The sequence below is a fragment of the Rhodamnia argentea genome, chromosome 8 (genome assembly GCF_020921035.1).
Source record: "Rhodamnia argentea isolate NSW1041297 chromosome 8, ASM2092103v1, whole genome shotgun sequence".
Classification (NCBI taxonomy): domain Eukaryota; kingdom Viridiplantae; phylum Streptophyta; class Magnoliopsida; order Myrtales; family Myrtaceae; genus Rhodamnia; species Rhodamnia argentea.
The window spans coordinates 11137509-11199394 of record NC_063157.1 but is presented as its reverse complement, the minus strand read 5'-3'; the positions used below and the strand labels follow the sequence as shown (position 1 = coordinate 11199394).

The window sequence follows — 61886 nt, the reverse complement described above, 5'->3', positions numbered from 1 at the left end:
ACACGCAAGGGTTGGCCGATCCTCGCCGGCCGAGGGAGAGGCGAGGGTCGCGGTCCTTGCCGTACAGCCACTAGGCGAGGGCCGGGACCCTTACCCGTGGCCAACAAGGGCTTCGCGACCCTCGCCCGCAGGCCACCTTCGCCGTACTTAGAAGGAAAAAAAGGAAAACAAAGAAAGAAAAACAATAAAATGAAATAAACATTAAACATAAAAAAATTCATATATATATTGGAAATTGTCCACTAAATCTGTTTTGCATGGAAGGGTTTTAGCGATTCTGGTCGGGTTGGGTATGTGTGGGGTCGCTAGATTTGTATTGCATGGAAATGAATCAAATCGAGTTAAATGGATTAATTTGGGTCCGATCGTTTTTGACCTGACCCGACTCACCTGTTTGACGGCTCCAATTGCAGATCAGCATTTGAAGAGCTCAATAAGTTACTTTCAATGCATAGATGCCAAAATTTCGACACGAGTCTTCCACCCCTCTGGTATTTTCTTCTCAATTCCCCGGTGTATGAACCTCTAGGGTCGGCCTATGCAGGGGTTTCTCTATAGTTGCAGACAACCGCAATGATCCAAATAATAGCTATGTCAAATTGAGCAGAGCAAGACCTTGCTTCCTAACGAAATACGACTAGCACCCTAGATTGATTTCGACATAATAACGGTCTATTTTACTCTCGAAATTTTATTCCTACTTTAGCGGCATAACGATAGGGTTTCCCGATTTCAAAAATTATCTCAACATTGTTACGACCTACACATGCAAGCTTTCTAATTATTGAGAGAGACAGCGGGTGCGAACCTGAACCGGGGGAGCTTCGACGCCTGCAAAACCACAATCACAAGCCAAGAAGGACCTCAAGTGGGAGAAATTTTTATTCAAGAGAGCCCAAGTTACAAGAGAGGGAGCTTAGACAGAACTTACCTTAAAAGAAGAATTCATAACGCAAAGCTTAGAAATCCTTGGAAAAGGCTCAAAATGGCCCCGCGCAGCTGACCCTGCAAATGCCACTTGATTGTCGTGGGTTAGTGTACTAGAAATCTTGCAACTTGCCACGAAAGTGCAATCGAGTTCTAAAGCTTTCAAAAAGTGCAATCGAGTCATAAACTTTTCAAAATGTGCAATCAAATTGACCTGATTCTTTGCGCCCATGGAAAGCTCCCACCCGATTTTTGCGATGATGCGGTGCGATTTCTGAAAAGGTATCATGAGCGATAACAGATTTCCACAAGCCGAGCAAAACTGATGATCGATATGAAAAGTCATGACATCCCTCTCTTGGAAAACCTCCGATCGAAGCAATTCCTGAGGTGTCGGTAAGCTCACCGCCAAATTTACGTGATCTCATCAACCGATATGCGAAGATCGTGATTGTCCCGACTCCATCTATATTGTGCAATCGCGGTCTAAAATCACGATATACATCTTCGAGGCCGTCTGATTTGGTCAAATTGGCTGTCGTTAGAAGGCTCTCACAAAGCACGACCTGATTGTATTCTTTGATCAAGATATGATGAGGTCGACTTCCGATGAAAATTTGGTCGAAAATTCCAAAGAAAAGATTAGGCGTCTACCGCCTCGCAATACCATATTGGAATTTTTCTGATAGCAAATCATCCTGAAACTTGTTAGAAAGCGTTTTTGATGAGAAATGTAATTGCTTGTTTACAGTATTTAAAGCATAAGAGGTCGTCGACTAGGAACACTAATGCTCAGCTTGTTTCGCAAAAAATAAACGATATAGAAAATATTTTCCTAGAAATGATTACTTATATCGTTTAAAATAATTAGTTAATAGAAAAAATTTTCATTATCCGCGAAAATGTTTATATATAAATTGTCGCAACGGTGAGTGTTGTTTTGAGTGAGTCGAAGGACGTACGGATACATCAGAGTGTATGGGATGAATGTCGATGGATAAATGCAAATGCAGGATAGATTGTGATCGCTACCAAGACCCAAAGGATATGCCATCAGTCAATGATAAAGATCGAGATTAACAAAGTTCACCAATAAGGCTTAAAGGATGAATCACTCGCCAATAATAAAGGACTAACTACCCGCTAATGAAAAAGGACTTCAAGATAGGAGAAACTCATCATCAGGGCCTAAAGGACGAACCATAACGAAGGATAAGAGGGTCTCTTGGTCCACCATCAAGGAATAATCCCCTTCCCAAGGATAAAGGAACCGGAATAGGAGAAGCTCACAGTCAAGGCTTAAAGGAATTTCCACCAGCCAAAGATAAAGGGTTTCTTGGCTCACTACCAATGAAGTATCCATCTCCACGGATAAAGAACCGCGATAGAGATTCGCTTATATAGAGGAAAATATCGTATATTCAAGTCTTCATCTTTTACAATAAGATTACACCTCTATTTATAGAGATATTGCTAAATAGAAGAGAAGACTCTTGGGAAATTCACCTAATTAGGACTCTTGAAAGCAACAATACAATAGAGACTCATAGAAAGCCGTGAATTAAAAAACAATAACTAAATGCATTTAACTAGCATAACATGCATTGAAACTTATTAGAGACCCTCCAAATTCGTGCATCAAACTTGGAAGCCAAATAATCATTGTAAAATGTCATCAAACGGCGATCGAAATCGATTAGAATAGCTTCCAGTTATTATGTAGTCAATTCGGATACTCGAAATCGCCGACGAGTCTTATAGATCGACAACTACTTCATTCTTGAACCCACATAATTAAATTGCAGTAGAATGGGCTTTTGCTTGTATGAATAGCGAATGTGTTAGTTCAATCGATGAAACTTGAGTTAAGCTTGAGGATAGATTGATTTAGCCTAATGCTTTTGCATCAATTCACTAAGTATAATTATTTTTAGAAAAATATTTTCCAAATCATTATTCTGTGTGAAATAAATGGAGCCTAAGTTTGTTCATTGGCTTCATAAGATCGCATGGCAAGTTGATCGAGGGAATTCAAATGCAAGAAGGCCTCGATTTCCTTTGTTAGCGTTTGTAGGCCGAGGACAATAATCATAACGTGGCCTAAGGCCTTCAAATACCTTCTTACTATGCATGCTTTGTTCGTTTTGTGAAAAATGAATAATTTGAAAAATATTGTTTTTTAAAAATGAGTACTTATATCGCTTATAAAATGAATGAACGAAAAATATCATCGTTGTCCATGAGACAAAAGCTTTTGTTGACAAATGAATACATTTTTCATCGGCTAATTATTTCATGTGGCATAAACGATCATCTTTAGAAAAATGTATTCTAAACCATTCAATTTTCGCTAAACAAACATAACCTTAATTACAACCGCCGACACCTAATGACGGTTGGATAAAGCAAATTAGGCTTCTCTCTACTTTTTCTTTTGTCTCGCTAAATCGAGAGGCTTTACAAAGAAACGAGAGCGGAAACATTATTAGATTGGCTTTAGAAATTATTCCGAGTTTATTAAAACCCCGTTAGAAATTGCATCAACCGATGATCTCGCTGTTGGTTAAAGATTGCCTTTTGAGGCACCTTGAAACTGAAACTTGATCAAGAACTGTTGTGGCAATGACAAATTTCTGTAAACACAAAGCATGTAATAATAAGAAAGATGAAGATAAGCTAGTGGGAGATGGCTTCTTGAAAGTAATGGCAGAAGAAGAAACCCAGAAAAACCTTGGATGGAGGATGAAGCAGAGAGAGAAAGAAGAGGAGAAACATCTAAGATTTTAATTCCCTCACTTATGTTCACGTCATGACACGTGTCAGTTCGTGATTGGTGAACAGTACGTGCTTGCCACGTTGTCGGATTTTTTTTGTGACGATTAAAAATAAAATTTGGAGTGAATGAATCTTTCGGACCCAAAAAGAAAAGAAAGAACAAAGGGAAGATGCTTCCGGATGCTGTCCTCGTTGTCTTCTTCCGGTTCCTTCACCCGCGATAAGCAACGCCTGCGTATGTGGCTCCGAATTTGTCCTCCCGCATCACAGGCTCGCAGGCCTCACAGTCCCAAGTCCCACTCGGCGCTTTGCTGTTTCTGCGTGCACTCGCAGGCTCGCAGCTCCTGCCTCTTCTCTCTGCGCAGGTTGGTTTGCTCCCGTCTGACCTTTCTTCCTCATCTTTGCTTCCACATCTCCCCCCCTTCGCCATCTCCACTTTGTTCTGTTAGCTCTACAGAATTGGCACCGTTCGTAGAGCCCCAAATGACCATCTTTCCGGGAGTTCCCCACTTTCTCTATGATGACTTTATGGCAATATCGCCGGACTGATTACGGGGTCGTATCGAAATGTAGATGGGTTCGCGTTGGAACATTGTTGTTTATTCGTTTCTTCCATTTGCTTTTTGGGTAGTTGAATTGGGTTTTTCTTCTTCTTGTTAGAGATTCTCTTTAATTTTGTTTTCTCTGCTGTATATTGTTCGCCTAGATTAAACAGAGTGGTTCAATTGTATTGTCGTAACTTAGACATGAAAGCTGTTATCATCCACCCAAAAAGGAAATAAAGAGAAAAAAGAAGAAGAAAAGAAATGCCATTCGATTCACGGGCTTTGAGTGTGAGTGGAAGCTGAATTGGATAAATACCTCAGACCCCTTGTCTTTCACAATGTGCTCTATCCACAATGGAGTTGATAGTTTTTTTGTCTTTTTTTTTGTGGTAAAGACAATGGAGTTGATAGTTAGTAAAGGAAAAATTACTTAACCTTGCAAGATATAAGTTGACAGAAGATGAAGGGGATTTTAAAACTGTCAATTAAAGTTGCGAGGGAATGTTTGTGTTGGGGGAAATCTTTGAAAGGAGTGGAATGCGAAGATATTAAGGTTCGGTGGAATGGAAATGGAGAAGGGGAGAGAGAGAGAGAGTTTCACGTTTTTTCTACCTCTTAGATGAAGGAGGAAAGGACACTATGCATCCTACAATATAGAATTGATTATACCGTTCGATTTTGTGGTTTCAATAGTTACAACTTTGCATATATTGACAGGTAGCTGCAGAAATTCTCATCTCTTGGACGCAACCGGAAGCGAATATCAAATGTCGACCACAAAAATAACACCTACAGCCTCTGTCCTCTCTTCGACGATAAAAACCCTGGGCTTCCCAAGCTACACCATCTTACCCAACAACTTCAAGCAGCGCTATGGTTGCTTCCAAAGAAGACTGTGCATAATGGCAAAGTCATCCGCTTTGAATCCTCTAGAAGTCTGCGCCAAGGCTTCTGTAACCATTCCTAACAAGTTGGGTGACTGTGAGTTATGGTCTCCTCCCTTTTTCTTCTAAATGCTGCTCATACTCTGTTTGATTATGGGGAGAGTGAGCCAAAGTGATGGACATTGATGAAATTGTTTAAACAGTGCATAACTTGAGTAACCATGTTGTATGAGATTGCATGTTGCGAGTGAATTGTCGTGCATCTTATATATACATGTCATCGAGTAGCCAAAAGGGAAAGAAGAGAAGAAATTGGTGTTTTTCTTTTCCTCGCTGCTGGAGAAAGTTGATAGTTCCTGTTGTTATCCCGGTATATTGGTTCTCTAACTTCTTCATAAGCTATATTTGAATAGCTTAATATGCTTAGGCTGTATTAGTTGATTCATGAAGGGGGCAGCATTCATAAAAGTTCAATTATAAGTGAATGGGAAGCTGTTAAGTGCATCTTGGAGATTATAATATTCTTCTGCACTTGGAATTGCCCGGATGATTGAATGAGATAAGTTGATTGGAAGTTGATAGTTCCTGTTGTTATCCCGGTATATTGGTTATCTAACTTCTTCATAAGCTATATTTGAATAGCTTAATATGCTTAGGCTGTATTAGTTGATTCATGAAGGGGGCAGCATTCAGAAAAGTTCTATTATAAGTGAATGGGAAGCTGTTAAGTGCATCTTGGAGATTATAATATTCTTCTGCACTTGGAATTGCCCAGATGATTGAATGAGATAAGTTGATTGGAAGTTGATAGTTCCTGTTGTTATCCCGGTATATTGGTTATCTAACTTCTTCATAAGCTATATTTGAATAGCTTAATATGCTTAGGCTGTATTAGTTGATTCATGAAGGGGGCAGCATTCATAAAAGTTCTATTATAAGTGAATGGGAAGCTGTTAAGTGCATCTTGGAGATTATAATATTCTTCTGCAGTTGGAATTGCCCAGATGATTGAATGAGATAAGTTGATTGGAAGTTGTCTTTCACGTGCCAATCTATGGTGCAGGCTGTAGGTTCTCACATGACACTTGGAAGAGACATTTGAGCTATTTCCTTTACTTACATCCATGCAACTTTTTCCTGTCCTGAATTTAGCAAATAAGCAAAGACGATAGCATGATAATGTGGTTGCCTGGTATCAATCTAAGCACCATTCCAAATGACATCTGTAATTCATAAGTTATGTATACATATCTTTCAGTCGTCGTGCATGAAATGCGTTATGTGTGGCATCCTAGCTGGAGTGAGTCTGCATGCGAAACTAATTATTGGCTCCCTGAAATTCCCTCTTCAGGTCCCTTTTGTCAGAGGGTACTACTGACCATGGAGGAAAAACATCTTCCTTATGACCTCAAATTGGTAGATTTCGGTAACAAACCAGAATGGTAATCTGTGGTTGCTTCTCGGTTTAGATACCTGTGCTTCTTAATTTCAAGCATTTGTTTTTGGAAACCTCTTTGTCCACAAGCAGTTCTATCAGCTGGTTCAATTTTTCATATATTTTCATCTGGTGTGTAGGTTTTTGAAAATCAATCCAGAAGGTAAAGTTCCAGTGGTGAAACTTGATGAGAAATGGGTTGCAGATTCAGATGTCATCACACAATCCCTGGAAGAAAAGTACCCTGATCCTCCATTGATAACCCCAGCTGAGAAGGCTTCAATGTATTATTACATTATTATTATCATTATGTTGGGCTTTTCTTTGCAAAATAATCATCTTACTGATTATTTCTGATGATATTCGTAGTACTGTTATATGATGCTGTATGTTGTTTCCATTCTGTTTTTGGCTGCTGGATGGATCAGTCGGTTCATCAAGTTGAGTGGTGTTTTCTCATGTCATGTTTTCTCTTTACTGCATGTGGTTGTGCATTTGCTATCCATCCCAATTGCAACACTAAAAAAGATATGCTTGCTCCGATAACAATAAACAACCATCTGTTTGATATCATTGACAAAACATGACAAGAGTTTTATGAGTTGAAATTTCTAATTGAGCCGTCATTCAGAATTGTAATGCTTTTTGGTCTTTGATATGTTTAATTTGGTATGACCATGGATTTGAGCATCTGGAGTCAAGAAACCCGTCTCAGCTTTTCCCACTAAAATTTAATGGTTTCCAGCTGTCACTGTCATCCAAGGCCATTCAATATATTTATTTCTTCTTCAATTGATTTAGCCATCGCCATGACTTCATTATGTTTGGTTTTTTATTGCTCTGATTCATTTCTGAACTTCTGCATGCCTTTTTATCAGTTCTTGGATACAGTCTACTATATTGCCAATACCACCTGGCTTGAATTGTCAAGGTGGCAACAGAAATCACCGTAGTGTCTGATATTTTTAGTAAAATAAAGGTGATGAACTAAGCTATATGATGTACTTCTTGTGTGTAGTGGGTCGAAAATTTTGTCAACATTTATTGGTTTTCTCAAGAGCAAAGATTCCACTGATGGCACCGAGCAGGCACTCCTTAATGAGCTCAGTTCTATCAATGACCATATCAAAGAAAATGTAAGTCCTCCTTTGACTCTGTTGTAGGTACTCAACTTTTACCGTACAGATGTTATCTAATGCCTACCTGAGCTGGCAGCAATATTTGTTCTTACCTTTTGAAAACATTGTTGGCTGCCTGGTATTGATGTCTTTTCCTTATAGATGATGAACTGATTACAAAGACTGAGCCTCCGAATAGGATTGCTTCTCTTGTTAATTATTTCCTTCAATAGATTTTACATTAACCAGGTGTGAATTTGTATGAACATTATCAAATGTCATGGGAGGAGTTGGGGCATATGACTGGTCTCGATCATATGGGTTACATCTTTATTGCAACAAACAATGCATTGAGGAAGTACCAGATGCTTGTTTGCCCAAAAAAAAAAAGGAAAAAAGAAGAAAAAAAAAAAAAGAACCGGATGATTAGTTTGGGGAACTGGTATGAACAGTATAATCTGAGTTAAAGTAAATGATGCACTTGAACCTCAGGAATAGTAAAATAATCCATGTCGAATTTGGTTGATGCAGGCATTAGTTAGAAAGCACGTAAGAATTGAGAAAGCAGGGGCAGCGTAATCAGCAATAGATAAATTCACCTGTAAGGGCATCTAGAGGTTTGTTATTGGATTTCAGAATTTTTCATGTGGCCAAATAATAAAAGAATAGAGAGACAAGAAGGAAAATCAGAGTGTTTTTATTGACTGTGTATGCTGTTAGCATACTTTTATAAAATGAGCCAAATTTGCTTAGAGTAGGAGTGGAAGAGTCGATTTCTATACTTTTAACTGTGATAAATCTACATTGGGCCTGAAGTTTTTAGTGCATATGCTAACCGAATCATTACACAGATTTTGATCTGTTAATACCACAGTAAAGACTAAATAGAGATAGACCAGCTGTAGAAAAGTGCTGCATAAGTACAAGTTTTGAAAGTACAGTCTTTGAAGTAACAGAGTATTACTTTTTGAAATGACAGTGCATGAACTAGTTGTAGTGGCAGTTTAGCTTCCGATGAATGCCATGATAAACGATGAACAGGGACAAGTTAAATTAGAGATTGAACAGCATAGCGACACTCTACTGTCACTACATAGCGTTGAATGTCTTTCACAGCTTGTTGCTATTGAGCTGCAGGGCATTCACATAATTCTGTTTCCTAATTCCCGCCAACTTGTCAATGTTAATTCAATTTCTTCTGATCCTCTAGGGCCCTTTTATCAATGGGAAGGAGATCTCTGCAGCAGACTTGTCCTTAGGGCCGAAGCTATACCACATGGAGATTGCTTTGGGTCATTATAAGAATTGGTCGGTGCCGGACTCTCTACCTTATGTGAAGTCTTACATGCTGGTAACCAAAATCGGTCTTCCGCTAGTATGACAGCTACTTGACTCTGACAAATTGATTCATTGTGAAAAGCTAGTGCTCAATATCCAATAATGTCCTCAAATGAAGATTCTTATGATATTCCTATTATTGTACTCTTTCGCCTATGCCTGCTGCCTAATCAATTTTCCCTTAATCCTATATGTGCTGCTTTGTCTGGACAAGTTTTGATGGCAGCAATGATTCCTTGAAATTTCTTGAAGTTTTTCCCATTACAATGATATTTTCTCGTATTCATCGGACTTATAATTGGGGTTCTCTTTTGGTAAAATTTATTAGGTGGCTGATCAGCTTATATTTCCCTTTTATACTCCTGCCTTATTCTAATACTGCTCTGTTTTTGGCACCCAGAGTGTCTTCTCAAGAGATTCATTCGTCAAAACACGGGCGCTCAAGGAGGATGTTGTAGCAGGATGGCGTCCGAAAGTTATGGGTTAAACATATCTCCCAGCACTTTATGCCATTGCTGGTGATTTCGCATGTGTACATCCCTTACCCTAGTAGGCTTTGCAAAACTACATCGATCGACATGCACTGATTTGTCGTGCTTTTTGCTGGTGGAGTTAATTGGTAGAATCGGCAATGCTTCTCTCTTACTTTTTGATGTATTGTCAAGGCGATGGACTTGTAGTTCATCGGTGACTCTTTTAGCCAGAGTTCACTGATTTGGCATAACAAGCATTGTATCATATGAGGCTTAAGGTGTTGAGCCTGCTTCTGGTGCAGCGCTTGATTGGTTAGTTCCTCGTGATATTCGAGTGTTATCATGTGAATCAGGCTCTATCGTATTTGTGAATCTAACCTCTCCCTGTTTATGTCCTCGTTATTTCCGGCTGCACGATTGCAATTCGCGAAAATAATGATTTTTACACCCATAGCATCCGGTACGGTATTAAAGCACTTTGTCTATTATGCAAACATGAAGATGTAGGTCTCATGATAATGAAGAAAGTGTTCGAGGGCCAACTTATGACTTTCAAATTGAGAATATTTTCATCTTCATTTAAAAATATTAAATGATATTAAAGGCAGAATTTATGTCTTGACAATTTGAGGTTTTCAAACTTTGAACTAGTCACAAGTCAACTATCACAAACACGCTGGTGAGTGTTTGGGAGAGTCTATGCAAAGATGATTAGGCTACAAACTTGATACAATAGATCTAGTTCATCGATCCAAAAGCCTTGAAAACTATAATTTATGTAAGGATAAACATCATCGAAAATCTCAAATTATGTTAGCTTAAGATGTCGCGAAAAGTTTGCACGGAGGCCGGGTCTCTTGAGGCAAATTAAGGCTTACAGCCGTGAGGTCGAAAGTCCAAATGTAACAAAAGTGAATCTTGCATATTAGAAATTGAGACATATAGTGAATGGGGAGATCGATTTCAGGATGAGTAGGTTACGGACCTGGAACCTACCCTATTTTTTGTCCGATTTCACGGTCCGCTCGAGAACTTATTTTTTTTTCCTTTTATTTGATTTTTTTTATAGCAATGTAATATGAGCAACAAAACGGCTCAAAGTAAAAGATGGTCAACATAAATCTCTATAAGCCAAACACGTGGTCACGTACAACTATAGAAAATGAAAATTTCAAAACACATAACCCCGTATAATTGCAAACAATAAAAAGTTCAAACGCGTGACATAAAACACAAATTATAAAACTCAGTTCCTTATATATGAAAATAATTTTTTAAACTCCATTCATCCATAAAAATATTGCCCCAAAGAATAGAGAAATAAGAGATAAAGAATGGAGAAGAAACAAATGAGGCGATGCATAGTTAGACCAAAGTTAGAAAAATTACGTTGTTTTTACTCTAGCGAAGAACCTGTTCCAAAATCGGTCCGGTTTCGAGTGGGTCTTCACTTGGAACCGGAAATCGGACCTGTTCAATCCGGTTTCAAAAATATGGAACAGGGAATTGGACTCGTTTTTCGGGCAGTCCGGTCCAATTCCTGATTTTTGGTTTTGCTCGGTTTGGTTGCACACCCCTGTTAATAAGCCAGTTAGTGTTCTACGTATCCCGATACCGCTTTAAAGGTTGTATTTGTACCCATCCTTACATGGAGGAAAGCGATATGATTGATGGGTCATGATCTCGAGCATCGGCCACGGATTTAATTCGAAAAATTAATATGAATGGCGGAGGAAAAAAAACACGAAATCTTTGTTCCTTTTTCTTGTTGGCTTTCGCCAGCGCATGGGCTCAAGACTCAAAACTCTTGGTCTCTGTCCTAACATCTCAATTCAAAGGCTAAAGAACAGAGAAAATTCCCGTCCTTTGCCCTTCACATCTGATGAGAAAAGTACATAAATCTCAATTTTTTGGACGTGGCATTCAATCTAATCCACAGTTCCTGGTCCAGCCGAAGTCCCACCGTGGAAGATTATCCGAACTCGCTCCACTTCATCACCGTGCATACCGAGCCCCTCCCTCCCTCCCAATAGCGACAACGTAGTCCGTCCTTGTTGTCTCCTTCCCATGCCGCGAAGCGCTAGGGGGCGTCTCCCCGGGGGCCACATGTTGAACGTGTGGCTCCAGATTCGTCTTCCCCACTCGCTTTCCCTCCCTTGGCCTACTTCTCTCTCTCTCTTCTCTCTCTCTCTTTCTCTCTCGAGCACTCTGTGCTTGCGCGAAGCTGGCGTTTCCTCGCAAAGGGGAGATTACGATCACCCCACTCGTTTCGCCTGCTTTGCAGAATTGCGGCAGTACCCTCGTGTAAGTACGCAGTTGTTCTTCGACTGCCTGTTCCTGAGCAAAGGGTTGTGATGCAAATGTGCCGTCTTTGCACACTGTAGCGGCTGAACTTGGTTCAGTCCGAGAAGCTGGTCTCTCTTTCAAAAATTTGACTAGGCTGCAGGAATTCGTCCCTTCCTTCTCCTTCTTCTTCTTTTCCCGCAAGGCTGATAATTTATGATGGATACCGGTCGTTTTCATCGGTAGTTCGGTCTGGTTTGGCGATTGGTAAGAGGCCCATTATTGTTTGTCCATACCCGTATTATGTGAGCTTAGTTTGCCTGCTAGTCCCAGTCTATGCGTATCAAATTAATGCGCTTTTTGTTCTTGCCGATGCTTAGATCAAGCCTCCGATAGTTGTCTTAGCCTATATCCGTTTGACTGTTGCGGAAGTTTCTCCTCGGATCTTGTACAGCGTTTATGTATTTTATTCTAACTTGGAGCTAAACAGGGTGTCAGGCAAATCCCGGCTCCTTTTCTAATGGCGCTCACAACCAGCAAGCTTTCTCGAAGTCCATCATTGACTGATCGGAGTACCATCAGTAGATCATGTGGGACAACACCCTCTTTCGAAAGTTCGATCCAGCTTAGTCCTGTCCACCCGAGTCAAATTGAGCATAGGCATTTGCGTAGAGGACGTCTCTTGTCAGGGAAACTGAAATCAACAAAGGATATCCTGCGTCACCTGTGTGGGAAACCTCTTCATACTCGTGGTGGCACTCGGGGATCGTCAGTCTTATGCTTTTCCACGGGAACACCTGATACCGAAGCAACGGAATGTGCTAGACAGTCTGGGGATTCTTCAAATATAACTAGGTAAGACAAGTCACCCGATTCTGTTCGTATTGTCCGCCAGATTGCTCATCACTTTGTTGAGTTTTATTTCTCGTTGAGAGAAGCAAAAAGAATGTCATGATGCTATGTTTGCTAAGCTGATGCGGTTGCTGCATATGGAAAACTTTGACAGCTTTTTTCGCTGAAGATTGCTGTAGTTAGTCCTACGCAATATCTTGTTCCTTTTATTTTGATTTTTTCTTCCTAGTAGTTGCCATGCTCAATTATTAGCATGTGGTATGAAATTTCCTTCTCAATTTGCAAGTTGCTGATATACCATAATACTTTCATGATACTTCCATTTAAAGTTTTGTCTACACAGTCGTTTATTTACTCTTGAGTGAGTAATGCTCTTCTCTGTGTGTAATTTTCAGTTCACAAATTGGAGAAGACAAAGATGACCTGCTAATTGCACCATATGGCACTACCCAATCAAGGCATGGTTTAGCTGAAGCTTGCAGATTTGTTCAGAATGATGCAAAGTTCGTCAATGAAAGGGCTCGCAGTGACATTGTCTTGCTCTCCCGGTAGTGTTGACTGTCTCGTGTCTACATACTATCCTTTTAAGAAAGCATGGAAAAATAATTAGCAAATCCCCCTTGCATTACTTAAGAACTCTGTGCCTTCCATAAGTAATGCGTTGCTATCTGCTCATTATTTACACTCCTTATCAGTGGCATAATGAGATTGGATGCTCGTGCACGTCAAGATGTTGCTATCCTTAGCTCAGAGTTTCTTAAGCTCGATGGTAAGTTATTACACCAAATTCTGACCTCATGTGGTGTGAGCTACAAGTTTACTAAAATGAGAACTTGAGCTGCCCCAAAACCTGTGAGTCAAAAGCGAACTTTTAGCTGTAAGGTTTCTTTGGAGTGGGTTGGAGGAGGAGGGTTAAGTGCTTTATCTGAATCATCAACTATACTGCCAATGTGGACAGATTTTTGCTTGATAAAATAAAGGGAAATTTGGTGGCCAGGGCATCAGAGCCACCTCATGTTTCCTTGGTCGACCAGTGCTTTGCTAATATTATCCTATCCTTCCTAAGAAAAGATGTGAATTAAATCATAAGAAAACAGTAGAGTGATATTTATTCCGATTCACATTTACATGATGAAGTTGATTGAACTTAACAAGTGGAGGAGGGTTAAGCACTTTATCTGAATTATCAACTATACTGCCGATGTCGACAGATTTTTGCTTGATAAAATAAAGTGAAATTTGGTGGCCTGGGCATCTCATGCTTCCTTTGTCAACCGGTGCTTTACTAATACATCCTATCCTTCCTAAGAAAAGATGTGAGTTAAAGCATAAGAAAACAGTAGAGTGATATTTATTCCTATTCACATTTACATTATGAAGTTGACTGAACTTAACAACTAAAAGGGGTAAATTCATTGTTGTAGGATTTTTAGAACTTTTTTGTGCAAAACAGCGTGTGAAGGATGAAGCAGTGTTTACATACTAAGTATCTTATGCAGAGCGAATATTTTCTATCAACAGATATGTAAAGAGAGTAAAAGATAAAAGACATGGCAAAGTAATTTATAGTGGTTCGGTCTTTCTACTTGGCCTGCTATACTCTCCCATCTCTAATAGCCCAATAACAAGGCTTAAAATCTACTCTACAAGTACTTTGCTAAAAAATTAGAACTGAGGCTCTATACAAGAATCTTATGCAGAGCACATATCTTCTATCAGAAAAACCTTGTAAAACCCTTGAGGCCTTTGACAGCGATTGTAGATGAAGTTCCCTGAACACCGAGGCACCGTAGCTTAATCTACAAGTACACAACCTTCACTCAACGCTGAAAGCACTCTGTTACAATAATCACACTAAAATCTCTCAGAAAATGCACTCAAATTGCACAAGGTTTTTCTCAAAGAATGAGCACGGGAGATAAGAACAAGTGTCAAAGCTTTTTGATCCCCTCGACCATTTTCAACTTTCCCTTATACTCGTATATATAGTCCTCCAAGCTTTCTCAACTCTTTGGAGAATTCAAATAGGTCAAAGTAGCTGTTGCTTGATTGTCCATATCTTAGAACATCTTTCTGCAGCCAGTCGGTGGACTTCACTGAAAAAGATAAAACTGTCTCTGCATCCGGTCCAACGCTTCCTCTGTTTTCCCAAAATTAGCAAGCCCTGCTTTGACTTTTCGAGAATGTTCTTTCCATGGATTTGAAGGTCTGAAATTGGCTCCAAAGCACCAATTTGAATTTTTATGTGAGTTCAAATTGATTTAGAGCTGGGTCTTGGTTTTAATGTATGTGGAGTATCATCCACTTTGTCCGCACTGTGAACTTCCTCCACAACATGGTTCATCTAGACTTTGCGATTTCACCCAATCCTAATCTGTTTACCTTTTGTATTTAGTTTATTCCAAGCATGTTGATGTCCTCAATGTTATCCAAGTTCTTCTCCTTCTAATTGATCCATCCAAGCACCTCTACAAATACACATCCCTCACTTGTTCACATAAATCTAAAGGTCTTTCTGACTCTTGACACTTTCCGCTCAGTATCTTGTTCTCCATTTGCAGAGTAAGGAAGCTCTCCACCAGCACAGACGTCCTGTTGTTAGCGTCATCTGCATATGAGCTTATGTATGCAGAGTTCGCGTGCACACTCAAAGACACATACTTGTTCACACTTAATGTTTTGTCACCTTCAAAATACAGAGGAGTTTTCCCAACAGATTAAAATTTCTAATGTGAAGATCTCTCTGCCTTATTAGTTGTCGAATGTACAGTTAAAGTGTTCAAAGCTAGTGGTCCAGTATCTATTAACCAACTCCTGTTGCACAATCGTGGCCACTTATTTGCTCGTGTGCGTGCTTTTTTCCAAATATTTTGGTTGAAACTAAAGGGGAAAAAATCATGATGCTTATCTTGATCTTCTGCTGGCAGCTCGGGCGAGAGAGGATACTGAGAAAATTGACCGTAAAGTGAAGAAGAAAGCTGAACGGCTTAGTCATATTGCAACTGTATGTGCAAGTTATTATGTCTCTGTCTTTAACAATAGACATAGGATGCTTGGTAGCTTCTGCCTCCATCTTATTCGATAACATTCTTCCTCACTTGTATTTTCTTTTTTCTGGTTTAGATCTTGAAAAACAAAGCACAGTCTAAACTAAAAACTGCTGCAGACCAGCACTGGAGTGACGGGGCTTTGGAGGTTTGTGTACTTCATATTTTTCTTTCTGTTTCGTTTCCTTTAATCATTGATATAATTGATTCATTTATTTGAAGATAAATGCTAGTGTTCTGCACTGGACATTCTCCCATGATTTGTATTAGATTGCAAATGCGAGTGTATGCTAAACATCCCTTGAAGCATTATTGAAGGTTTGCCATGCATGGGATGAGCTATGGTGAAGAAGTGTTTGGGCTTGTTTGACTCCCATAGACAGTGGGCTGTCATTGTACATAAATTCTGGAGGATGGATTTTTTGTTATCAGACTTTCTAGCAGGATCTCCTTAGGTCATGCCTGCTTGATCTACAAAATTAGAATAACCGATCATTGTAGAATTGATGTCATGTATCTGCTAAGTCTATGAATAGCTTGCAAACTGAGCCCTCATCAATATGACTGGCAATTATCTTTTGGTTCCATGCTGTTGGTTGGCCCTATTGTTATAGTTGCTCCTGCATCAAAGCACCTTATCAAGTTTAATCCACCACGTTATGTTAATGATATTTTTGGTGTGTCCATTGCTTCCTTTATGCCTTGGGATCGGGTCATTAATGTGAATTACTGATGCCCTTGACCGGATCTTTTTTAGTCTTATGTCACTTATGACATCCACATTGTGCCCACTCAGTTGTACGAACATAGTTTTCTTTATCATACAAAACTGGGTTTTGAAGGGCAGCCCTTGGTGCAACGGTAAAGTTGTCGCCATGTGGGTTTAGTCTTGGAAACAGCTTCTTGCAAAAATTGCAAGGTAAGGGTACTTACCTTAGACCCAAAGTGATCTGACCCTGATCACCTATAGCATCGTGACCTGGGCTCCTTCCCCCCGTCCCAAACCCACAAAACCCAAAAAAAAAAAAAAGAAAAACGAAACAAAACTGGGTATTTATATAGGAAGTCCTAACAGATATTGCGTCTAGAATGGAAAGAATTCATGATCTGCTCTCTATCTAATTGAAATAACAGGAATAAGATTTCTCTTGGTCGACATCATTGTTGGCAATGAAGAACTTGTTACTTTTAGGTGTAATTCATCTGTAATTTTTTTTTAAACTCCCTTTCTGTCTGACTCTCTGTCAATGGCTGGGACAAGTGTTGGACTAGTATCTGTATGGCGTTCCTTTTTTTGCGAATCTGATCTTTAGGTGTGTGAGAGAAAAGCATATGCGACCCATGCATGCCTGTGTGTAGAGCAATGGGTTAGATATCCCTGTGAATGGTGTTAAGGGTAGTGCAGAATATTATTTTGCCAATGTTGTTGTTTTCTCACCGTCTTTGCTTCTCAAAGGGATTGAACGAGGGTTCAGGGTGCAACTATAGTATCTATGTGGATATTTTACCTAGGTGTCATTCCAAAAGTTTGTTTTCTCAGTTCTGGTCAAATAACAGTTAAGCGTGGAAATATATTTGTCTGCTTGTCTGTCTCTCTCCCTGGCTTTATGCATAGGAAGTTTGTATGTTCTAACTCTGTCTTGAATAGTTTACATTTTGTTTTGTATGTAAAGATTGACTCTCAGCTTTAAGTTCTGTTTAATGGAGTTGTCACTTCCTTTTCTCATCACAATGCTACTCTCAGGCTGATCTGCGTCTTGCTGACTTCCGTGCAAAACAGCGTGCCCTCGAAGATTCCCTAATGGCTTTGGAGGTGCGTTAATCAGCTCTTTGATTTAGGTGTGCTATGATTTGCTTCATAATATATGTTCGTAAGAGTTTAATCTGCTGATCAACGAGGACAAGATAATGGCCATATTTCCTTTCTTGTTTATAGCCCCAAAGAGTCCTTTTTAAGCTTTAGTTAAATTTTTTCTTAATTAATGAATTTTGCAGTTTATCAAAAACATCCATGACAGGATGGTGAGCAAGATGTACAAATTGTAAGTTCGACTGCTGATAGCTTATTGTTCAATGCCCAACCTCCCCTGGGAAAAATTGAGCAGAAGAATAAAAATTTGAAAGCTCTCATCCTTAACATTTCATGTTTCTCTGCAGTCCTCTGCCTTCAGAAAATGATTCTATATCATCTAATGATGTGATGGGCCGCATAATGCTCGAAAAGAATGGGAAAACGCTGGATTCCTTCCCAGGGGAAGTGTCTGCTGACCGCATCAGTGCTATCCAGGTCCATTTTTGAAATGGTTGTCTCTCGATTTTCTTTTCCTATTAGCACCATTGAAGGATTTGAACTTACACCATTAGTTTGATGTAAGTAGGGAGCTTATTGGAGTATGGCATCTGCACTATCCGAAGCTGATGGAATAGACTACACTGATCCTGAGGAGGTCCGAACATCATCTAATTCCAAATGAATGTAATCTGTTCTTAAATATGCTCTCAATTCAATTGGCTTGCTGGCGGTTTTCTAACTTGTATTTTGGGGAAAGCAGCTTGAGTTGCTAGTTACAACCCTCATAGATCTTGATGCTATGGATGGTAAAAGTAGTGCGTCATTGCTGGCAGAATGCTCCAGTTCTCCTGACGTCAGGACTAGGTGAGCTATCTTGCTCATGTTAAAACTTTCAAATTCGGGCGTGACATTACAAGGATACACTGTGAGATCTGAAGAGTAATAGCCCTATAGTTTGTTCTGCCTTTTAAGGATCAGAATCATATACATTTTAGTTTCTTTATCTTCTTAAACAATTGTTTGTCCTATACGTCTTTTGCACTCTTCAATACACAGAAACTGTCTGAATAATTCTATCTGAAGCCTACTATTTGAAGATATCACTGGCCATAAGGCGGTTTAGTTTGGGATTCTGGTTATGCAGATACGGATCTCTGTATATAGACGCTAGGAATCTAATTAAGGAAGCTGCTAATATACTTAACTTTCCCCCTCATTGGTGGTCTAGACGTGCCCTGGCCAATGCATTAGCAACAGCACCATCCATGTGGACACTTGGAAATGCAGGAATGGGAGCATTGCAGGTAACTATTTCTCATATGACCAAGCTAGTCATTTTTTGAAATAAGATAAGTTCTTTGATTGGATATGTAAATGTTCTACATTAACAGTAGGAACCCTGATGTTTGATTTCAATTGCAGAGATTGGAAGTTCCTTGATTGGATATGTAAATATTCTACATCAACAGTAGGAACCCTGATGTTTGATTTCAATTGCAGAGATTGGCACAAGATAGCAATCCATCAATTGCCGCCGCTGCTTCCAAAGCCATGTATGAATTAAAGAAACAGTGGGAAATAGAGGAAGGAGATAACTGGAGGTTTACGATGGACAAGGACCAGAAGGTGGATGATGCAGACACTTAGGTTTCTGGATACTCCTCTTGTACATATATGGGAAAAAGAAAGGCCCAAGTAGTTTTAGGATGAACGCATTAATTGGACACACCGAATTGCGAAGAAGAAAAGAAATGGGTGCTCATTAGTTGTCAGCTGACTCTGCTTTTTCCTGCTCTTTCATTATCAAGCATGTCAAGAAAGCTAGGCAAGCTCATGATCTTTTTTCAAGAGGACGCAGTTGCATACATGGTATGAAAATGTCTTGATGTCATAAAGTTCAGAAACACTATTAAATCAGCCAGCTTCTTATCTGTAGGAGAGGCAAATAAGACCAATAATTGGCCTATTAGAATGTGCCTTTTAGCCTCATGTAGTACCTGCATGTAGAACCAAGAAGCATCCTTTTCAGGATTATGGAGTGAATAATGATTTTGCAGAGCACCTCTACTAACTCCTGCAGCTAGTTATCCTTACTTCTCTGGTTTCAATATGCACACCGCGGCTGCGAATTTCCTCTTGTCAAAGCCAATAACTCAATTCACTGGCTATTTCTGCCCATGTAGTTCGAGATAAAAGCGGACTTCATAAATCTGGGATGGTATTGTTCGTTGGGGTTGAAGGTTAAAGGCCTGGTTCATGCATGTAAATCGCCTTGATTGAATGTGATGATAGTATTGGAAGGAAGACCTCAGTGCTTGCATCATTACTTTGTTTGGGCCTACAATAAGTTGGTTTGTCATGTGATCCTACTTTCCCTGGGATCCACTCCACATAATGAGATGCCATCTTTACATAAGCCGGTTGCGACTCAGCATAATTGTGAACGACGTCCAGAATCTATTTCGAGATCTCAGAGACTCTGCAATATTAGGAAAATGGGCCACGTTTTTGGCTTCAGATAGTATATTTTTTTTATATATCAGCCCTAGGAAAAGAAGCTCTGTTTAAGTCTAAATGTTTAGTTGGTTCATACCAAACTCCATTGAATTTTAGACTTTACATCCAGGAGAAGCTTTTCTAAAAGCAGGGGAAAAGCAAAAGCTTGAGGCAGAGGCCTTGACCCCAGCACTTTAGTTTGTTTCTTTTCTTTTTATTTCTGTACAAAAGCTCTAGGGTCAGAATCAAGGTTCCTGGTTTTGGTCCATTATCTTTCACTTTTTCTTTTTCAAGGACTTCCTCTTTCTTAACTTTACCATGATGCCTGCCACTATTTGACCCCCCATGTTTCATCATTCTTGCCCCTTCACTCCCATTTTTAAATCCTTGCAAGTTGTAATGATGCTGTAAACATGAGTAGAACCCCATGAATTGGAAATGGAAACCTGTACAGGACTTATGATGCACCCTAGGTGAAATGGGACAGTTTCGACATTGAATTTCGTCGGTTGTCTTCATGTACTGTCTATCCTTTTGTTAGCAACTCCTGCTGGTTCTTCTTTTCCAAATGGTAAAAACTAAAGGTGCCTAGGGACAGCAATCAAGATCTATTCCGCCAATATGACCAAGAAAGAAGAAACCTTGCGCGCTCTAGGGAAAGGGAGCGGCTCAATGACTGATACAAGGGATGGAAGTTTTGTATACACGGGGAACTTGTTTCCCTGGGATGATTATATAGATGATATCCGAGTAAGCCGACAAAGCTGTTGTGGCATCGAGCGTTTGCCATGCCATGGCGTGGCAGGTGGGCCTATGTTGTCTGTTCACCTTTACGATCCCGCGTGAAGCAGCGCTAATCAAGCTCCGTGGAGCTTGATTCCAGGAAGTGTGTGTTTCCACCTATCAAACCTATTCCTAGTTCGTCCTGTGGATAATGTAGACAGACATTCTCTTTCCATGGGCATGGACATCCCATACTAATGCCTGGACACGTTAGAAATACCACACTTAGAAATGGAACTGTGGCATTCACCTGATAAACTCTTGACACACTGTAACTAGGCAGCAACACTGAGCCACCTCCTCTCTCTCTCTCTCTCTCTCTCTCTCTCTCTCTCTGTGTTCTATGTGGTTGGTTTAGACAAGACGACGAAAGCCACGGACATGGCTGCCAACAAGTTTGCAACCATGTTGCACAGGAACACCCACAGAATCATAGCTATTCTGGTATATGCTGCCCTCGAATGGGTTCTCATCTCAATGCTTCTGCTGAACTCTCTGTTCGGCTATCTCATCTCAAAGTTTGCCCACTTCTTCGGCCTTAAGCCCCCGTGCCCATGGTGCTGCAGAATCGACCGCGTATTGAAGCACAGCAAGAAAGCAGATTACTCTTTTGTTGACGAGATGTGTGAGACCCATGCTGCTGAGATTTCCAAGTTGAGTTTCTGTTCAAATCATCATAAGTTGGCTGAATCACAAGGTATGTGCAACAACTGCTTCGCCTCTAGGCCGGTTCCAGACACATCAAACGGCATGACGAGGACAGCATTTGTCTCTATGGTAAGGGAGGATACATGCCAGAATGGAGATGACATTTTAAGCTGCTCATGCTGCAAAGAGAACTTAACGGGTAAATGGCACCCTTCTTGTTTGCTATGGAAGCCTTCTTGGAGCACTTCGGATGTTATCCAGAAAGGAGACCTCTTAATCGAAGAAATGGTTGATGAGAATGCAGGATCCAAATGTGAACAGCTGAAGAAACCTGATGGACTGCAAAATCAGAGGGAAAGTTTGCGTGAGATAGAAGATCACAATGACGAAGCCGAAGGCGTATCGGAGGATCATCAGGTACTTTCTGATGTTGATAGTTTTAGTTTTCGAGAAGCATCCGAGGAAGATTATTCAAAGTCCTTGTCGAGCATACTGTGGAATGAAAAGGAAGACGGTAATGAGGACATTAAGGAAGCTACTTCAGAGGTTACAGAGAAGTACTCCTACGGCGTGAGCAATAGGAGTCCAACTTCCAAAGGAAAGAGTACAATATCTTGTCGTGACGAAGATGATTTACTCAATGCCATTGATCTGCAACACAAGGACTGTGATGCTTGTGATTGGCATCGGGTGATCCCTGTGGATCTGATAGATTATTCCACCAATGAAAACACGAAGTTCCACGCCTTGGTAGAGGAACATCTGCGCAAGTGCGATCATCAGCACGATGCAGCCTTCACTTCGAATTTGGTTTTCGAGACCGAAATTGGTCTCTTAGGAGAATCATTCATAGTGGATGACGAAATAAAGAAGTCGGCCTATGCCGAGATGAAGGAATTGGGAATTTACATGGTTGATGTTGAGAGCGCTTCAATTCTCCCATCTGAAGAGGGGAAATTAGAAAACGAAGACGCTTCAGTTCCTCGAGCAGCTCAAACATTGGAAGCTGATGATAGCAAGGTTGAAGCAGACGGGATGGAGGAATTAAATGAACCAACAGGTACTGGTATAGTAGGCTCTTGCAGCATCTTACTTCGTGTAGTGTTGCATTTATTCTGAACTTATCCTATACTGGCCCAAAGACAACTAATCCTTACCTTCCATAAAAATAACTTTTTTTGCGCCAGGTGCAATATTGAAGGATGAAATGGGTTGCATGGAAATAGCAGCAGATCTCACTGCCAGGAGTGCAAAACTTCCCACTTCTGATCAGTCACACCCTCAAAAACTACTTACTTCATTACAACTCTCGAAAGAAAATCTCTCTCTCGTTAAGGGACAGAATGCCGACATCACTGACTCCTTAAATGAGTTTGAACCTCAGGACGGACATGGTAAGCGTCACATTTCCTTCTAGTGCAAGAACTGAGTACTTAAACGGTAAGTGTATAGAGTTGATCAGTAAGCAGATTGTCATGTAGGTACGTTCCCTCCAGGCCCGGCAGATGCAGGAAAGAGTTATGTGCAAGAGACCATGTTGACCGCCGAGAGTCAAGCAAATCCAATCAATTTCCAACCAACGGAGATTGAAGCTGAGGAAGAAAAGTTTCCTGAAACACCAACCTCGGTGGAAAGTCTACATTGTTTACATAAGAAATTACTGCTGTCCGAGAAAAGAGAATCTTCTATAGAAGAGTCGTTGGACGGAAGTGTGCTCAGTGAGATGGAAGTTGGTGATGGGGTGATATCCATCGAAAGGCTCAAGGTGGCTCTAAAAGCAGAGCGAAAAGCTCTGAGTGCATTATATGCTGAACTAGAGGAGGAGAGGAGTGCCTCTGCAGTGGCCACCAACCAGACCATGGCTATGATCACGAGGCTTCAAGAGGAGAAGGCGGCAATGCAAATGGAAGCACTGCAATACCAGAGGATGATGGAAGAACAGTCCGAGTACGACCAGGAAGCCTTGCAGCTTCTAAACGAGCTCATGATCAAGAGAGAAAGAGAGAAGGAAGAACTTGAGAAAGAGTTGGTCATGTACCGTCAGAAAGTTTCGGATTATGAAGCCATGGAGAGGATGAGAGCAATGAGAAGCACCCGCCCTGAAAATTGGAGTAGTAAGAGCTCATCCGACTTCGGCAATAATGCAGAAGACAGTGACAATCTATACATTGATCTGAACCATGAGTTGAGAGGCAATGATGCTGGCCTCCTCTGTGGCCACCAAGGAACTAATTCCCCCAACAATGCTCCGACCGATGAAGTTTCAAATTTGGAGGAGATGGCGCTAGATTGTGTGAAGCACATGACTTCTCTTGACGACTCCTTGGCAGAATTCGAGGAAGAGAGACTGTCCATTCTCGATCAACTGAAGGAACTGGAGGAGAAGCTACTCATAATGAGTAGTAACGAAGAGTTCATGGATGACAAGAACTTGAATGAGCAATTCTCAATCTATGACGAGAATGACTCTGACGAGCGTCACAATTTTACTTGCCCAGAACACAATGGGGTTTTGGACACACTTCCGAAAGAACCGAATGAAAACTACCATCCTGAAAAGGAGACAATGTGCTTGATGGCGAAAAGACTGCTTCCTCTTTTGGATGCCAAAGAAACTGAAATTGAAGATGGTATGGTTGTTCAGGATCCAAGTGAAAACATCTCCAAGTTTGAGGAGGACGGGAAGAAATTAGCCATCGAGGAGGAGGTCGACCACGTCTATGAGAGGCTACAAGCCCTCGAAGCAGATAGAGAATTCCTAAAGCATTGTATGAACTCCATTCAGAAGGGCGACAAGGGGATGAATCTTCTCCAAGAAATACTGCAACACCTCCGCGACTTGAAGGGCGTTGAGCTCCGTTCGAGGAATACGGATGAGGGCAACTAAGGTGACGATTTGCTCAATCAATCTCCTGAACACGTGTGCTTGCTCTTATTTATCTTTGTTCTCATCTGTTTCGCTTTGCTGAATTGCGAAGCAGGAAATTTTGTCAACCGAATCTGTTCATATGTTTCATCCTCAGGTCATGACATGTTATTTCATAGATCTTGGTTGAATTGAGTGGTTCAAGAAAAACGAGGTCGCTCCAAATATTAGAGTAGAACTACTTGGCCGTGTTCTTCTACATTGTAACATTAGGAAAAAGTATGTCCGAATGTATCTTTCTGCAGAGTACATCAATCTAAATCGATATGTATGACTGATCGATCATTCTTTGAGAAACTGAGTGCTGCAATCATAAGGTATGATCCGATTTTCTCTCTCTTTTTCCAACGTCGACTGAAAAAATGAGATGTAGACCTAGTCATTGCAGCATGTAGTTGCATCTTCTGACTGCACCTTTCCCAATCACTGTGGTTAGCATCTGCCCATAATCGAAACATGTAAGTCTGATAGGAAGGACATTTTTTAAGCAGAATCAACAAGAGATGGACGGAGTGAGCGGCAAGCATGTCAAAGGGCCTCGATGACAGCATTTTCATCCTTGAAATTGCAAGGCACTTTTCCTCGCATTCGTGCAACCTGCTAAATCAATCCTAACCAATTTCCTTAGTCAAACGCGATGCAATCAGACAGACAACAAAATCAGATACCAGTTGAAGATGTTCTCTCATTGCCTAATCATCTCCAGTGACATGACTAACCAAGCAGTATAAACTAGGCGCATCAAATAAGGGTTGCTCTCATCGCTTGCTGGTAAGCAACTACAGATGGATAGGGCCAACTCCTAGTCGAATAGATTCGTTTTTTTTTTTTTTCAAATCGGACATGGTTGATTCCGGTATGCACACTCTTCCTTCCAATGGCTAACAAAGTAACGGTCCGACGATGACCAGCATTAGGTTTGATATCAAAAGGACATTCAAGAAAAACTTGAATGTCTTGCACCAGCTACTTCAAATGGCTCTCTCTCTCTCTCTCTCTAGGATAGTGGCCAACTATCACTCGGAAGGTGAAGCATAAAATCAAAGTTTTGTCCCAAGTGAAGCCGCTTAATTGTGGGGGAACCTAATCAATTCCACACCGTGCAGAATTCTCAGTTTCTTGTTGTAGTATGGAAAACTCAGGCAAGTTCAAAGGTGATATAGTGACCAACTATTGACTCGAGTCAGTCTCCGGTGAAGAGTCCAGACATGATGCAATCCTTGACCGAACCCAACCGAACGGTTCCTTTTTTTTTTTTTTTTTTCGTCCAGCCAAAATCGTTTCTTTGGTAGACTAGACGTTTCATCACGAGCTACCCTATCGAGATACCCGATTCAACGAAAGGGACCATAGACGGTTGGACTAAGCTAGAATCGAAAGCCCGGAATGATTTCTGATTGACCTGCTCCGGTCCCTCTAAGATCCCATGAAATAGCGGAGAGCGGAATCTCAACCCCATTCGGACTGACCAAGAGCAATCGCAGCTGAGCCAACCCTACCCATCTCCCCCCGAACATCGAAGGAGTGCTTATTCGGAATAACTAAATTCGACTCCACGTAAGACTGCCGGTATCCAAATGGTCTAAAGTAAACACATCGCATGAGAACGTCGGCGATCCACATGAACATGATCCGAGGGAAACGCCTGTTGGTGGGTGGGGGACCATTTGACACTGAGCGACAAGTGATGCCTTAAAAAAAAAAAAAATTCCTCTTTTTTATAAATATTTATACACAGGAGATAACCTTTGTATTTACGTATTCAAATATTACTTTTTTTATTTTATTTTCTGCCCGAACCTTTGTATTATATATAAATGCCACACACACAGTCCAAGCTCGTCTGTAATGCCCCTGCCACGTCATCGATCTGGCCGACCCCTCCATGGCAGATCACACGCCCTTGGATCAAAGTCGCCATCGCCATCCTATCCGTCCATGTCTCCAGCAGAAATTAAAACAGAAATTCATAATTTAATGCCCTTAAAAGCAATCCACTTCCCTCGTCTCTCCTTTTTTTTAATCTTTTCGTCTTTTCTTTTTTGGGTCTTTCCTTTTCTTTTGCTTTTTTTTTTTTTTTGGTTTTTTTGCTCAAGTCTAATTCTACTGTTCTTGAGGAACCACCTCTGCGGGTTGCTTGTAGCTGCTCGGTGGGGACTGCCTTAGGACTGTCGTAGCTCCAGAGTCTCTCTTTCTCTTTCTGTCTGAGAGTGAGTGTGTGTGTGTGTCTCTCTCTCTCGGTCTCTGCAACTTTAATGGCTGCTGCAGAGTTTAATAAGCCTCCACCACTCCCTTCTTATCCTGAGGTAAACATCACCCTCTCTCTCTCTCTCTATCTCTCTCTCTCTCTCTAGCCTCCTGTAGAAATTAGCAGAAAGGCAGAAATTTTCTTGCAAAGACCATGTCTTTTGGGGTTTGTATAATGGAATCAAAGATGGGTAGTTGAAGTATGGCTTCGTTGCTGTCATTTCAGGGTGGTCTGGGGGTTTTGGGTATTTTCCTGTGATGGGTCTGGGAAATGCTCGAGCCGAAAATTTTTCTTTATTTTTTTTGGATTTTGACGTCTCGTTCAAGATGGCATTTTTGCTTGGCGTAGTATCTGTTTCACGATCGTTTGCTTCGATTTAACTTCACAAATTCTTGATATACTGGCAAATGAATTTTTTTTTTCTCTTTTGGGTTTGGGTGAATGTCGCAATCTGGATCCGAATTGGGGCGTGCTTACTAAATCGAGCTAAGGTTCGTCCACATTTCGGGGTAAAAAAATGAAAATCTAGTGGAATTCACTGGGTTGATCACTTGATCCAACCCTAAACCTTTGCCCCTCCAAGATTGAGGTCCTGCTAATTAATTTTTATTTCCACCCTGACTCTTTCCTTTCTTGGTAAATGAAAAATGCAGTAATGGTTCAGATCCTAGAGAAATTTTTTTCCTGTTTCTCTGAATCCTTGTCATGGAGATGAAGATCAAGATTTTTACACTCTCAGTTTGCTTTCTCTGTCTAATGATACCCTTTGATTCTTCTTTGTTTTTCCTTTTCTTTGAGATGTGTCATGACAGATGATTATGGTAGCACTGGACGCATTGAAGGAGCCGAATGGGTCCAACAAGACATCAATCTCGAAGTACTTAGAATCCAAGTACGGAGACTTACCAGCAGGTCACTCCCAACTCCTGTCGCACCACCTCAACCGTATGAAAGAGAGCGGGGAGCTCGTCTTCTGGAAGAACAACTACACGATACCCGACCCCAACGCGCCGCCCCGCCGTGGCCGCGGCCGGCCGCCGAAGCCCAAGGAGCCGTTACCCTTGCCCACCAAAGCCGCCCCGCCGGGGCCGGCGAGGCCTCGGGGCCGCCCTCCAAAGGACCCGAGCATGCCAAAGCCAGTGAAGCCCAAGGTCTCCACGGGCAGCGGGAGGCCGAGGGGGCGGCCGAGGAAGATGGCGAAGCCGACTGGAGGGTTGGGTGGATTGACGGAGGCGGCAACGGCGTCTGCTGTGGGGACCGGGAGGCCGAGAGGCAGGCCCCCGAAGGTGAAAGCGCCGATGACTGAAGTGAGTGTAGAAAATTAGGATATGAGAGGGTTTGCTCTGTGGGGTTCTCAAGTCTGTTCAGGTCTCTCTCTAGCGTTGGGCTTGGCATTAGGCGGTCGGTCAACTAATTTGTTTGTGTAACTCTAATGTGCAATGTCGATGTGGTAAATGGCTTAGTAGCATAGCAGTAACGACAATTCGGGTCGGGGAGTCTATTTCCACGGTCGATTCTAAACTCGTAAGTTCTCTGGTGTCATCGTAGGATTGTTCGCTCTCTGTTTTGCCCGTCTAGTGGGGTTGTTCTTGTTCAATTATGTTTCTGGGTGTTCCATGAAACGACTGGTTTGTGGGATTGCAATTGCATGCAGTTCATTTGACCTGGATCGGTTGTGAAGGAAAGTTGGCCCGCCGAGTCGAGCCAAACTGTTTGATGATTGATGACAAAGTGATTGTGAAAGAGCAGACAAACCTCGTTGGTACCAGTACCACTGATCTCTCTGCTCAACAGAGATCAACGTTGTCCGTACGAGGAGCTGTTCTTGTTTGGAGCGGCGAGGTGTTGTCTTGTCGCTCAGGATTTTGGGCCCACCTCGTTGTGTTGGATATGTAGTACGAGAGCATTTGGGGCCGGCATTGCTCGGTCGTGAAGTCAGCATTGAGCAGCAATCTCTAGGAGAGGCAGAGTACGACGCGAGCGCGTGTTGATCTGATCTTAGAACGATTAGACAGTCTTGAGTTGCAAGCAAAAGCTCTGCTTCATTTCGAGATATCGGCAAAAGGCTAACCAGCATTTTCTTATCGTGGGTCCGGAATCACAAGGCTCATTCGAATGGCTTCGTATTAACCTAATTATATTAGTGGATTGCCCATGATTTATGGGTTGTGATGCACTGGGTTCATAGAACTGGAAAACAAACGAAAATCCAGAAATCAAGGTTCATCATCAAAGCATGGTGGCAGGAGGTAGGCATACGCTTGTTCTTCAAGAATAAATCAGTGACCGCGTCTAAGCAAAAGGATCGGCAGCTGATTACCAAATCACACATCATCATTAGCGATGAGGATACCCTGGGATCTCCATCTGTGGTTACAATTTGTGTTCTAGCGTTGTGTTCTTAGATTTGGCGTCCCCAATACTATAACCATATGAAGAAAATAAAAACATGTCGAGCAAGCTCAAATCGGAAACCCGCGAGAGCGATCTTTTTAGCAAGTGTGAGACGGCAGAGCATATGACAAAAACATGTTGAGCGGGCACAAATCTGGCATGTGTGCTGTTGTGAACGCCATCGAAACCGGTGACATAGTGCTTATTCATTAAAATTGGTAGATCTAGGACTATATCGGGAAAGAAAAGCTCCCAGATCCATGATCAGGAAAGCAAAGCACCTTGACCTAGAACTAGACCGGAGTAGAGCAATAAAAAAGAGAAAATAAGAGAAACAAAAAAATAAAAAAGAAACCAAAGAGGGAGGAGAGGAAGAGAGATCTAGGGCCTATTTAGTTCAATATTTGCAAAGGACTTTGGGGCTCTAAAGTCCCTTGGCTAAATACAAATAGCATTTGGTTTGTTTTTTTGATCAATTTTGAGAAAATGTAATTGCATTTTTAAAAGCCCCTAAAGGCCTTTAGCCTAAAGTAGCTCTGAAGGTATTTTGAAAAGTTGCATTTCCGGAATACAACTAATTTTTTTTTTCTTTTAACTTTGTCACCTCCACCTCTCGCCATATGTCGTCTACTGCCGATCGCCGCCCGCCTACCACTGCTGTCGCCGCAGCCACCCGCCGTCCGCTATCGTCAATCGACCGCCTTCACCATAGCCCCCCTTCGCTCGCCATTGCTCGTCGACCGCCACTTGCCGCTCATAGCCGCCGCTCGATGACCGTCGCCCCCCGTTGCTCGTCATCACCCGTCGACCTCTACATGCCGCTCACCACCGACTACGTTCAACTATCGCCCATCGACCACCACCCGCCGCCCACCGCCGCTCATTGATTGTTGCCTACTGTCGCCCGTTGACCGACACCCGCCACTCACCATCGTCGCTCGACGATCGCCGCCCCTATTGCCCGTTGGATCGCTAACCGCCGCTCACTGCCGCCCATCGACCGTCGGCAATTGGCCGTTGCAAGTAGTTCAAAAGTTTTTTTTTAAATAGTAAAAATTCTTTTTTTTTCAAAAACTAAAAATACTTTACAAGGTGTATTTTTCACCAAACGAAATTTACGTCAAAGTTACTTTCCAATGTATTTGTAAAATACACATTACCAAATACTACTTGCATTTTGGAAATCCCCTTTAGCCCAAATATATTTGCATTTTCTAAAAAATATTTTTCCAAAATTGAACAAAACAAGCCCTAGGTCAAATCCCTCCCCTCCAGAAGTCGAAGAGGCGAAAAAAAGGCTGAAACTCTGAGAGGCGAAAGAGAGGGATAGAGAGAGGTCAGACTGAATCAGCAACATGGTTGAGTATTCCTCACCAAGAATCAAATGATACAACGTCAGTGTCATCTTCCGAGATTCGTTGGCTAGTGCTGAACATGACCCGACAAGATACCATAGACGATGGTGGGATCTGCAAGTCGCGAGTCATGGTGGAAAGAACCACAAAACTAATCGCTCGAATCTTCCACCATTTCAGAATGTCTGATTTTGTCTTTGCCAACTCTTCAATACATGAGAAGGGAGTATGATTCCATGTGAGATGAAGACGAAGACTAATTAATGAAAAGGCCATGGAGGTGTTTTCCTTCATGTGAACCTCGGACCCAAGGTAGTGGATGCCAAAAAAAAGTGGTGGAATGTGCTGATGACAATTGAGGGATTTAGCAATACTACTGGTTCGTTTAAAAAGGGCTCACCCTCCTTGTTCGTCGATTGAACCGACATCACGCATGGAAATGGGGAAAATTATCAAAAAAGTCCTAAACCTATTACAATTGTGCTAATTCAATCCTAAACTTTTTTTTTGGACGATCTAGTCCTAAAGCCTTTTGCAATTGTGCCAATTCGGTTCTTCCAGTAAATTTTGGCCTGCTAGCTCTGAGGTGGACATCGGCATGCCGGTTAACTAATATTTTATTTTATTTTATTTATTTTTTTTTTTTCTTATTTTATTCTTTTTTCTTCCCTTCCCCTCCCCTTCTTCGACTTCAACTTCCCTGCTCTTCTGCTTCTACACCAGTTCACCGAAGAAGAGGAATCAAACTAGTAGGCCACCCACCACGCCACCATCTACAACCACAACCTGTCATCTCTGCCTTCACCTCGCCCCCGCACCTCAGCCCCCACCGTGGTTCTACATGTCGAGGGCTACCGTGCCGATCCACATCATGCATGGTTGCGTGTTCGCCGGACCTCGGTGAGGCTCTCGTCGGCCTCGCCATGGCCGGGCGAGGCTTGATCTCGCCCGCCCGCCCGCCCGTAGCAAGGCTCCACCTCTCTAGATCCGGGCTAGCGATGTCGGCCTTTGCCCGGCCATGGCGAGGCTTGCCCTCGCCCGGCCCGACCTAGCGACGCCGGCAAGAGCCTCGGCGATCGTCCTTTGGCCGGCGACCGACTGGAGGTAAAATGGGGAAGGGGAAGGAGGAGGTTGAACGGGGAAGGGGAAGGGGAAGGGGAAGACGAAGGGGAGGGAAGGAAAACAAAAAATGAAAAAAAAAATGGAAAAAGGAAAAAATTCATGAAAATTCACAAAAATTATTAGATATTGGGTCGCCAAATGGCCAACGTCTACGTCGTCGCTGACCAGCTAAAATTCGCCATATGAACTGAATTGACACAATTGCAAAAGTTTAAGACTAAATCGGTAGATAAAAAAAGTTTAGAATTAAATTGGCATAATTAAAATAGATTTAAGACTTTTTTGATAATTTTTTCCATAAAAATTGGAAGGCCTCAATTGCTTGAGGAATTATTGCTTGCGTTCAAAGCATCCGTCGCGTCACAAAAAGCTAACAAAAAGTCCCCAAAGACTTTAATAATCATCCAATCTTGTCGTGTCAATGGCAAGAAACCGCCTTTTTCGCTTGAATGTTGAGTAGAGCATTGACACAACTACGAACTATCTCCTCCTCCAATATCTTATACGTCGAATTCTACCCCTTTCTTATGTCCAAAGTATGGGGGTGTGGTTCGTACTCTCCTTCGACAGAAAAACAAGACCAGCCCTACTACAAACGGGGCTTTTTTCGCTTGTCTTCCATGCGTCGTACGCAAGAACTCCAACTCTAGGTCCTACCACAGAGGGGGTGTGGAGATGAAGCTTTTTTTGGTCCAATTGGCTGGATTTCCTTTTTTTTTCTTTTTTGTCAAAAGATAGTGGATTTTATTATTTATACTTTATAAAAAAAAAGAATTAACTCAAAATAGAAAAGAAATAAAGATAAATACCACAGTATAAATAAATTATTCCGGAGTGTACAATCTATTTTTTTTTTAAAACAATCTTCATCTCTTATATAATTTCCATAACTTCTAATTTCCGCGTCTCAAACAAAAGGTTGAGGTCAGATTGTTGAGACTTTACATTACCAAAGAATTGAAAAACATGCTTGCATAAAAAATGTCTAATTAGAGAACCTATGACGACGTACTAAAACTGTACTTTTCGTCGAGTGAGCAAGGAAGGAAAGAAATTTTTATTGTTAGATGTAACATACGAAATTTTACTAATGTGCCCATTTGGACATAAGAAATACGAAAAAGAGAAAACCCTAGAGCCGGCTTTTCATTAATATTGTCATAGTAGCCGTTGCGTAGATTGAAAAATTTTCCTATGGAACCATGAATATCAATTAAGTGGAACATAACTATGTACAATGAAACAAATTGGTTATTGTGTTGCACTTTTTATGATTAGTTGCTTTTAATGTCATTAAAAGAAAATTGTACGCCATTTAAGTCCACATTCTTATAATAATTCCATCTAGTTGAACTTTTTTTTTTGGGGGTCAGACATCTAATTGAATTAAGTTGCTCCTTAAAAGTTAACAATCATACACGGTTTGCCTAAACTACAACAAGATCTTAGTGGCATTCGCGGAATGCAGGTACACTCGCTTTTAGAATGCCAAATGTCGGCAATGGAAGCAAAATATAAGTTTATTTTGATGCGCTAAAGCTAATTTTCTATCACTAGCATAATAATATATAAAAATGATAAATATACCGAAAATCCTAAAACTTAAAAACAAAATGCAATTAAGTTCTAACTTTGAAGATATCAAATTTGTGCAATTAATTCCTTCCGGTATTTCATCCAATTTGGCTTACAGAAAACATTAACGAGATTTTTTTAAAATATTTTTTCTCTATCCTTCATGGTGCCGACGTGGCAAAAACGACGTCGTTTTGGACCAAAACTAAATTTTTAATAAAAAGAAAGCTTTAAAAAACACAGAAAAAGAAAATGGTTAATATCATTAAAACTTCAAACCGGTACAATTGTGATAAATTTATCATAAATTATTTGACTATGAAAAATCTTGAACCTGGGATACCGTGACAAATTTATCCAAATTATTTTTTTACCTACGACAAATATACCCCAAATTATTTTATTGACCACCAAAAATCTAAACTGGTACATCCGTGATAAATTTACCCCCAAACTAATTTTTTGACCATAAAAAACTCTAAACCGGTGCACTTGCAACAAATTTATCTTCTGTTAGTTTTTGTTAAATTGAGTTAATATCATGAATAATCCAAAACTAATACACATGTGGCAAACAAAGGCTAAAAACCCTAAATGAGTACACATCCGTCAAGTGCCACGTGTCATTTAACTCAACAATTTGATTGTAAAATTTAACGGAAGCTAACATAAGGTAAATTTGTTGTAAATATACAAATTTAGGGTAAATTTATCACAGATATACCAGTTTAGGGTTCTTGATTATTGATAAAATAGTTTGGGGAAAATTTATCATAAATGTACAAATTTAGTTTTTTTGTGGTAAAAAAAAAAGTTGGGATAAATTGTTATAGCATATCGATTTGGGGTTTTTCGTGATATTAATTAAAAAAAAAGTGAAGTTCAAAAAATACTAAAAAAAGAAGAGGAAGAAGAAGTAAAACGCAAGGGAGGGTGGGGGATAGGGGTGAGCAAATCGGACTGCCCGGACCGGGACCACAGCAGACGGACCAAGACCGGTGGTCCGGTTCTCGGTTCTAGAGGGAGCGGTCCGGTTCCCGGTTCTAGGGTCCTCTAGGACCGGACCGCCCGGACCGGACCGATTGAATTTTTTTTAATTTTTTTTATTTTAAGTTCGGTGCTCTCTTTCTTCTCCACATGCAAATGACCAAGAAAGCTAAACCAAGTGTCCAAGAATGAGCAATGGCCAGATGGTTCGGTTGGAACGTGCCCATTACGATCTCCGTGTCCCGGGTGCCATCCATGGACCTCTGGTTGATGTTGGCTGATCCAACGATTATGTACACGTCGTCAACTGAAGTGGGACATGAATCAGCGCTCCGCCAAAAAATCCATCACAATCCGAGCAAAGGTCATCGTTCACTCACCTAGCATCATCTTCGCATGGACTTAAATCATGAACCTTCTTGCTTCCTGGGCTCTGAGATAGTCACTACCTGGCTCTGGTTTCTCTTCAGGCACTAGCTCACTTCTCCTCCTTGCTTCCCTGTTTCCAAGGCAAAAGAAGGCCAAGTAATCTATAGGATTGACATCAACCCTCTTCTTCTGGAGGGCATTGGCAATGTCTATGTACATCATCTCCATTGTCCTCCTCTGCCAATCTAGGATCGCCTTCACTGAGTCGCTCTTCGGTATGCCCTCGGGCCACATCGAGATCACGATGTACATGGCAAACCTCTTCACGATAGGGGTCGCGTTGTAGTCGTCTAGATAGTCGGCCAAGCTCGTGTGCTCCATGTCAAGAATGGTGCATATTTTTTTTTTTTGGCATGTATCCGGTCCAATGGAACCGCTCGGGAGCCGTACCGGACCGGTGGTCCGGTTCCCGGTTCTAAATAATTGAGAACCGAGACCACCGGTCCGGTTCTCGGCTCTTGAGGGGAACCGGACCAGACCGGGAACCGATCACCCCTAATGGGGGAAGCCGAGGAGAGGCTTGAGTTTTGTTTTTGTTTTTGTTTTTTTAAAGTTTGTTTATTTTTTACATAATTTGAATATTATTTATATTAAACATCATATTTGCACCGAAACAACATCATTTTAACATTATATTTCATGTTTTAGTCATGTCATCGCCAAGTAGGATAGAAAAAATAATAAAAAAAGCCAGATCAACATTTTTCATTAGTTAAGTTGGACGGAGTTAACGGAAAGACTTAATTGCACAAATATGACAAGTTTTACGAGTTTATTATATTTTTGAAAGTTTTAAGATTTAATTGCATTTTTGTGATAATTATTGTAGTCAGCGAGGCCCAACCGTCTTTGGACAAGGTCGACCTCGCCAAGATTTGCGAGGTCAAGGCCTCGCTAGCCATCGGTGAGGGTCACCGGCCATTGGCTGAGGCTTGGTGGGCGACCATCCCCCATCCTCGTTGGCCATTGCTAGTGATGGTGGGGCGCGAAGGTGAGGGTTGTGCAAACTCTTGCCGCTATGCAAAGCCGCTCTTGTTTTATTTTATTTAATATTTTCCGCTTATTTTTATATTTAATTTAACTTTTTAAAATAAACTAATCAATTTTGTAAAAAGTCAGTCAACGTGGAGTAAATTTTCGAAAAAACAATTGCCACGTGCACTTATTAAAAAAATTGTCCCGTGGATTGACTTTTTTTTTTTAAATTTCACGTAATATTAAAAATTTAATAAAAGATGCCACGTGGACTGTTTGGCGAGAATCTCTTGTCGTTTGCACTTAAGTGATCATTTTTTTTTCGATTTGACACTTAAATGAGCCGGCGAAAAATTTTGTCATCAAAATAAGCGTTGTACACAAACTTCGACACTTCAATACAGGTGTCCTTCCGCCCAAATTTATAGGTATGAATCTCGATAAAAGATTTAATACGAGAAAAAAGATAGATTTTTCTAAAAAACGCTCACTCTTATCGATTGAATTAATTAATCAATAGAAATGTCTCACATAACTATAGCAATTTACGTCTCTATAGTTTCGTAAATGATGAAATGGTTTTTGTTTATCGAATTTTGTAAGCGATATAAAAAATTATATGTAGAAAAATATTTTTTTATCCATTTTCCTCGAAACAAAACGGACCCTAAGGTTAAAACCAGGCAATCCAATCGGACCGATATTTACTTTTGCTATTTGTGGATCCGAACGGGGGAGATTTCCCTTTGTCGATATTGAAAATCAAGCGTGATGATAGCTCTATAATGCGAGTCCTTCGAAGAAAAGAACAATCCGAAAACGCTATGTATATAATTTCTATTTCCGTGATAGAAAAAAAAAAGAAAATGTAACAGTACGGAAATTAATCTGATCAATTATGGTGAAGCTTCGCTAAAACGCGTCGGTGGCTAAAACGCGTCGTCGTCGAACGTGAAAGGGGAGCCACTATAAAACGCAGTTTCGAAGCCCCGGAGGTGAAACGCAGTTTCGAAGCCGCCATAGCTCCTCTACCCCCCGTGCCCCACTCTTCTGATTCCTTCCGCAGAGCAGAAGAAACCCTAAGTCTCCGACGACTCGACTGCCAATCTTCTCTAGATTTCACCTGCCGTTCCGCAATGGATCCTCGAATCTCCTAATTCGATCTCGCTTCATCGGTTCCCTCGTGGTTCTTCTCCGCTCTTCGCTCTCTCCCTGTCTCTGGAGAGAGCTCTTCGATCGCTGCCGGTTGTAGCCCGATCGGTTTTCAGGTAATTTTGGTGGTTTCGGTTGGTTCTAGGGTTTCGCGCGTCCGGATGCACGCCTTGGGTTTTTTTTTTTGGCCGTTCTAGATGTTCAGTGTTGATGACGATGAGAGGAGATGCGGGGACTTGTGGTGGATTTCGCAGCTAGCTTGTTGTTTTCGAGAGTGTTTATTCGATCTGAATGCTCTGTTGAACATATGTTAGGTTTCCTTTAGGGCTTGGCTTGCAAGTTCGGTTCAATGCTTTAACGGAAAGGTTGTGTGTCTGAATCCGGGAAAAAAGTTATGAAGCGTTGATCTAACCGCCGAGATGCTGAAGCGGACTGATTTTCTGAGGGTACTATGGTTGAACGTGTGCAATGTGGGGGACTGCTTTTGATTTCACTTGCCGCTAATTGTGGATTGGAGGCTTTGCTTTCCTTTGTGATGCTCAATAAGTGAAAAGAGGAGGAAAAAACAAAAGATGATAGATTTCTATAGCTGTATGTTGTGATTTCAGCAGTCTTGAATCATCCAATCATTGTGCACAAAAATCTTTTTAACTGTCATCTTGGTTGTCTTGAAGTTTGTGGTGGTTGGGACTGTCCACGGGCTTACCCTGCACAACTCGAGTTTTCCTATGCATGCTTTTGACTCTCTCTCTTAGGCAACTGTATGAATTTGAGCTACTAGGGTTTCTCGATTTTGGGACTGGTTCACGTATTTAACATGTTGAGGTCTTAATTGATTTATTCTTTCTGGTTTTCCTTTGCAGGCCTTGATAGCTGGTTTTCCTTCGAAGGTTGACACTACTATTTACATGGCTACTTCAGTTGACATGTCGCTTGATGATATCATTAAGAGCAGGAGAAACAGTGACAGAACTAGAGGACGAGGTAGAGCTCGTCGTGGCCGTGGAGCTGGGCCAGCTGGCAGGTCATTTATTGGTGGAAGAATGATAGCTGCAGGTCGGAGTGGTCCTCTCGGCATCAATGCTCGGCCTTCTTCTTTCACCATTGCCAAGGCAAGCTTGGATCTGTGGATGTTTAACTGAGATTCTGATAGGCTCATATAATTTCAAATATAAGAGGATCTACTCGTGCTATAGAAAATGAATAATGAGATCTCTTGTTTTGCAATAGAAATGAAACTCAGGAGGATCCCTGAATGTATTATACGTGGAGCAGCCAAATTTGGTAGACCATTAATGTGCTCTTCCGACCTGTTGCTTTCGACTAGTGTGTTATTGATGACACTAGTAGTGGGATATTGAGGTTTATGTTTTGCGGAATGTGCGGCGAAACTCTTGCAGAAGTCTTGGTTCCACACTACATAGCGCTTTCACCAACTTTTCTAAGGGAGCTTTATCATGTATTCTTGGAATGGAGCTCTACTTAGTAGGGATGGCATCACTTATCTGGCGGCCCAAGTTGTCAATACAAATATATAGACCAATTTTTGTGTAGAATTGATTTACTCTTTGATGAACGGTTGTTTAAAGGGGGAGTTATGGATTTTCTCGCTATGTGTGCAACATCTCGGTGCAAGATTCGGTTTTCTTCCAGTTTATGGGCTTATGCGAAGGAGGTTCCTTCCCTTAACTTCAGAAATGGAGCACCTGTGGCATAGTGCCAATCCATATCATGTGGTCCACTTCCATCATGCCCTACATCAATCTGTTGGCTTCATTTGCCACTTTTGATTGCTGGTTGTTTAAGCATTGTCTAATGGTTTCTCCTCCACTAAGAGTTAGTTTTATTTTTGTGGAATTTCTCTCATAATGAACTTGAAGAAGGTGAATTATGTTTGGTCATTGGCTGATGCATTCCTTTGCTCCATTTCGCTTCCTTTTTCACTTGCATTCATCAGTCTACACGCCGGACGAGGAATTTCCCATGGCAGACTGCTTTGTTTGAAGATAGCATTAGAGCTGCTGGTATACAAGGAGTAGAGATTGGAACAAAATTATATGTTTCCAACTTGGACTATGGAGTTACAAATGAGGATATAAGGGTATACATCGCAGCCATGCAATTTTGTCTTATGCTTCGGTATCGGTTCTAGATAATCTCTTAATACTGGCCATGGACCTCAGGAACTGTTCTCTGAAATTGGAGATGTGAAGCGATATGCAGTGCACTATGATAAAAATGGTCGCCCCAGTGTAAGTACCTCTTTGATGTCTTATGCTCTATTTTTCACTAAATGATTCTTGATTTGAAGCCTTGAGCTGTGTGTTGCTTTAGTTTGCTGTTCGTTTGTTTTTATTAATTGAAGCCATTCATGGGACTTGATTGAAATGTGACTCCCGTTCTTTATGAAGCTTGAAGAAGATCTCACTTTAATCGGAGAACAAATTTTCTTTTGGTTGATAGTAAGATGGTATTATCTTGTTATGTGTATTACGTGTGGGAGTGTATTATCTCCAACATATTAGAACCTTCTCTTTTCTCTTTAATGTGGGTATTTATTTGTTCATTGATTCATCCCTGATGGGATGAACCTCAGAGAAGATAAAACACATTTTATTGGCATTTAACTTGACTTTGTTTTACACTTGATTCATGCATTAAAGTTCACGTATTTGAGGTGATATCACTTTCTTGGATAATTTGATGGTCCTCAGAGAAGATTTGTCAGACTTCATTGATATGTTAAATTTACATTTTCTACACCTTGATTTTTACTTTTTACAGCTTGTGTCATTACCCAAGGTTGTGAAGTTCTGTTGGAACACATTACTAAGGTCTGTTTTTAAGTAACAAATATGGCTTTGCTTGCTTAAATTTGGTCATCCCAAATGTTATTTATTCAAAAAAGTTTTGTTTGAGGGCCAATGTTCAGTACAAAATTATAATAAAGATTGTTGCTAAATGTTGAAGAATAAAGTAGGAGTTCTACATAGTCGCACATGCACATAATGATTTAGTGAATTTAGCTAAATGTTGAAGAATAAAGTAGGAGTTCTACATAGTCACACATGCACAAAATGATTTAGTGAATTTAGCAAGGGATAAGAAAAACTTATCTGATAGGTAAGCTGTTTCAATGTGTTGGTTGAATGCAAGTCTGATGTTGTCTTGTGTATTTCACCTTAATGCATGAAGGTTCTAATTTAGCAATTGGCCTTATCTGATGGGTAAGCTGTTTCAATGTGTTGGTTTGACGTGAATCTGGTGTTGTCTTGTGTAATTTACCTTAATGCATGAAGGTTCTAATTTTGCAATTTCTTCTCTTCGGTTTTTGTAGACTTACACCTTTCAACACTGTCTTGTTGCTTCCTATAAGGGACAATGAATGGGCCTTGTGGTCCATGTCTGCGCCAACCTTACCAAAACCCTAAATGTCTTTGATCCAGTTCTTACCTTCCCTCTCCCCTTGCTTTCCTATTAAGAAAAGATAACTTCTTGCTGCTTCTTAACTCTGATGCTCATTTTACTGATGGATTTGTTCTTGCCAACAAATGTTTTGATTTTGTTAAATTTGTTAATGTGAATCAGGGGTCAGCTGAGGTAGTTTACACCAGAAGAAGTGATGCATTTGCAGCTCTTAAGCGGTACAACAATGTTCTTCTAGATGGGAAACCTATGAAGATTGAAATTGTGGGTGCTAATGCTGACATTCCTGTTTCTGCTCGTGTTAATGTTACTGGAGTTAATGGGAGGAGGAAGAGAACAGTTGTTATGAGGTAAGTGATCTATTCTTCTCTCGTCTTTGTCCAATTTTGGTATTGTATGACTTTTTATTGACCTCATACAAGTATCTTGGCTGTCAACTTAAAATGCTCATCAATTTAGGGCTTGTCTGGATAGGCTGTTACTTTTTTCTTTTTATTTAATTCAAATCCTGTGGCGAATGTACTTTGACTGATTCTTAGCTTGTAACCCCTCAACAATTTTGATACATATGACATTTAGTTGATTATATTCTTTTCAATTCAGATAAATTTTAGATTTTGGCGCAAAAAGTTTCTTTTTGCTTTTAGTGAAGAATAACCAACCATGCCCTTAATGTGGAACGATTTCGTTAGCAAGTGCCCTCGGGCTTTCTTTTGACATGAAAGGAATAACAGTCTCTCTCCTGTTGTGTATTCAATGCATTGGAAATTGAAACTTTTCTTTATCACTTTTCCGCTTTATACATACACATATACGCATAGGCACACACGCATGCTCCTTTACTCTCGATTAGCTAGGTGGATGGTTTTTTGTAAAGATTCTTTAGTCTAGTCACTGTATGGGAGAATTTCTCCTTTCTATTTCCCCCTTTTTTGAGGTGATAATTTTTTTTTTCCTTTTTTGCTTTTATTGAAGCATAAACAACCATGCCCTTAATGTGAAAGAATTTTGTTAGAAAGTGCCCTCAGGCACTCTTTTGACACCAAAGTAATAACTCTTGCTCTCGTGTTATGTGTAATCAATGCATTGGAAATTGAAACTTTTTCTCTATCAAATATGGTTTATGAGTGCCTAGGGGATCTCGTTTACAAGGCCCAATTCGAAATTTTCAGTTTGCTGTGTATTTACTTTTCTGCTTTATGTATAATATATGCCCCTCTACGTTCGGTTAGCTAGCTGGACAGTTGTTCATGAAGATTCTTTGGTCTAGTCACTGAATGGGAGAGTTTCTCCCTTCTGCTTTCCCCTTGTTGAGGTAATAAAAAAAATTATATCTGGGACGGAATGCTTGGCCACCCCCTGCTACAAGCTGTGTGAGTCTGTAAATATAGCTCTATCATATCAAACTGGCATACCTCCTCACTGGCCAAAAGAAAAATCAAGACAGCATCTATCACAAAGTTTTCTTAAAAGAGAACTTGTTAACGTGTCTTTATGAATGTAGAATCAACCGAACAGCTATAAGCGCAATGATGGAACTTCCCTTTTCTTGCACATTAAGCGTGATACACGAGCATTCAAAGTAAGTTTCATCAACAAGATAGGCAAAGTATTTTCCTTTAGGGTCTTTCACAGCCCAGTGAAGTTCCATCTGCCAATCATTTGTCTCCATTGTTGTCAGCTCATCCTCGCAAACCAATAACAAAGTTATGTTTGGAGATAACTTTACCAACTTAGGACCATTGGACCTATTTTGAATAGGATCCTAAGTGCGCTGTTAATACTAAGATCACTGCAAGATCTTTTAAGAGCCCTCTGTACTGTCTCCAGCTAAGTAATCAGGCTGCAAAATACCATATAAAGCTGTATGAATCTTGAATCATATCATCTGATCCTGCCTTCGGCCATCTCCAAGCATTATCTGCCATCATGGAATAACCTTGCGTGGTATAAGGATTATGAGCATTTGCTTCTTGCTGAGTCTGCCAGCATGTAATTCTCATTTCCACTCTTTAATTGGAGACAATCAGGATAACTGGTTTCCCCTTGCGTCCTTGGGTCTTGTACTTTTTGACCATCATATCATCTTTGATTCAATTGTAAAATTTGGTCGCGATGCTTCCATTTTATAGATAGAGATGATGTGGAATTCCTTCACTGCTTTGAAATTGTTGAATTGTATATTGTCTTTGTTGCTGTTCACTTGTGGGTGGACGACTCATGCATGGAGTGATGCAGGCCAGTGATGGGTGGTGCTAGAGGTCCTCCTCCTGTAAATCGAGGGACTGGGTAAGTTTTCCATTCTTTCCTCGTTAATGAGCTTTATTGCGAGATGCTTATGTTGTGGCATCAAGCAGATGATGTTTATTGTCAGGTGTTTTGTTGTGCTTCTCTTTTGAGGGTGATATAAGAGACTAGTCATATATATAGCATACTACTTGGAGATTGCACTTCAAGTAAAACTTGAGGTGTCTTGACTAGATTCAGGATATAAGTTCAGGCGATAGCTGAGGAAACTCAGAAGTTAAACAAGAATCTCAATGGAACCTGCTGGCTGCCGTGTTCTACGCGTTCGAATTAATTATGGGGGATTGAATAGCCATCTCATGCAACCTTTAGTTTTGTTGCAACTCGCTCATTCAAATAATATGTTGCACTTGGTGAACTTGTGCAGCAGAGGCCGTCGCGGAGGTTTTGGGAACATTCGCGGCCGTGGCCGTGGCCGTGGCCGAGGCCGTGGCCGTGGTCGTGGCCGTGGAAATGGAAATGGAAACAGACCACCTGTTGAGAAATCTGCTGATCAGCTTGACAAAGAGTTGGACAATTATCATTCAGAAGCCATGAACACTTCTTGAGCTGAGCTTCTTGGCAAACTGATGCATCAGAGCTGTAGTTACCGTTTTTCAGTTTTAGTTGTAAAATGTAGTCTCTAGTTTTCTGGAAGGAACAGTAGTCGTGAATGTGTTCAGGCTGGATTTACGTGGTGTGCTTGAAATCAGTCTTTGTTCATATGTAAGATTGGATTTGTGATTTGGATCTTTTGAAATTTAGTCTTTGGTTGCAATCATTTGGCATGTTCTCACAATGTGCTTGTTATCTAAATGTCGGATGTCGGGATATGGTGATAGCATTGTCGTATGATTGGATGTTCTTACAATGTTAGGACTTGTAATGTCGCTTCATTATATAGTTTCTCTGACCTGCCCAGCGCAAAATGTGCTGTACCATTAACGGGGCAGAATGTCCGATGTCGGGATATGGTGATAGCGTTGTCGTATGATTGGATGTTCTTATAATGTTAGGACTGGTATTATAGGCTTCATTATATAGTTTCTCTGACCTGCCCAGCGAAAAATCTGCTGGACCTTTAACGGGGCAGATAAACTCACTGTCCATGGGTTGAGAAAAACAGGGCAGTGGAACTATTCGCCTGTCCACGGGAGTAGTGGCGGGGACAAACAATGCTGCCCTGGGTCGTGGTGCTGATAGGAAGGCATTTCCAGTTATTGCTAGCCTGAGGTGGAAAACACAACGTCGGCTCCCGTTCTGCCCATTGCTGCCGTATGTTTTGTCTCGTTTTTCCACGACTTTTGAGAATGTCATGACTATTGGTCGTGATCACAAGAGAAAATATGCACGGCTCGTGCTAACTTAGGATGTACGTGTTTGTGGCCGTGACATTGCTGTCCATTGCACGGTTCAATTTGTTTCTCTCTCTCTCTTCCCCCTACCCCGGTTGTGATGGGTGTTCCGACTAAAATCACTTGGTCAATTCATTTCTTCATCCCACGTTTTAGGGGCTCTTTGTAAGTTTTGGTTTGTCGATCACTGATCAATTCTTCACTGTTTATTGTAATGGTGGCTTATGCAATCGTTTAAGTGTCCTGCAAAATTTGGAATGCGCGGCTAATCTGCCTTTGCTCGGTTTCGAGAGGCTCCATCTGCAAATCTCCTTGTGCGCTCTGATGACAACCGAGTGCGTACATTAACCTCTTCTATTGCCACGGAACAGTTGAAAAAGTTTTCCTGGTCTTCTGGTGCTTGGTTTTATGTACATTCAACTGCAGTTCTCCATAGCAGCCGTCTTTGAAGTTCTTTCTTTCTGCTATTCAGATGGAGTCTCGATATAATTGGAACTTAATGTTCTCTTCCAGTCACGCAAAGCAGGAAGAGGGTCTGTACAATTGGAGCTTGATTGAAGCTGCCCCATTTCAGGAGGATTGGAAGATAGGGAAAAAAATAATGAAATCTTATAGAAGGGTGGTCGTGTATCAAGTACCAAGCAAGAGAACCCGTGGAACCGATAGAAGCGGCAGGGTCGGTAGGTTCCGGGATGGGTATTCGAAGTCCTATGCCTGGGCAGGCTACCTTGTAGAAAGACGAATCTTTTTTTTTTTGACATTAAAGAGATAATGACATTGCAAATACCTGAACTTTTACCTTTTTATAATCGCGTACCACAAACTTTGTATGTTCAATCATGTATCTTAACCATTCAAATGTGGGTCAATATGAGACCTCTGTTAAAATCGCGAAAAGAAAATGCTAAATTTGATGCTTAAGGTGGTAGATAGATATTAACTGTCCAATTACCGTCTAATGTGGCCTCTTAAAATGATGTCATGTTAATAGAGACATATCGAAAGGCGAAGATCGTCCAAGTTTGAGTGGCAATTCTCAAGATGATCCGCTTACACGACATGACACAACATGTAATTGAATCATTTAACATGTTTTTGGATCCGAATTAACGTGCTAATATATTATTTTTTTAGCACTGCGCGATTAAACGCATTTGAACACGTTCAAATCTCGTATCTAGGCACTTTTTTCGTACTTGAAAATATATCAAAATAACACCCATATTGAAAAACTAGATTACAAAACGGAAATACATCAAGAGAGACAAATTCCATAAAATAACAAGCAAAGCCAAAACTCAATGGTACACTCTAGATGTAATGTGAAGGAAACAACTTATATCTTAGAAATGTGTTCCGGCGTATTAAATTTGTCAATACATATTATTTTGAATAAACACATTAATTGTGAGCACAGATAAACTTAAATTTATCAACATGTTATGACATCGTGTCCTGTCAACATCTGACACAACAACACGCTTAGTAATCATATCAATTAAGTCGTGTTGTACATTAGATGTGTTGTGTTCGTGTTCGTGTCGAGGGAGCTCGACATGACATAAACATGTCATCTTCGAGTCCGTTATATTTTTAAGCTAGAAGGTTCATAGGTTTCAAAAAACGAGATGATCTATCTGAAAAAAGGAAAAAAAAAAAAAAGCTCACTGAATATTGGGTACATAATAATTTTTTGGGGCATGGATGAAAAAGAAAGTAAGAAGTCTCTCTTGCATGTATGAACAAGTTTAGTTACATCAATGAAACAAAAAGCTGTGTGATAAAAACCTTTCTGTCGTTATCATGATTTTGATATCGTTAGCGAGTGCCCATAAATTTATTCGACAAGCAACAATTTGTGGAAAGAATCCGAAATTTCTCGAAGTTCTCACGACAGCAACCTTTTCGCATTCAGGACTTATCTTTTTCATCATTGCATGTCTGCCCCCACAGGAGCGCACGATCTGAGCTGCCACCTCATTCTAACTCCCCAGGTGCGCATGATTCTGAACCCAAAAAACGAGAGAAGAGAAAAAGTGCGCACGACGACGTACGCGACGTCAAGATTACGTCACTGACTAAAATTACCAAATCTCCGTCGCTTTAGATAATTCTCTTGGTTCGAATTTTTTCTTTTTGTCTTCTAACATGAGGTAAACCCGACAAGGATTCTCTACATTACTTATAAAATTTTAGGGATAGTCCTAAAACTTGTCACCAAAATATAATTGAGTCTTAAAACTTTCAAAAAGTACAATCAAGTCAAAGACTTGTCAAATTGGTACAACCGAGTCCTTCCGTTAACTCCGTCCAATTATACTAATGAAAAATGCTAACGTAGCATTTTCTATTACTTTGTCTTTCCAAATTTGATTTTTAATATAAGTTAACTAAATTAAATTTTAAAAAATAAAATAAATTTTATAGAAAGGAACAACAACAAAATCAGCGAGGGCACCCACAGCCCTTGTCGGCATTGCCCCCACCATCACCGAAAGAGGCGGCGATGGTGGGGTGAGAGTCGCCGGGACATGACCAATGGCCAACGACTTTGGTCGACGGTAGGCGAGGGCCCGCAAGCCCTCGTCTAGATTTAGGCTAGGGTCGCCGGTCGGTGGTTTGTCCCAGTGACCTCGACCGACCCTCACCTTAGCATTGCCTCACCTCCCCTCCCCTTCTGGCGGTGGCGGCGGCGGCGACAATCAGGGGGGCGACGGCGGTGAGGGCCAACAGAGGCCTTCATTGGTTTTGTTGCTATTTTTTTTTAATTCTACTTTATTTCTTAAATTTAATTCAACTAACATATATTAAAAATATAATTCGGATCAAAACAATGTCATTTTGGACTTATCTTTCGTGTTTTAGCCACGTTAGCGTAGGAGAGAGAGAGTAATAAAAAAAAATACCACGTCAACATTTTTCGTTTACCTAGATGAAATTAACATAATGACTCAATTACACCGGTTTGACAAGTTTTAATATTTTATTGCACTTTCTAAAAATTTAGGACTCAGTTGCATTTTGGTGACATGGTTTAAGACATCTAGTGACATATTCCAAAATTTTATAAGCATATTTATCCGCATGGATGAATGGTTTTGAATGAACGAGACGTTGAATGGAAGTACTGTCGGGGATGGAGAACCTCATCACAATTAAATAAATAAAAAGTGTAAAAAAAGTTGTAAACCTATTATATTGGTGCCAATTCAGTCCTAAACTTTTTATTTGTGCCAATTTAATCCTAAATATTTTTCATTTGTGTCAATTGAGTCCATTTGATCAATTTTGGTCGAAAATCACCGACGTCAATATTTTTAAATATTTTTTTGATTTTGATTTTATTTTTTGTCCGTTTTCTTTCCCTCTTCTTTGTTTGCCAATGCTGCTAATGGATCACCATCCGCACAACAGGAGGGCTAGCTTCGACTGCCCGAGGGCGAGCACTTGCGAGAGCAAGCTTCGCCATATCTGGCGATGCCGACACATGTGACCTCTATTGATGCCGCCAACGCCTACCTAGGTGACCTTTGTCAATGCTGAAAGAGAGAGATGGAGGGGCACATCGACGACTCAAGTGGGCGAGGGGCTGGTGATGGTGATGGTGATGGTGATGCTGGGAGGCGTGATAACGAGGCCTCGTCATGGCCTCGATCAGGTGAGGACGGCTATGGCCAGGCTAGGACGACCTCACTAGGCCTCGTCCTCGCCCAAGCAACGCCCCGGCGCTCGCGCTAGCTCGTGCCTAGGTAAGGCCAGCCGTCTTGGCCATGGCCGGCCATCGGCAAATAGAAGAGGAAAAGGAAAAGAAAGGAAAAAAATCAATAACATTCAAATAATTATTTAAAAATTATTTAAAAATATCCACGTCAACGTTGGCCTTCACGTCGATTTCCGATCAAAATTGATCGGATGGACTCAATTGACATAAATGCAAAATGTTGAGGATTAAATTGGTGTAAATAAAAAAGTTATGACTGAATTGGCACCAATAAAATATATTTATGACTTTTTTGGTATTTTTTCCCAAATAAATTATACCAGCTAAAAGATTGGACGCAAATTACATAAACTCGATAATTGTAAGATTGACGAACGACGTCCAAATTGGCATCTCCGGAAATACCAACCATTGATGTATTTAGTCATAAGTTTCACAACAACCCTTATTCATATGGATTTATGGAATGGATAAAACATACAAGAGCGAAGCGAAGGCATGGAAGCGAAAATTCTTTTAGTAGTTGCACAGTTCGAGAATGACATCGAACTGGAAAATCCTTGGCTAAGAAGCCTAATCAAAAGTCACTTGTTTATATATTCTAATTGTACTTGAAAATACTATGAAAGCTATCCAATAGAGTTGTCTCGATTTTCGGTTTTATAGCTCAAACTTGAGCATGATTAGACTGACAATTATACGAAATTACCTAATTTAGAATAGAAAATATTATGCTTGTCTATAGGTTTTTCTTTTTGTCAACGTAAAATTTCATTCATTTCCGCAAAAAAAAAAAAAAAAAAGGACAGAAACAACGTAGTACTGCGAATCAGACAAATCCCATACAACTTTAAAACAAAACAAATTCCAAATAACAAGACACATCATCACAATAAGGATAGAAGTCACACGCTCAAAGAGAAAATTTATGACTCTTAAAATCAAAATCGGCGGCCGATTACTAAATCTATCTTTAGTATTGAGCACACATTGAAATCTTCATCTGTTACTACGGCTTTGCCTTTCGACGATGAGGTCCTAGGTTCGGCGTCCCAAACACCATTGTTATACATAGTAAAAAAGTTGAACGAGTACAAACCTAACTGTGAGAGCGAAACCTTTACAAAACTCCTCTAATCTCATTCAAAATTGGATTTGTACACTAACGAAGTCCGAGGAAAGCGAAACCTCGAAAACATGCATGCAAAAACGACGTCATTTTGGTCCAAATTTTATTTTTAATATAAATATTGATTAAATTAAATATTAAAAAAAAACCAACGAGGGCCCTTGTTTGTCCTCGCTCGCTGCCGCCCCCCAACATCGACGGAAGGGCCGGTGATGGTGGGGCGAGGGTAGGTCGGGGTCGCCGGGCCCCGGCTAGTGGCTAGTGAGGATCGCGACCCTTGTCCGGACTTGGCCGAGGGTCGCCGCTAGCTAGGGTGGGGCTGGGTGGCAACCCTTGCTTGCTATTGGCCGGGGTTGTCGGCCATTGGCTGGAGCCTGGCAACCCCAACCAACCCTTGCCCTACCATCGTCGGCCCTTTTGGCGATGGTGGCGATGGCGGCGGCGGCGGCGGCGAGGGTCAGCACGGGCCCTCACTAGTTTTGCTGGTTGTGCCTTTTTTTAAATTAAATTAAATTACATTTGGTTAATATTTAAATTAAAAATTAAATTTTGACCAAAATGACATCGTTTTGGACTTATATTTCTTGTTTTAACCACGTCAACACTAGTAGAAGAGAGAAAGTAATAAAAAAAATGCCACTTCAGCATTTTCTACTAGCCAAATTGGACGTAGTTAACGGAATGACTCGATTACATCAATTTGTCAATTTTTAGGACTTGATTATATTTTCTGAAATTTTTAGGACTTAATTATACTTTGATGACAGGTTTTAGGACTTTTAGTGAATATATCCCTATTTTTTTTTATCACTTCTTTTTATCCCACTAACAAACTACTTCACCTTGGAAGGAGCGCAAACTATGTCAATGTATATTTTAAGAAAAAGGTGGAGGAGGAAAATGAATGCATGCATACACATTATGTCAAAAATACGTTGTGTTTCACTTTAAACTTCCCTAATTAGCTATATTGAACGATAGGAACTCAAAAAATCAGAGCACATTATGTTTGAAACACATGTTCTTAAAACTACCCACTCCCGGGGTCCTAAACCCTAGCCGGCACCTTTCTTTTTTCGACCAACCCTGAAAGGGAGGGTTTGAGCTAGTTCTGTCTCTCCCTCCCCTCCTATCTTCTTTAAATAATTTAGTTTCTGCTGTTTTCTTTTTCTTGCTTTCCGTCTGTTTGAGGAATTTTCTCTTCTAGTTTAGATCTAGAAGTATCTCTCTCCCATTTCAGGGAGATTTTTTTTTTTTATCACTATCTAGTCTAAATTTGGGGTTTTTTGCCCGTATGTTTTTGAGGTTTTGCTTCCCTCGAGTTTCATTGATGAGTGATTTCGAGGGAGATTAGAGGAGTTTGGTGAAGGTTTTGCTCTCACTGTCAAACCATGCTTATTTAATCTTTTTACTTTGAACGATAATGATGTTGGGGACGTCGACCCTAGGCGTGGACCACCGAAAGACAAAGATGTAGTAACAGATAGAGTTCCCAGTGTGTGCTCGTTACTGAAGATTGATTCGGTGATCGGTCGCCAATTTTGATTTAAAGAAGTCAAAGATTTTCTTTTTGAGCATTTGATATTTATCTTTATTCTGATGACTTGTCTTGTTATCCGGAGCTTGTTACTAAGAATAAAGGAAAAACTACATCCGATGAAATTCCTTCATTTAGATTTAAGTATTGTAAAAGAACTCTTGGATTATTGGGGCAAGTTACTAAGAATAAGGGAAAAATTTTATTTATATAGTGTAGAATGTTAGGGGATATTTACTAGAAAAGTCTAAAATCTAGATATGGATTCAGCTCTAAACTTTTTAATATAACATGCTTAGTCCTAAAATTTTTGATGATTTATCAGTAAGTTATTTTAGCCACTTTTAACCTAAAATTGCTAACATGGACGATTTTTACAATATTTTTAAAATTGTCGGAGCTTTTTTTTTTTTTTTTTTTCCCTCCTCCGCTGGTTGATGACCATAGGCGAGGGCGAGGACACCCTCCTTGGGTCGGTTCTAAGGCCTCGGCGACTGGCGGAGGGAAATAGGAAAAATAAAATAAGAAATAAGCGAAAATGAAAGAAAAAAAAATAAGAATTAAGAAAAATTTTAAAGATTGCAAAAATTATTCATATAAGCACCGGTTGGGTCACGTAAGACAGCAAATGTTTACTTCAGCGGTTGCAGGCCAAAATTGGCCAAAAGGAGTATATTGGCAATTCGTCAAAATTTTTAAAATTAAATTAATCAAATTAAAAACTTTAGGACTGGATTGACCTTTGTTTAATATAATTAAGACTTTCTTGGTAGTTTTCCCAGATTGCTAGTATAAAAAACTTTCCACTCAAGCAGTCATGAAATGAAAACTCACCTACTGATCTGATGGAATGAAAAATAATTGCCAGATTAAAAACCTTGCAAGTGTTAGTGCGTGAATCTGACTTGTGCAATGATTTTTCTACACCGCCAGTATACCATATAGAAGCCCAAAAAATATATAATAAGTTCAAGCTGTAACAATGTCTTATGAAAAGTTACGAGCTAGTAGATTCAATCTTAAATGATTTTGAGTTAAAATTACAGAAAGGTTGATGACTAAGTTTTAATCTACAAGGACTTTAAAAAAAAACTACAATTCTTGAGAAAAATACTGAGTACAGCTACCGCAGTTACAACAAATTTTGGTAGTTAACAATAGTACTGGTGAATCATCAAGTATCAACACTTTTAGGGTATGAACTGTATAATCAACTTACCCAGAGACAGATTTCTAATTATAAGTAGAAAAACGAGTTACGACAGCTACATATAAAATAAGAAACATTAAGGCTCCTTTTATTTCAAAAAAAAAAAATAATTTAAAAAATATTTTTCAAAAATGATTGCTGTATTGCTTAAAATAATTAGTTAATGAAAAATATTTTCACTATCGACAACAATTTGTATCTAAATATTTTCATATAAGCGATACAAATTATTATTTTAGGAAGAATATCTATTAAATTATTTATGTTTTATGAAATAAATAGAGCCTTAATTAAATTACTACGTAGAAGTACCACCAATACCCAATTTCTGAGTTTTTCATGTTTCAAAAGTCAGCCTATTTCTGAGTAATTTCTCTATCCACTAACAATGATTGAGTTGCGAGAGAGAGAGAGAGAGAGAGAGAGAGAGAGAGAGAGAGAGAGAGAGAGAGGCACTGTTCAATGACAATTGTCGACTTCTTGTAGTCCCTACCCTTTTCCTTTATCTTCCAAAGTTGAAGATCATGCCATAGAAGGTCCGTCGGCAATTGATTCTGCACTTGCTATGAAGCAAAACGAAGGATTTGCATTTTCTTCTTGGGTTCCCAATAATAAAATCGAAAAGACGACCAGCGCACACATTTGTTAAGACGAGATTGATCCAGGTTGCTCTTTAAGCCAATGTTTTTCATCATTGCAGACATTAGAGATGAGGACAGGTATGTCGAGGCCTCTATGTGTCATAGCGCCAGAGATTTTGAGCCATTTTCGTGGAAAAAGGATACAGACATGGCCACCTTCCACTTCTTCCTAGTTCAGAATAGGTAAACGTAAGTTGATGTGCTATAATTTTTTTTTTTGGAAAAGCAAAAGGGTGTCCAACGTTAGTAAATTATCAACTACGCAGCGTTGTTCTGATCTACGGGCAATGTGTTGCTTAGACAGAAAAAGAAAAGAAAAAAGGCAAAAATTTACACAATATCCAAAAAATAATAAAATAAAAAATTCCTCATCAGCGTCAATTGTATTACGCGGCACTGTCGGTATCCATGTCAGCGATTTGCGATCAAAGTTGGTCGGAAGGACTAAGTTGACAAATTTTCAAAAGGCTTATGATTGAAGTTGGTCAAATTGAAAGATTTAGAACCGAATGGGCACAAATGCAATGTGTTTAGGACTTTTTGATTATTTCTTCTTTTCACCTTTCCTTCTTCTCTTGTTTTTGGTGGGGTTCACGTGTCCTCTACATTCTACACATTTCATCTTTGATAGGCCTTATGTGTTGTTGCGTGGCACGTCGAGAGGAGGCCACGCCAATATGTCCTCTTCATTTCTTTTTTTGTTTTGGTTACCTAGTGCTGATATAATTGCGGAATACTAACAATTCAATTGGGAAATTTATATACATTATCTATTTGTTAGTAACCTTATTAAAAAGTTTGCTCAAAGTGATTCCATTTGAATGAGACCGGTATATTACTAATCTTCCTTTTTTTTTCCTCACTTAGACGATGAGGGTAGCGTAATGAAGCGTCGCTCAGCTAGTGGTTCATTTGCAATTGGATATAAAGTGCTCATGAATAAAAATTATACCGATGACCATTCTTTCTTGTTCTTTTGCATTTATAGAAGTAGGTGATGGTGGTGATTCTTGAATCTCCCTCCCAATTCTTTCTAAGTTTTCACAATCTCTAAAATACATAAAATTGAATGTGCAATCGTTCAACTTTAAAGGTCTAAAATATTAGAGAATGCGATACGCCTTACATGAGAATTTGTAGGGACAATGAACTAGGGATAATTTATTATATTGTGACCGGTCGACACGTTCGTGATTATATTTATGCTGAAAAATAGGTGATATTGAAAAACGTACTTACTTTTTTGGCATTCTTGCGCATGGGGTGGGTGTTGATCTTTACATGATCCCCCAGAGAAGACCTTTTTGCTAATTCCAGCACGCTCATTAGCTCTGTCCTTGACTAAAATAAAGGGTGGAAAATGTTGCTGACAAGCCACCCTTTCCGTTGAACCATGAAGAGGTTAATTGAATGTGTTGCTGCTAAGTTGGGACATTTATGGCCACTTTCTCTAAAAGAAGAAGTGTGACAAGTGCCTTCACCATATGCATTCTTAGCCCCCCTCTCTTTCTCTCTCCTTCCTTTTGTTGTGGTGGGGATATCCACTTTTTGCGGGCAATGCTTTCATCAATTTCTTATGTTCTTTCCCTTAAACAGGCATAAATTTGATTTTAAGCGACGGTAGTATAGTTATACGGCGGGCAATTTAATCAAACACAAAATTCCGATATAACAGTCATTTGACAAAAAAACACAATGTCCAAAAAGTAGGTTCAAAAGCAAGCAGGTCAAACCTTTCAGTCTTAGTCAAGCCATTTCATTTCTTTGGCTTTGGTAAGCCCCTCTTTCTTCCGGGTAAGGTCAGTAACAAAGAAATTCCGAATCAATTTTCGTGCTTGCACCAAATTAAAGGGGAAAAATGGCAATGGCCAGCAGGTTTGCTGCCGGCTTTTGACTTTGTAATCCAACAACCTTTCTTCTACAAGCCAAACCAGATGTTTAAAGCAGATTTTGGTCCCACCCCTAGCTTGCAGCTGATATGTCTGGCTTTTGAGTTAGAATGAATAGCATTTAACCCACAATCTATAAGAGCGGAATGAAGATAGAACTTTTCTTGACCTATCCTTTCGCTCTTTCTTTTGTAGCCACTAGCCACATAAATTATAGTTCGGAATTTCAAGCTTTGGAACATCTTGTTCAGTAAATGTTGGGGAAAAGTACACTAGAAGTGCCATAACTTGTGTACGGCGTTCACTTAAGTGCCATAACTTTCAAAACGTTCACTTAAGTGTCATAACTTTCAAAAATCGTTCACTTGAGTGCTACGTCGGAGCAAAATCGTTCACTTGAGTGCTACAGTAACTTTTCCGGCGTGCCACGTCGGCTTTCCGGCGTGCCACGTCATCTTTCCGGCATCTACAGTTCTTTTTCGGCGTGCTACAGTAACTTTTCCGGCGTGCTACAGTAACTTTTCCGGCTGCCACGTCAGATTTTCCGGTTGCCACGTCAACATGGCACTCAAGTGAACGATTTTTAAAAGTTATGGCACTTAAGTGAACGTTTTGAAAGTTATGGCACTCAAGTGAACGCCGTACAAAAATTATGGCACTTCTAGTGTACTTTTCCCGTAAATGTTGCAACTCAAGCAGAAGTCATAAGTTAACCCGAAATTTGTAGCCATGCCAATCAAATAAGCCCGAATTGACTTGTGCATCCAATCAAAGACGAGGCCGCCTTCAGATGTATTTATGAAGTGCGTAAGGAATTACTCTCTTATGACCTAACTTCTAGATATGGTTTCAGATGAATATCAAACGTAATAGATTTCGAGGCCTGAAGGCCAAAATGAGAAACCTCCCCTAGTAAAGTTCTTTACAATATGCATAAAGATTCGATTCATTTGTGGAATCAAAATTTACGTTTAGCTCAGTTGAAAGATTATGGATTCTTAATTATGTCGAACTTAGATTTAGAAGGTGAGCGATCGATGGATTCCCGACAACTATCTTACTTATCTATATTACAATTTAATGCCTCTAATTTACTTATGCGCAATATGTTTGACATGTAAGCATCTGATTTTCATGGAGCTTTTTGATGAAGATTAGTGGTTAGGGTTTCTATTGCATTTGCTTTATCAATAGCAAAGATTTGAACTCCGAAATCATTATGCATCACTAAATAAATTATCATTAGCCATTGTAATTTATGTTTGTAATCTCATTCAATAATTAATGTCAAACGCAATAACTCAGCTTTTGTTTTGTTTTTGTTTTTCCTTATTTCAGAGGGTGACTTCGCAAACGAACTATAAGTAGATAGATTTGCTATAAGAAAACAAAAGAAATTTAAACTGATCATTAAAGAAACCAAAAATAGAAAAAAAAAAGCAAAAAAAAAAAAATTATGCTCCGTTTATTGAGTCAGTTCAAATTGAAATGAACGTTAATATAAAATGAAAAAAAAATGAGATCAATATTTTAATTGCTAGGTTTGGTTGTAAGAGAGCGATGGATGGAACAATCACTTTTTTCTTATCTTCGGTTTAGGAAAAATTATCAAAAAAGTCTTAAACCTATTATAATTGTACCAATTCGGTCATAAATCTTACTTTTTTGCTAATCAAGTCCTAAAATTTTTCCATCTGTATTAATTCAGTCTTAAACTTTTTATTTTTTTGCTAATTGAATCCTAAACCTTTTGCAATTGTACCAGTTTCGTCCATCCGACCCAATAGATTCAGGACTTTTTTTTTTTTTTAAAGTAATTCTTCCCTTCAAGTTGTGTCCCAAAAATTCGATGGTAAGCCATACCCAAAAAAGTACTTCGTCTTCTAGCGAATGGTAAGTTATTAACAGCGATATACCCAAAAATTGACTGGTAAGTTATCAAATTATCCCAATAAAGTTTTTCTCCGAGTCATGGAAGGAATCCTCATAGTAGGAATGACCTAACAAGCTGTAATTATAGGAGACCTTAGATGTGTCCACCTCAGCCAAATGTGATTTATCATATTCATAGACGTTGACTATCATATCCTAGTATGCATTTCTAACATTATTATAAATTTTATCCTGGTAACAAAAAAATATCTGTCGGTGAATTGCTTAAATGACCAACTTAGACTTTTCGATTAGCATTGACATGTATATTTGGTTATTTAGTGGAATCCAGCTATTAGGCTATTAGTGCGGGAGAGTGAATATGAGTTTTACCAAAAGTCGAATCATTATAAACTGTTGTAAATTATCTTCTAAATTCTTACTCGCATCTACTTACTATTTGATAGAAACATTGCACAGTTCTATTTTCTATATCCGTTCCTATTAAATTTGTAGTTTTTTTTTTAATTTCTGTATTATTTTATCAAGTTTGATTATAATTACCTATTTACCCCCTCTAGGTAATAATGTTAGCAAACAACATTATCCTAGTAAAAAAAATTTGACGGTGAATTGCTTAAATGAATATTCCAACTTAGACCTTTCGATTAGATGTGACTGTATATTACATAGACCGTACGAGCGCATATGTGTACACACACGTCTTTGTTACTCTGTTCTACAGTGTTAGCTTACACGACAACGCTACCCTTTGCAATCCCTCAGCAAGTAAAGGGGGCAACTGAAATGTCCCTCTCAATTTCAAACATTTATCCAAGTAAAGAGAGATGACTTTATTCTTTCTTTCTTTTTTATGACTAAACCTAGGTAAAGAGATGGCATTAAAACCACCTTGGAATTGTCTAATGCACTCCTTATGTTCATTAAAATAATAATCTTCCGCTCAATTCAATATATTGTTCACATGACATGCTAATATGATACTACCCGACTGATGAAACATCCTCGATCATATTGTAATATGCACAATGATTATCAAGTAACGTGGAAAATAAGTAAAGACGCCTGATTAGCTTGTGGCACCACATCAGCAAATATTAAGCGCCGTGCTACGCGAATACAGTTCTCCAACCTATTGATCCTGTAAATTTTCTTTTTTGGTCATTTGCTGGAAAGAATTAAGGAATAGGAAGAAATAGGTTGTAACGTCTGGTTGTATAATTTGTTGAATAAGTTGTAATTATCATCTAACCACCAAGAGACTTGTATTTTATATGTTGCCAATCATATTTTCGTCGCATCGTGTATTTTCTTATACGGGCATAAAATATTTTACGGGAATCAAAGTAGCATGGCGACTATTGTATTGATAATAGCTAGGACAATAATTCAAGGTGGTGGAGATCAATGGGAACGGTACACTGGACCAATTGACAAGAAATCCTCACAAAGATTTATTCTCTTCAGAAATAATAATCATACGCAAAACGTGTGATTGGACAGATGCCATGGATGAGGACACAAAACATTATTAATGGGCTGAGGTACACTACTTAAAAAAGCAAAGATATATTTCTAATAAAGTGTCATAGCACAGCATCTAATATCAAACCCTTGCTCTCTACTATCAAAATCCTAGGTCTTTTACATGCTAATATTTCTAAGGATCAAGACCATTAAAATATCAAATTGCTACCTCATAGTATATTTACACAAACAATTTTTGTGTAAAAAAAATCCAAAATTGATATTCATCTGTCATATTTAACTCAAACTAGTGCTCGTCTCGCAAACTAAAAAAAAAAAAAACCCAAAAAATGGCACCCCAATCCAAATATATCATATGTCAGCATTATGTCAAATATTTCGTTAAAATGGGTACATGTCAACACACAAGGCAAATCAAGATTGATCTAGCGCGGAGAATGAAAGATACAAGGTGAAAAATCCACGTGTGATGACACGCATACATTTTTTAAGAGAGTAAATTTAGGGCAGGGATAAAATTGTGGGTTCTTTTTGTGAGACGAAAATGAAGTAAATGTGTCATAGGAGTACCATTATATGAGACAATAAATAACTTGAGATAAGTTTGTCATAAGAGTAAAAATTTAGAATTTTTAACAATATTAGAGCTATTTCTAAGCACGCATGCTTTGCATTCCCAATTTCTCCTTTTTGTGAGTTCAAATTCTCTGGTATGAACAGAAAACTTGTCAAATATACTGCTACGTCGCCATAGCAATGTCAAAGATGGGAAAGGAGGTATATGGTCCACTTTGAAATTTGAGCCTATATGTTCCTAGGTCAATAGCTGAAAGATGCTTAAAAGAAAAGCAAAACACTACAAGAGTTAGAAGCAAAGCGGAGAACATAAAGCAAGAATACAAAGTGTTAATCAAAAGAACCTAACTAAGTGTTTACCAATATCTTTCGAAAGTGACACTCCTTGTCGGCGATCACGCGTTAGGTCCAATAGTTAGAAAAAGAAAACATTTTGGACCTTGATTTCATTTATTCTTGTAAGTTACACGTGTGAATAATGCTTGTTAGATAGTAAAAGGAAAAAAATTGAGCAGATATTAACCTAATTTCTCCATACACTTGAAAATATTAATTAGCCGTTTGTCAAATCACTCACCGCCCAACCCTAACAAGGTGGTTGAGTGAGAATCTGTTTGATATTTCGATGCGATAAATTTGATGGCCGATATCAATATTTCTCGTTTAAAAGAACTTTTAGACTTACCATCAAGTGATCAGTGAACCATCTTAATAGACATGATTAGAATGGTTCTCCTACATTTATAAGGATTAATCGGAGGATAAAAGAAATTATCGTCTACGAATACAAATGACACATATAATGTTTACAATTTCAATGGCGGACTAATTACATTTAGATGCAATCAAACACAAGAATTTTCATTGCTCCTCTCTCTTTTAAGGAGATTAAGACTGTATAAATAAAAAAGGAAAGCCACCCCGGAGAAGGGTGTCTCTTTTTCCCCCTTTCCCTAACATGGGATGCTTCTTATTCTCTCTGTGAAGTAGAAACTGCACGCAAAAAAAGAAGGAAAAAACCAAGTTCTGATTTTTTATTTACTTCACTAGCTCATTGGTCCAAGATGATTGATCCAAAGCCGATCTTTGGCACGAATTCGCCGGATGAGGACCGACCATTTGTGTTTTGTCATCGACGTTATCGACCAGGAAATCCCAGTTGATGAAGTGGTCGTCATCCCACAGCTTGATGTGCTGGTTGTCGCCGTCGTTATGATCACCAAAATCACCATAAGACCAGTCCAAGTCAGGAAACTGCAATTCTTGAAAGAAGTTGCTGCCGCCGCCGCCGCAACTGTTGTTGTGCGAGGAAGAAGATGAAGAGGTCGAGGACGAAGGAGGGCAAGCGACCAAAATGTCACTGGGGCCAATCAGAGGGACTTCGTCTGTGCAAAAACTGTCTATGTCCATGACCTGAATTGTGTCGAGCATGCTGGCATTTGCTGTGCAGCTTGTTCCGTCTTCTTCTTCTTTGGCATTGATTACGACAGAATCGACCAAATCATTCACTGACCGTGTTTTCGCAGCATTGGCCGAACTTGTCGAACAAGATTGCTCGTCCTTTTGCTGGTGGTTATTTTGCAGGCTCTGGGGCTGGTCAGACGGGTTTGAGACCAATGGCTTGTGGGTGACGGGGTCAATGCCCATCTTCTTGAGCTTTTTCTTGATGTGAGTGTTCCAATGGTTCTTGATCTCATTGTCGGTTCTTCCAGGTAGGTGGGAGGCAATCTTGGACCACCTGCAACACGTCAAAGCAAAAGCCAGAAGCTTGGTTAAAATTTGGCCCAATGTGTAGTTTTGAATCAATATAGAAACAGGGGAAGAAACATATTGTTCAGATAATTTTCTAGTTTTGCATAAAATATTGGAACAGAAAGACAAAGTCTTTGAATTAGTCTGTCTTGCAATGCTGTATAGTTGGTTCCAAGATTCAGTCTCGTAATCAGGAGGATAATCTGAAATTACATCTTCAGGAAGAAAGACCCAAATGGGGGAATTTGAGAGCCTGAAGCAAAAGAATGAACAAGCAGAGTTGGGCAGGGCAACTAGATTTAACATGCACAGCGTGAGAAGGTATCTTTACCTGTTGCCAAGCTGGGCATGGAGGTCAACGACCAGCTTCTCTTCCTGTTCAGATAAAAGCCCCCTTTTCAGGTCTGGCCTCAGATAATTCGTCCACCTGAGCCTACAACTCTTTCCACACCTCAGTAATCCTGCCAATGTTTTGCACCACAAATTGTTCAGGCACTGATAAAAAATCATACAAATAACATTACCAGGAAAACGTCTCTCTTGGGGTTTTCTTGATGTGTTGGATTCTCCAAGAAACCCATCACAGGAGCTTCTAGATGAATGTGAAAGGAGAGAGAGAAGCTGTAGAGCAGATGGGGGGCGGGGGTGGGTGGGTTGTGAGTGTTGTGACCTGCAAGTTTAGGAACAGCTCTCCAACAGCATTGGCCATGAGTGAGGATGAAGGTGATGAGCTTCTTATCCTCTTCAGCTGTCCACGGCCCTTTCTTCAACCCCACTTTCTCGCAGCAAGGTTGCCTACCCATTCTCAACACCCAACCAAAACTTCGATTTCGGAAGAAGAAGAAGAAGAAGAAGAAGGAGAAAAGTCAGAAGAGGCACACAAGCTTTTGAGCTAAAACCAGCAGCAGACAATGTGACTTGGCCAACTCTGAGGTGGTATTTTGACAGAGAACAGGACAGAACAGAACAGAATAGAAATAGAGGAGAAAGAAAACTCGCTAAGCTAGATGTAATGTATCCCCACTTTGATATATATACAGAGAATCATCTCCTTGTCCAACTAATGAACAGGACGCGGCTACTCCTTTATTTTATTGGAGGGGTGTTACGTCTGGCCCTTTTTTTTTTTTTTTTTTTTTTGGCAGAGGTTCGAGATTTTACCGACCTAGGATCAGCTTCAGAGTAATATTAATAATGATGACGATGAAGATGATGCTAAGCGTGCGACACGTGCCGGCTTTCCTTTGTGAAAGCGCCACTTCAACTCCCCTCCTCTCCCTCCTTTTTTCTTCCCTTTGCTTGAGTTGGAAGCAGCGAGATAACTGTCTCCTTCAATTCATTTCGGGACTAAAAAAGGTTTTAACTTCCTCACCACTCGGCCTGCACAAAGTAAAAGTAAAACTCACTTCTTTCCCATCTCAGCTTCAGTTGGACGAGAGAGAGAGAGAGACAGAGAGAGACAGAGCGTGTGTATCTACAAAAGTTATCTCATGAATACTTCTCAGTCACCTATGCTTTTCCTGGAATTCTACACATGATGTTGGGGGTGGTTCCAACATCACGTAAAGACTTCCACCCTGTGCTTAAAGAAATTGCAGAAGGGTCTATCGATATCGAGATAACGACGGGTTGAGGTCATTAAGAATTTGAATATGCTCCAAAGTGCTCCTTGCCTTGATTATATTATGTTTTCCTAAAGTACTTGAATCTAAGTGCCGTGCTGCCGGTCGAAGCGAAGAGTAAAGTACATGTTGCTGTACTGAATGGGCATGTATTCTGGTTTAGCTTGCAAGGCTTTCCGGCTGTTATGCATGAGCTATCACCGTATGTCCAGGATCACATTTCCTTTTCTTTTTTCGCTGTTTTGCTTTGCTTTTAGAGAACCCCGTTCGTCTAATTACCTTACAGACGAATCTTTTCTTTTTCACCCCCCAGAAAAGACTTGCAGCTGTCAAGGAACAGACATCATATGCTTCGCGAATTGGCCTTCATAAGCATTGGCAGACAATTGTTGGGGAATTTATCCCTCTAGAGTGAATGAGAAGGAAATGTGGGAGTCCCACATAGGATGAGAGGTAGATGGGAGATGGGTTTATTAAGTGGAACCTCACAAATGGGTTTGGGCCCCAAGGGGCACCCCACTTTTGTGGAGGAGGGAGGACCTACGCAAATGGATTTCGGTCCACACGCGCGCGCGCCGCCGCCGTCCGGCCGGCTCGGTTCGGGTCCATCAATCTTTTATTTTTTGCCGAACAGACACATAGCCGAACAGAATTGTCTAGAAATTTCTGGACATTCGTCCGCGAACGAACAGTTGCAATTGTTCGGAAATTTCTGGACATTCGTCCGTGAACGAACAGTTGCAATTGTTCGGATTCGAAGAATAACGAACGAATACAATTGTTCGTAAGGAGTTGGTCGGTT

At 40.1% G+C, this 61886-nt stretch overlaps 6 protein-coding genes and 1 pseudogene across 18 annotated transcripts; 5 read left to right on the top strand and 2 right to left on the bottom strand.

Annotated features, from left to right (window-relative positions):
- The first annotated feature begins 3849 nt into the window (after positions 1-3849).
- Positions 3850-9867, top strand: LOC115745336 (glutathione S-transferase DHAR3, chloroplastic). Of its 3 annotated transcripts, none has more exons than XM_030680833.1 (7): positions 3850-4067; positions 4965-5228; positions 6483-6573; positions 6707-6850; positions 7585-7702; positions 8895-8992; positions 9423-9867. In XM_030680833.1, coding segments are annotated over exons 2-7 (666 nt in total). In that variant the 5' UTR covers positions 3850-4067; positions 4965-5014; the 3' UTR covers positions 9424-9867. The 3 variants fall into 3 exon arrangements, with proteins under 3 accessions (XP_030536693.1, XP_030536692.1, XP_030536691.1); XM_030680832.1 differs by having other exon boundaries at positions 8895-9035; XM_030680831.1 differs by having other exon boundaries at positions 8895-9059.
- A 1601-nt stretch (positions 9868-11468) lies between these two features.
- On the top strand, positions 11469-19540 carry LOC115745334 (senescence-associated protein AAF, chlorolplastic). Its single transcript, XM_030680826.2, has 13 exons — positions 11469-11799; positions 12281-12633; positions 13026-13178; positions 13326-13399; positions 15558-15634; positions 15754-15825; positions 17422-17490; positions 17673-17719; positions 17835-17964; positions 18056-18124; positions 18230-18333; positions 18698-18773; positions 18970-19540. Exons 1-13 carry the CDS (start codon positions 11563-11565, stop codon positions 19114-19116), a joined length of 1608 nt encoding a protein of 535 aa, XP_030536686.1. The 5' UTR covers positions 11469-11562; the 3' UTR covers positions 19117-19540.
- A 1498-nt stretch (positions 19541-21038) lies between these two features.
- LOC115745337 (HMG-Y-related protein A-like) lies at positions 21039-28192 on the top strand. 2 transcript variants are annotated; one of them, XM_030680834.2, is made up of 3 exons: positions 21039-21081; positions 26526-26628; positions 27383-28192. In XM_030680834.2, exons 2-3 carry the CDS (start codon positions 26578-26580, stop codon positions 27893-27895), a joined length of 564 nt encoding a protein of 187 aa, XP_030536694.1. In that variant the 5' UTR covers positions 21039-21081; positions 26526-26577; the 3' UTR covers positions 27896-28192. The 2 variants fall into 2 exon arrangements, with proteins under 2 accessions (XP_030536694.1, XP_048140478.1); XM_048284521.1 differs by having other exon boundaries at positions 21059-21077.
- On the top strand, positions 21090-25404 carry LOC115745331 (myosin-binding protein 3). Of its 6 annotated transcripts, none has more exons than XM_048284501.1 (4): positions 21090-22462; positions 22584-22790; positions 22866-24284; positions 24814-25404. In XM_048284501.1, exons 1-3 carry the CDS (start codon positions 21130-21132, stop codon positions 24281-24283), a joined length of 2958 nt encoding a protein of 985 aa, XP_048140458.1. In that variant the 5' UTR covers positions 21090-21129; the 3' UTR covers position 24284; positions 24814-25404. The 6 variants fall into 6 exon arrangements, with proteins under 6 accessions (XP_048140458.1, XP_030536681.1, XP_030536682.1 ...); XM_030680821.2 differs by lacking the exon at positions 24814-25404 and having other exon boundaries at positions 21090-22456; positions 22584-22679; positions 22710-22790; positions 22866-24642; XM_030680822.2 differs by lacking the exon at positions 24814-25404 and having other exon boundaries at positions 22584-22679; positions 22710-22790; positions 22878-24642.
- Positions 28193-28505: 313 nt separating the features above from the next.
- Positions 28506-34753, bottom strand: LOC115745376 (annotated as a pseudogene).
- Positions 34754-36396: 1643 nt separating this feature from the next.
- LOC115745330 (THO complex subunit 4D-like) lies at positions 36397-43102 on the top strand. Of its 5 annotated transcripts, none has more exons than XM_048284515.1 (8): positions 36397-36675; positions 37423-37671; positions 38517-38660; positions 38743-38811; positions 40148-40335; positions 42224-42274; positions 42663-42710; positions 42753-43102. In XM_048284515.1, the coding sequence occupies exons 2-8, from the start codon at positions 37468-37470 to the stop codon at positions 42838-42840; spliced, it is 792 nt and encodes a 263-aa protein (XP_048140472.1). In that variant the 5' UTR covers positions 36397-36675; positions 37423-37467; the 3' UTR covers positions 42841-43102. The 5 variants fall into 5 exon arrangements, with proteins under 5 accessions (XP_048140472.1, XP_048140471.1, XP_030536676.1 ...); XM_048284514.1 differs by having other exon boundaries at positions 42660-42710; XM_030680816.2 differs by having other exon boundaries at positions 42663-43102.
- A 15417-nt stretch (positions 43103-58519) lies between these two features.
- Positions 58520-60482, bottom strand: LOC115745375 (transcription factor MYB20-like). Its single transcript, XM_030680898.2, has 3 exons — positions 60133-60482; positions 59794-59923; positions 58520-59448 (listed from the first exon to the last, which is right to left on the bottom strand). Exons 1-3 carry the CDS (start codon positions 60263-60265, stop codon positions 58749-58751), a joined length of 963 nt encoding a protein of 320 aa, XP_030536758.1. The 5' UTR covers positions 60266-60482; the 3' UTR covers positions 58520-58748.
- Between the last annotated feature and the right edge of the window lie 1404 nt (positions 60483-61886).

Coding starts and splice junctions, on each gene's coding strand:
- LOC115745336 (XM_030680831.1), top strand. CDS start 5,015: ATGTCGACCACAAAAATAACACCTACAGCCTCTGTCCTCTCTTCGACG. Junction 5,229..6,482: donor TCCTAACAAGTTGGGTGACT/GTGAGTTATGGT, acceptor TTCCCTCTTCAG/GTCCCTTTTGTCAGAGGGTA. Junction 6,574..6,706: donor TTCGGTAACAAACCAGAATG/GTAATCTGTGGT, acceptor TCTGGTGTGTAG/GTTTTTGAAAATCAATCCAG.
- LOC115745337 (XM_030680834.2), top strand. CDS start 26,578: ATGGCTGCTGCAGAGTTTAATAAGCCTCCACCACTCCCTTCTTATCCT. Junction 26,629..27,382: donor CACTCCCTTCTTATCCTGAG/GTAAACATCACC, acceptor GTGTCATGACAG/ATGATTATGGTAGCACTGGA.
- LOC115745334 (XM_030680826.2), top strand. CDS start 11,563: ATGCCGCGAAGCGCTAGGGGGCGTCTCCCCGGGGGCCACATGTTGAAC. Junction 15,635..15,753: donor GGCTTAGTCATATTGCAACT/GTATGTGCAAGT, acceptor TTTCTGGTTTAG/ATCTTGAAAAACAAAGCACA. Junction 18,334..18,697: donor TCTCCTGACGTCAGGACTAG/GTGAGCTATCTT, acceptor TTGGTGGTCTAG/ACGTGCCCTGGCCAATGCAT.
- LOC115745375 (XM_030680898.2), bottom strand. CDS start 60,265: ATGGGTAGGCAACCTTGCTGCGAGAAAGTGGGGTTGAAGAAAGGGCCG. Junction 59,924..60,132: donor AGCTGTTCCTAAACTTGCAG/GTCACAACACTC, acceptor AAACATTGGCAG/GATTACTGAGGTGTGGAAAG. Junction 59,449..59,793: donor CATGCCCAGCTTGGCAACAG/GTAAAGATACCT, acceptor GACGTGTTGCAG/GTGGTCCAAGATTGCCTCCC.
- LOC115745330 (XM_030680814.2), top strand. CDS start 37,468: ATGGCTACTTCAGTTGACATGTCGCTTGATGATATCATTAAGAGCAGG. Junction 38,661..38,742: donor TTACAAATGAGGATATAAGG/GTATACATCGCA, acceptor CATGGACCTCAG/GAACTGTTCTCTGAAATTGG. Junction 40,336..42,223: donor AAGAGAACAGTTGTTATGAG/GTAAGTGATCTA, acceptor GGAGTGATGCAG/GCCAGTGATGGGTGGTGCTA.
- LOC115745331 (XM_048284501.1), top strand. CDS start 21,130: ATGGCTGCCAACAAGTTTGCAACCATGTTGCACAGGAACACCCACAGA. Junction 22,463..22,583: donor AAATGAACCAACAGGTACTG/GTATAGTAGGCT, acceptor TTTTTGCGCCAG/GTGCAATATTGAAGGATGAA. Junction 22,791..22,865: donor TGAACCTCAGGACGGACATG/GTAAGCGTCACA, acceptor ATCAGTAAGCAG/ATTGTCATGTAGGTACGTTC.